Below are 72,089 nucleotides of genomic sequence, written 5' to 3' on the forward strand. Positions count from 1 at the left end.
ATATTGTATGATCTCACTCATGTGGAATCTTTAAGATGATAAATATGCAAAGATAGAGAACAAAACTGAGGTGGGAAATAGGAGATATAAATCAAAGGATAGAAACTAGTACATATGTAGTATGAACAGTCTAGAGATATAATGTAAAACCTGAGGACAGCATGTTTTTTAAACATGAGTAATAAAATTGTACTAGATTTGGAATCATGCTCAATGAGTAGATTTTAACTGTTTTGCCATAGAACAAAAGAGTGGTCAACTTTGTAACACGATGGATCTGTTCTTTCCTTGCTATAATACATATACATATATATGTATACATATATTCCACAAAATCAAGTTGTGTAGGTTAAATACAAATAATTAAATTTATTTTAAATAATAAGTCTCTCAGGTATAGTAGCCACTTACCGCCATATATTTGCACAGGGAATATAGCAACATGGTTATTAAAAAGACCTGACAGCATCAGTGAAAAGGTCACTAAAAACTATGTATGTCAAAGACAGGTCATAATTGACCACTAAATAGAGGGGTCCTAGGAAAAGAGACGGAAAAATACTATCTACAAGGTAAAGCCACATCTTGACATAACTAGTGGTATCTGCCATTGGTAATAATCAATGTGTGAGACCAGAGTTCCAGGAGAAGCACTAGGGAATCACACAGGTAAACAGAAAAAGTGTCACTGGAATCCAGAAGGGTAGGAAATTGAACGAGGCCAGGGACCACTACACAGAGGTCTGGCCATGCCAGGTCTGCTGGATCTGTAGGGTAATTTGAGTGCAGGGACCACGGTGGTGTTGTTAACCATTCACACTGCTTCCCCAGAGCCCAACGATGCCATTCCTGTAGCGCTGGTTATGATTTGTTCTCTCCCTGTCTGCTCGTCCACGCCTCCAGCCACATCACAGCCCATCCGATGCTAACTTGCGTTCAGAGAGGCACACAGTGCCACTGGTTCCAGTCACAGGGCATGGGGACATGATGCAGACTGTGACTCATTTTCTGGATGATTTTGTTGGCTCTGTCTGTATGGTTATACACAGGGAAGCCAAGCTTCTCCTGAACCTGGACGTGGACGTGAGTGACATAGGAGATGAGGCCTTGGCCCCGGTACTCAGGCACAGTGCCTCCCATTCGCATCTCCCCCGTCTGGTCCATCAGGCCCCACGACACAGGCGTCCCTTCAGGTCCCAAAAGACAGGTGCTGGGAAAGGTCCGGATACAGCGCTCAATGTATCTCTGGCTTCTTTCATTGCCACCAAAATGCCAGAATTTATTCACCACGGCAGCGTGGGTCACATCCAGTGATGAGAGTTTAAACATCTCTTGGTTACTGTTGAGAAAAGGGGGAATAAAACAGTCCATAATATTTCACACTGTGAGGCATTAAATTTGTTTCCCAATAATTATATTGAGAGGCATATAGGAACAGAGGTGAAGGCACAGTCTCAGGAGCCAGACTGGGTTAGTAATCTGACTAGCTGTGCAATCTCATGCAGGGAACAATGTCTCTCTGCCTTCATTTCTTCTAACATAAAATGAAGATATTAATAACATGCTGTCAAAAATGCAAAAATAAACATTATAAGAGCTATTGCCTGGCAAGTACCTAGGATAGTGCCACACACAATAAAAATTCCACAAAAATTTACTATTATTCCTCTCAGCATTGCTGTGACTCTCCACATAAGATGGAGTGGATGATATCATCCCTATTTTACAGATCAGAAAAGTGGATAAAAGAAAATAAATGAGAGCCCCAAAGCACCTGCTAGCAAAAGTAAAGACAGAGCCATGAAATCTTAGCCATCAGGGTCCTTGGCCACCATGTTGAATGCATGGAAAAATTGAAGTCCAGAGAGGGGCAAAAATATGAGGTCCAGATAGATCCTGTTGGGGAATACTGAAGACTGAAGACTCCTACAATGGTTTAAAGAGGCTTCAGGAGACATCCTGGAAACAGCCTGGTGAGGCTAGAAGATCTAGAAGATCCAAGCTTCAGTTACACCCAAACATGTGGTGAGCAAGCCACTTAAACATCAGAGTCCGCTCTCTCAGAAAGTAGGAATAACATCTCCTACTCTAACTACGTTGCAAGGTAGACAGAAGGACCCAACGCAGTGCTAGTTTCTACACTTTACAATGTGAATAAGGCTCTTCCAGGCATATAAACACATACAGTGCCATGGGATGGGTGATCTGCAAATTAAATTCTCATCATCAGTTACCTTTGCAATGGATGGAAGAACATATGTAATGTGTTTAGTTTCTCGTTATCTGGAAACACTTTCTGCTTGAAAGTGGATTCATTAAATAAATATTTAATAAGAATCCAGTATGTGCCATATGATATTCTGGCTATTGAGAATCCATCAGTGAACAATATAGAGAAGATCCCTGTTCTAAATACCATGAGGAGGCATCAAACAGGGATCTAGATACACCAGTAAGCTGCTTTCAGGTAATAGCAAGTCCAATAATGAAAATGAACATTGGGTTTTATCCTAAAGAATTACCATGGGGCAAGAGTTTTATATGAGATGCTCATAAGAAACGGTCAAAGGAAATAAAATTTGAGAGTTTGAGAAGCAAAAATAAAAAAAACATGGAGATCTGAAGGAAGGATGCTTGAGGCAGGCAAAGAGCAAGTTCAGTGATGCAGAGGCAGGAGCAAGAGCATGAGGTCAAGTGGCAGAAGGAAGGCCAGGACTACTGAGTGAGCAGCAGGGTCAAGGTAACCTCTAGGAGGTGAGGGTGCAGGTCTTGTGGGGATCTATAAAGACTCTGCATTTTGTTCAAGGTGAGGTGAGAAATGGTGGCTTTTAAGCAGGTGATCATCCAGGAGAGGGACTTTGGGAGGTGAGAGCCAACGCAGGAAGGGAGGTTGGGAAGATACTCTAGCGACATGTGAGCAGTGCAGAGACAGCATCTTTAATCACACTCACATGGCCTTGGGTCCCCCAGATTCAGGACATAAGTTCTTTGTATCCACCAGGAAAGGCACCAGTTTCCTTGCTGTCTGAGGCATCATGTAGAGAATGCACTGTGTTCTCTTGACCTGGACCGAGTTAGCAGCAGCAAGACTTTGTATCACCTCATCCAAGCTGGACTGTGAACCTAGGAGGGAGGAAGGAAGGAGAGAAGTAACTGTGTGCAAGGTACAAGAAGGGGCTAGAGGATTTAGAGTGAGTCACTCTTGCTTCTGGTAATGCCACCAACAGTATGACATGGCCAAGTCACTCCCTGGAGCAGGTTTTCTCTTATATAAAAATAGCACCAGAAATACTGGCTGTTACTCTGAAATCAAAGGAAAAGGGGTACAAAATTCATAGTAGACTATTTTGACTGTGCATTTGCTATATACCTAGGAATGTCTTCTAGTTCATTTAGCCCTTTCACTGACCCTGTGTTTTATGTTCCTCATTTTCACTTATGAGGAAACTGAGCAATAGTTACATTATATCACTTTAAAGATCACAAAGCAGGAGGCAGAGCAAGGATGCACCCTTTGGAGTCTGACTCTAGAGGGCGTGTTCATAACCACAGCCAGTGTCCTTGGTGACCTGGGAGCTTCTCTATGGCACTAGGAGCTTCATTTTTATTCCAGGAATGGAAGACCAGTGGGCAACCTCTGCTCTCACAGCCAACTCCTGAGGGCTGCTGAATATGTTGCAAAATGTATCTTGAATCTTCAACTTACAAGAAATTACCTTACTCAGAGTTACTAGTAACAACCACATAGTGCATAAAATGTGAATTCTACTCCCCTGCAGAGGCGGTGACAGTCAATACAAGCAGTGGACACTAGGCATGGGGGAAGGAAGGGCGGGCTATATGGGAATGTTCTCAGGGTGGAAAGTGGCCCAGAGGTAGACACGGGGGTCTAGCAGCCAGCACACACCCCAGCCCCCTTACTTTGGATTTGTAAATGTTGTTTCCAGTTAATGACATCTGATGAGACAAGCGATTCTTGACAGCTCTTGAGCTCCTTAGAATAGATTTGGTAGGTGTTGGTGTAGTGATCAAGGTCATCTGTCATGTCCTGTTTGGTTGGGCAACAGGGAATAAACCAGATTGCTTATACCAAGAGAACTCAATATTTGTGTCTAAGATTCCCCTATATTGTTATATTATAAATTTAATACAGACATTTTTTTGCACATATTATCACTACTTTTCTCAATCATATACATCACGATACCAAGTCAAGGATTCTATTCAAATTCATGTTTAAAAATTTCTGCTAAGCCAAAAATGTTCCATTACAATTTCAACCAACCAAAGCTGCCCTAGTTCAAGAAACATTTTTCTATAATTTTACATTCTTCAAGGAGAAAGACAAAAAGTGATTATTGTCAAAGGCAAGTTTCAGTTACAAGAGTAAATCTTACTCTATTTTAAACAGCCTCAGAATAAACATTTTGAATTCGATAGTATTTATATTGACACACGCATTGTTCTCAAAATATAAATCACAAAGCACCATTGTTATAAACAGTTTGCCTTCCTAACAAGATGAAAACACAACATTTATCCAAAAAGATAAAGTTAGCAAAAAGCAAAGTTAGCAAATGAGAATTGGGATTACCTGAAGGTGAAGGAAGGAGCAGAAAACAAATCCTTGGCGTATGCAGAGCAGGTAGAAAACTTTAAACAGAAGCGATTCGCTGTTTGATAATAAAACTATTGACATTCATTGTTTCTAACATAACATTTAAAAATCAAATATTATTCAATTGTTAGATATTAATAATTTAAATTTCTTGGGGTTTTTTGTTTGTTTTCTGTGTCATTTGGTGGTGTTTTTATAAAAATTCTGTGTTTCTAAGGTTTACAACATGATTTGATGGTATGATGTAATTAGCAAAATGCTTATTATACTGAAACAAGTTAGCAGATCCATCATCTCTCAGAATTACCATTTTTCTTTGTTTCTGTGGAAATAGCAGCTCAAATTTACTAAGTTAGCGAAAAGTACAGTAAATTTTATTGCCTTCATTCTTCTAGTTGCACATGAGGTCATCTAGCTGACATTCTACATGCCAGCTACATTGAATCTTTTGGCCTGTCTCCTCCCACCCACCCCCCCACCACCACCACTTAGGACCTGGTTAACCACTGTTGTCTTCTCTGGGTCTGAATTTTTTAAAAGATTCACATATAAGTGAGATTATTCATTTTTATTATTTGTGTGATTGGTATGTTTCTCTTAGCATAATGTCCCGCAGAGCCACCCACATTATGGAAAATGCAAGGATCTCTTTTTAAGAGATCTAACATTTTGTTACAAATATTACTGTTTTAACAATGAGACTATATACATAACAGAAAATTTCATATAATAGAAATGTGTGTGTGTGTGTGTGTGTGTGTGTGTGTGTGTGTGTGTGGCATATAGCTGTCTACAGATTCCTGGTTCTTCCATGTCTTGCCTATTTCGAATGTTTCTGCAATAAATATTAAAGTGCAGACATATTTACAAGGTAGTGATTATTTTTCTTGGAATACATGCCCAGAAGAAGGATTGTTGGGTTAAATTTTTATATTGTGGTGCTTTTCTTGTATGCCTGAGTTGTTGAGAGTTTTTGTCAAAAAAAAAAAAAAAAAGATGCTGGAATTTGTCAATTTTTTTTCCTCATCAATTGCAATAGTCACATGGTATTCAACTTTTCATCTTGTTATTATGGTATATCATATTATTTGTATGTATTAAAGTGGCCTTGCATACACCAGGGATCAATCTGACTTTGTCACAGTGTATGATCTCTTGGATATATTGTTGAATTTCGAAATTTGTTAATATTTCACTGAGAATTTTTGCATCAGTGTTCAGCAGAGAAAATGGCCTGTCATTTTCTTGGGATGTATTTTTCCAGCTTAGGTATCAAAATGATGGCAGCTTCATCTATGTATTCTCCTGAACAATTTGTTGCAGTTTTAGTTACATTTTATTGTTTTGACTTTTTAACCTTCATATTAGAGATCAGTAAGATTCAGTATTTTAGTATCAGAATATTGATGTTTTCAATCTGTATTTATCTTTAATAGTGAGTTTTATATTTCCCTATGTGCTCTTTTTTAGTAGTTATTGTCTACTCATGTGTGCTTAAAAACTACAATTTACATTATATATGTTATAATTTATATAAAAATAATACTATGTGATTAACCTTTACATTTTTGAATGTAGGGTCTTTTTAAAGGTACTTAAATCCCAATCTTTCTTTTTTTTTATTTTTTACATATTTTTGTTGGTGCATCATAATTGTACATATGGATGGGATTTGTTGTTACATATTCATACATGCACAAAATATAGCAATATAAGTTGGTCAGTATCACTCCCCAGTCCTTCCCCCTCCCTCCCTGTTTTCCACTCCTGGGTCCCTTTCCTCTACTGATCTCCCTTTAGTTTTTAGAAGATCCACCCCCACCTTTGTTTTCCTTTTTCCTCTCTATCTTCCACATATGAGAGAAACACAGGACCCTTAACCTTCTGTGTTTGACTTGTTTCACTTATCACAATGATCTCTAGTTCCATCCATTTTCCTGCAAATGCCATAATTTCATTTCTCTTTGTAGATGAATAAAGCTCCATTATGTGTATATAGCATATTTTCTTTATTCGTTCATTAATTGATGGACATCTAGGTTGGTTTCATAGTTGGCTATTAAATGTGCTGCTATAAACATGGGTCTGCATGTATTACTGCAGTAACATGACTTTAATTCTTCAGGATAAATACCAAGGAGTGGTATAGCTGGATAGATGGTGGTTCTATGCCTCACTGGTGTAAGATGAAATCTTAGTGTGGTAAAACCTAATCCTTCTTAATGTGCTTAAAATATATTTGCATTTGAAGTATGTTCATCATTGGGGTGATTTTGAAAGATCTGGTATTGATGATTTAATACCCATGTATAGATATTGTAAACTTATATTCCCATATGATTCTTCATATTTAACCTCACATATTTTCATCAGATTAGAATGTGCTCCCCACCAGCTCTTGTCAGCTTCTTAAAACCTATTAAACATCAAAATCTGGTTTTGGTGAAATAGCTACCTGGAAGCCTCCCCACCTCCCAGGACTGAGGATTAAACCCAGGGCCTTGCACATACTAAGCAAGTGCTATGAGTCAAATCCCCAGACTTCCTGGACGTCTTTTTGACCCTCTCCTTACTACCTGTGAAATCACTGGTTTTAATCAAATTTCACTTAGTGCTACTTCTGTTATCTAAAGTATAATTTTAACACAAAAACAACTCCCTACAACATAAGTGCTCTTGCGTGCTCTTGCACATTTTCACACCACGTTGCAATTCTTCTGCTTTTCTGTTTTCTCCAGGCTGTGACCTCCTTGAGGACAACACTGTTTCCCGGGGTCCACCATACTTCCTTCCAGGTTCATGTCACACACACAGCAAATACAAACACAGAGTCATTTTCATTCCACCCCAGAGAACTTACCTGCTCCTGAGGGCGCACAACTACTGTGTTAAAATCTGGCCATTTGTCCACCAAGGCCTTTAGCTTGAATGGGTTCCCCTGGTTTATGTGGAAGACAGTTCCATAGACCTAAAACATTTCAACAACGTGAGAGTCAGCACATTATAAAGGAACAGCCAAGTGCCTTGTTTAACCACAACAAGTCTTATTCCTAGGAATCAGTGTTTGTAACTAATAGAGCATGGACTTCAGTCTTCAGGTTGTGTTTTATTTCCAATGAGAACCAAATATGTTTTTGTATGAAATGCTGAGAATATTGTACTTCAATGTGTGTATATATTTACATATAGCCAAATATACAGATAAAATAAATTAACAATCACTCATATATTACAGAATTTATTCTTACATTCTTTCTATTTTCATCCATACATTTAAATATGTTTATAACTTTATGTGATGAAATCACTTAAAATATATTAATTTAACATATGTTCCCCACATACACTATGTATAGTGTATGTATTTCCATGTCAATATGCAGAAATCTCCATGATCATGTTTCATGAGTACATGTTTATTACACGGAAAGACCGTAATTCAATTTTCCTACCTCTTATTGCTGGTCATTTCAGTTTTCTCTGACAATTTAGGTTAGTTCTTCGAGGAAGATTTTTTGCTTAAATCTTTGAAAATATGCCTATTGTTACACATTTCAGATGAGGAAATTTCTATGTCAAAGTTCACTTGCCACTTCAAGATTTAAGAGAGGTTAAATGGGCTTCTATCTATTTAATCCTGTGAGAACATGGTGCTCAAATCATGAGCTTTGGTGACTAATAATGTCCAGGAACATCACACATTGGACAATCGGTTTAACCTTTTCTAGAATCATCTATTCAAGCATCAGTGCCCTCAATAAAAGAAATGGAGAAAGACATCCCCAAACTGGAAGAAGTTCATGGCTGTGGGGGCAGTTACAGCAGAGAGGTCCTCAGGACTTAAGTACAGCTGGGACATGGTACCTCAGAAGGTGAGATGGAAAGTCACCAAGATCAAAGACCATGGAATGATGAACCTTTCAATATCCAAGGACCAAACCTAATCCTGAGATTCCCTAACCTTCCCTTAAAATGTTTATATGTTCTCAGTTCATACCAGATTATGAAATTCCCTGTCAACAGTAGAAGCTCAATATAAATTTAGATATAGTTTGGGGGGAAATAAAGAGGTCATCTTTTTTTTTAACATTGGAATTTGGAATGACTGATGTTCATATACACTACAAATTACAGATATAAGGGCAATTACTTCTCCTTTCTTTCCCTATAGCAACCCCCAAATTGAATAACTTAGAGTTGGCAAGTTAGATAAACTTATTCGGTGTCCACCATTTAGGAAATAGGCCACAATATTAGTCTTCCTTTTACCAGAGATTTTAGTGGATGTATAGTGGGAATATCTACCAAAAATATTGACTTTCTGGTTTTAATTATTTTACATGCAAGAACGCAGAGACTCAGAGTGGTTTAACTTTTGCAATGTTGCCCAGCAAATAGTGAATTTGCTGGATCAAAGGAGTCTGACTCTGGACCTTGCCCTCTTGTCAGCTGCTCTATAGTACCTCCCTCAGATCAGTGACTTGGGGTTACCCGAAGCTCCTGTGGCATAGTCCATAAGTGATGCCTATACAGGGTATCAGAGCACCAGGAAAAGGTAAAAAAGAACATTATATTGTTCCTACCAGGTTTCCCATCAGGAAGATCAGTATGTAACTAACTAAACACATCATCCTTATTTTACCCAGAAGATTCCAGATATTTGAGTCATTAACAAAATAAAATGTAAGCTAACAAGGGTCTATACTCAGTTCTCTTAGTTCTTAGGGGTTTGGTGTGTGTGTGTGTGTGTGTGTGTGTGTGTGTGTGTGTGTGTGATATATCACACACACATATATATGTGATATATATATTAGTGTATATGCTATTATAAATTGTAATTATTTTTAATTCCAATTGTTCATTGCTAGAATATATAACTAATATCTGTTGTTTTGTTGACCTTGAATTCTGTTAAACTGCTGAACTGACTTATAGCTAGAAGATTGTTTTGCATATTTCTTGATATTTTCTGCATTAGCCAATCATGACGTCTGTGAATAGACTATTTTATTGGCAAGGACAATAGTGTCACACTGAATAGAAGAATGAGGGTGGACATTTGTGCCTTGCTAACACCTTAAGGGAAATACTCAGTCTTGAGTACTTAGTAGGATATCAGTGGTGACTTTTGCCCATATGCTTTTTATCAGGCTGAAGGAATTACCTTTTATTCTTAGTTCACTGAGAATTCTGTGTTTATCAGAAATATTACATATTATCAAACACCTTTTTTGTATCTTTAAAAAAAGATCCTATGTTTTTTTCTTCTTTAGTCTATTGATATGTTGATATAGTAGCCTACATTGATTGATGGATGGATTTTTTTTTTATGGTACTGTGGATGAAAGCTAGAGGTGCTTTACCACTGAATTACATCCCCAGTCCTTTTTTGAGATAAGCTTATTAAATTGGGAAGGGGGTTTCCAACTTGCCCTCTGCCCACCTCGGCCTCCTGAGCCACTTGTATAACAAGCATGCGTGAACACACCTGACTTCATTGATTGATCTTTGAACGTTGAACCAGTCTTGAATTTTTTAAGATAAATTCCTTTGGGTTACAACGTTACTTTTTAACACTGCTGCATTTGACTTAGTAGTATCTTGTTGAGAATTTCTGCATCTGTGTTAATGATGGATGTAGTCTGTGATTTTCTTATAATACTTATTTCCACTTTTGTTATCAGGGTAATTTGACTCATAAAATGAACCTGGAGGTGTTCTCCCTACTCTGCTTTATCCTGAAGGGATTTGTGTAGAATTGGCATTATTTCTTCCTTGTATGTGTGGAAGAGTTTGCCAGTGAAGCCACCTTGATGAGGAGATTTCTTGTTATAATGTTCTCATTTATAGATATGAAGCAATTTAGGTTGGTGATTTATGCTTTTTACAGAATAAATTGCAAAATATCTGAGTACAATGTTCATAATAGTATGTCTTTATCATGATTATAACTATTCGATTTGTGGTCCCCTATTTAATGTCCCCTATTTCCCTTCTGACATTGATAACTATGTCTTCTCTATTTCTTGGTCAGTTTGATCTTAATATTATCAACTATACGGAACTTTCCTAAGCACAAGATTTTGGATGTACTAATTTTTTTCCCCTCCATTCACAATCGTTAATTTCTGAATTTTTTCAATTTCCTTCATTCTGATTTCTAAGGGGTTAATTTCCACCTAGTTGTCTCAAATTTCTAAGGTGGAGACTTAAACCATTGAGATGAGAGGATTAATTTTTTATTTAAGTAGGTAATGCTGCATATTTCCCACTTGTCCATGCTTTAGTTGCATCTCACAAATTGTTATATCTTGCATTTTCATTTTCATTAAGTTATTACACTCTAATTTTCTTTGTGACTTTGAAGCATGGTTTTGTTAGAGGTGTGTTTGAGTCATTTGAAGAAAATTGAAGAATTGAGGAAATATTCACTTTTTAAATTTTATTATTGTAATTATTCCATTATTATATCAGGAGATACTTCATGTGATTTTAATTATTTAAAAAATGTGATCTATCTTGGTAAATATTCCATGAGCACTTGCCAGAATATGTATCCTGCTGTTGTTGAAGAAAATATTCTTTCAGTGTCAATTAGCTCAGTATTACTCATGTCTTCAATATACTTATGGTTTTTCACCTGTTTTGTATTTACTGAGAGAAGAGTGGTAGGTTTATCTATTTTTTCTACATGTCTATCAGTGATTATCTCATGCATCTAGAGTTTCTGTTAGTAGGTATATAGATTTCACTCATTTTCCTGTCTTTGTGGTGAATTAACATCCTTATCATAATATAAAGGCACTCTTTAACCCTGGTGATATTCCGGTCCCTTGGCAATACTTGTTACTTCGGAAAAAACTTCTATGTGCAAGATCACTGATTGGTTTTTCTTGCTCACTGCATATAATCATCAGGGATTTGACAAAACAGGAATTGATTTCTTATTAACATTAAAGAAGAATCATGGGGTTGATGTCTTACCAGACACGTGATTTTTTAGGAAAACAAATTAAACATTAATGTGTTCATTTCAGTCAACTTTGCAACTCTGGAAAACTTCCAGTGTTATATAACACAATTCTTGCAAGAGTACACAGGAATGACTTTGAGTCATCACATAGCAAAGATCATACAAGATTCATGTCATAGCATCGCCACTCACTATTGGTGTGGTCTCCATCAAGACATATGCTTGAGTCTCATTTCCTCTTCAGCTCCATGGATTTAATAGACCTGCCTTGCTTCAGGGTGATGGGAACTAAATCATTGGCCACAGAGCAAGTGCCTGGCACATCACAGGTGCTCAGTGAATGCCCCCTTTATCCCCACCTCATTCTTAGGCTGTAGATGGTCTTACATTCCCCACCCCCAACCCAGACAATGTTCCACCCTCACCTTTAAGGACTCAGGGAGGCTCTTCCTTAAGGACTTCTCTAGCATCTGCAGCATCTGTGGACTTTGCAAAGGAAACATCTTGGCAGGAACTTTAAGCTAAAAAAAAGATTGAGAAACATCAAAGAATGAGAAGAGCTGGAAGACCTGGACACAGCAGGCAGTTCTAGTTAATGTCGTGAGCTACATTCCTGCTGTTCCGATGATGCCTATTCACTAACTCCAAGAAAGAATAGGGCTGGTAGAAAGTATAGATGCCACTTTCAGAATTACTATGACCTTCTAAGCTTTTAAAAGTATTTATGAACATTTGTTTTCATTTTTATACCACCTCAATTCCAACAATTAAGAATGCACTGAGATTAACAGATCTATTCTCTAAGCACACATGAGCATCCTTTGAGATTTACCATCCACCAGTGATAAGCCTGACTCTGCCATTTAGAAACGTATGATACTGAAAGTTGCTTTACTCTTCACTGGCTTCTTGATTTATTCATCTATAAATAAATGGTCATGACTATAGAATTTATTTCACAGAGCAGGTGAGACAATTAAATAATTCAATATACACAAGGAGCTTGGAACTACATCTGGAACACAATAGATGTTAAATAATTACAATTATTAATACACCTTTTATTAATTATTATTTGAATTTCATGAATCAATGTGGTACAGTGTACACAGCTGATATACAAGTATGGTGTATAATGATGGAATCAGGGGGTGAACATCTCCATCTGTCTTCAGCAGAAGCCACAGTCAACCCACAGTGCATCCAAATACACTCTACAGAGTAACATTTCTTCTGTATAACTACTTGCTGCAGATTTGAATCAAATCAGAAAGGATGGAATGAGATTAAATCCATGTAAAATGGCACATAGTAAATGGGATGATGTGTTAGTGTAGAGTAAAGTGACTGGCTTGAGGGTGACTCAATATGTATCAGTTATTTTAATTAATACTAGCATTATTCCCTAAATAAAGCATGTCTTTTTTGATATTAGAAACAAAAATAAAAGAAAGACAAAAAGGCTTCTCCTCTGAGACCCTACACAGGGAACCCAGTGGAGCTGTCCTCTGGTGGGTTGCCAGAGCAGCAATGAGCAAAGTCCTATAGGAGGCACTTGGAACCTTTGACACGGTCACTCCAGTGCCTGGAACTCATCCAAAGAAAACAATGCCAATGAGCAAAAATACTTTGGGGAAAACTGTATGAAGATACAAATGTCAATTTTGTGTACGTTTAGACATAACATATACAAAGATAAGAGCTTAAAAGGAAAAATTAAATAACACTGTAGGTGAAGGGTTTTTTCATTACATTTATTTTTTATGGTTTTAAATTAATAACTCATCTCCTCTGTATTCCAGTCCCCATGTGAGAATCCACCTAGTCTCTTTATGACTAAACAGGGCACTTAAATTCCCTGTACGTTAGTAACCACCCTAGGTAAAGCCAACGGCCTTAGAATGCTACAGAGGATTATATAAGATAATGTTTGCATGGCATGTATACACTTTGTGGCAAATAAATGTCACCTGAGCCAGCATGCTCCTTTCAGGTGCCATTATAGTCTCTGGCTCCCACCCACTGATAGCAAGCTCCCAAATCTCTTCATATTTATTCATTAATACAGACTCAGACCTGGCTTTATCCAGTCAAGAATTTCTGATCTAACATACTACCCTTTAAATAGCAGTTATCTGAAAGTGTATGTTCCAATAAAGAATTTCTTTTACCCCTGGAAAAATCCTCAACCCAAATGAGCCCAGAAATTCTTATCCACATCCAACAGGAGTATTTTGTTCATCCTGCCTCAATAAGGAGATAAAAGGAGATGAGGGGTCTCAGATCATCAATTCTTCTTTGTTCTCACCTGAAAGCTGTCTTCTCATTCAGGCTCTGCAAAGGTCTGTAGGGAAAGACAAGAGTCAGGAGACTGTTTCAGATCACGAAATATATCCTCCAAAGATGCCGGTTTAGAAAGGTACTTTGGTCTTTTTCTCCAGAAATGCAGTGCTGAGGTTCCTGATAGAAACAGGCAACAAGCTGTACACACATCTGAGATCTGAGTGTGAGGTCAAGCCCCTCCCTCCAGGTCCCATGCTCAGGGAGGTGGTTCTGTACTTGGCTGGTTAGCATTGTGCATTCTGAAAACTCTATTCCAGGAATTGAACTGTGCGCTGCTCCCAAAGTTCCAGCCACTACTTAGCAACTCAGCAGTTAAACCATCTGACCAAGAGCTGGGAGCTGGGTGGGTCTCCGTTTGCACCTCTCACAGACACCTGCAGCAGAAGCAAAAGCTGGATACTATTTATAGCTAATGTTTAGAATTACAGTTCTTTTCCCAACCTTCTGTAAAGAAAATTATCTATTTTATTTATTTTTAATTATTTTTTATTTATATATGACAATGGAATGCGTTACAATTCTTATTACACATATAGAGCACAATTTTTCATATCTCTGGCTCTATATGAAGTATACGAAAATTACCTATTTTAGAGAGACAAGGGGGTAAAGATTCTTTACTTCTTTAATGGGTTCAATGAATTCCAGGCAGGATAAAAAGAAAAACCCCAGACATATAATTAAACTACTGAAAACTGAATATAAAGAGAAAATTTAAAAAATAAATGAGTCATTACACAGTGGAGTAATTGTACAAATAATGACCAACATTCAGCAGATGTATAATAAGGTCCAGAAGACAATAGAATGATGTTTTTTTTTAAACACTAAAGAAAATAATCCTTAACCTAAAATTCCGTGTCAAGAAAATATCTGTTTATATTTTGGAGGCAAAAACAAACATTTTCAGATAAATGAAGCAGTCTGTCCTGCAAGGAAGAAAAACTGCAGGGCAAAGAGAAATGTCACTTGATGGAATCTTAAAACTACATCTGGGAAGGGAGAGCATTGAAATATGTGTTTAAATGTTTTCCTTTTGTTTCTTAAACTTCTTTTAAAAATTGATTGTTTAATTCAAGCATAATAACTGTATTCTGTAGAGTTCTGGCATCTGTAAAGAAAACTTGTTTAAAAATAGCACAAGAGGGGAAATAAAATTATTTTTATATGACTTAACATTAATTCAGGGGAACCTTGCATATTGTAATTATTAGACTACTTATTAAAAACAGATAAGAGAAATAACTTTCAAGACTCTACAAGTTATATAAAGCACTAACTACTCCAAAAGGGGACAGGAAAGAGGAACAGAGAACAAATGGAAAATAGCAAAATTATATGCTAAAACCCAACCATAATAATAATTTTATTGAATTTAAAAGGGTGTAATTTTAGTATTACACAAGCTAGATATTTGAACGATGTATTCGTTTCCCCACATTGTAGGGCCATAGAGTGAATGATCTCACAATTCTGTGCCAGAACGTGGAGTTAGCAAATTCACCATTCTTTTCATAATTTTGTAAGATGGGAAACATCCTTAGGGAAATTTTAATGAGGTGGCTAAAGCAAAATTTGGCCAATGGCCTCTTCAAGGGTTGGTTACTAATTTAACTGGATTATAATTGCTAGTCCTCAGACCCGAAGAGAGATGTATCTGTTCTCAATTTCCCTGAGGAATTCTCCTGCCACCAGGCACAAGACAATCAGGCACATCACACTAACAAACACATAATCAAAACTAATATTTTGTACTGGTAGACAAAAAGGAAAAAATAAGAATAAAGGTCAAAGAATAAGCAGATTAATATTTGCCAAAAACTCCATCCCTCAAACAATGGGCCTAATTATATCGTGTGAATACCTATTTGCTTATAATACCTAACAAAAAATAATTCGGCAATGAAAATTCAAGGGAATGAGTCATTTTTTAAAAAATTAATTACCTATAGTTACAATTTTAATGTCACAATAAAAAGGAAAAATAAATAAATTTAAAAAAATAAAATACCTTGTAATAAATATAACCAAACTATGAAAGACCTCTACAATGAAAAGTAAAAAAAAAAAAAAACTGAAGAAAGAAATTGAAGAGGACATTAGAAGATGGAAAGACCTCCTATGTTGGATAGAAAATAATATTGTCAAAATGGCCATTTTTTCCAAAAATGATCTACATGTTTAATGGGATACTCATCAAAATATCAATGGCATTTCTGACAGAATTAGGAAAAACAAAAAAAATCACAAGGAAGAATAAAAGATTCAGAACAGCAGAGCAATTCTGAACAATAAGAATAAGGCTGGAGGCATCACAGTCCACATTTTAAAATTATGCTATAGAATTATAGTAACAAGACACCATGGTGGTATTCATTTCTAGTTCAATATGAAGAAGTTACTTCTCTGAGCTTTGGTGTCTTCACAATGAGGATGATTCTAACAGAGTCTGCCTCAGGAGAATTGCTTAAATATATATGTATAAAATGCATTTTAAATTCCTTTGCTCCCTTAAAACTCTCCCTTGACTTATCTTTTCAGAGTTTCTTTTTGAAGGGCACAAAGACCAAAGCACCCCACGAAATGTTGCTGCTTCAGTGTTCCCAGGAGCTGATGACCCTATACAAATCCTTGGCTGGGAGCATCCCTGAATCCCTGAAGGTGAGGAAGCAGCAGAAGGTCAAGGACATGGGTATAAGGGTGTTGAGGTTGAGAAAACAGTAGACTCATAATTCTTTTCCTCCCTCCGTGACTTTCTGCAGAGATGGTGAGCATTTTTTCATGTATTTGTTGATTGATTGTATATCCTCCTCTGAGAAGTGTCTGTTCAGGTCCTTGGCCCATTTGTTGATTGGGTTATTTGTTTTCTTATTGTTTAATTTTTTGAGTTTTTTGTATACTCTGGAGATTAGGGCTCTATCTGAAGTGTGAGGAGTAAAAATTTGTTCCCAGGATATAGGCTCCCTATTTACCTCTCTTATTGTTTCTCTTGCTGAGAAAAAACTTTTTAGTTTGAGTAAGTCCCATTTGGTGATTCTTGATTTTAACTCTTGTGCTATGGGTGTCCTATTAAGGAATTTGGAGCCTGACCCCATGAGGTGGAGATTAGGGCCAACTTTTTCTTCTATTAGATGCAGAGTTTCTGGTTTGATTCCTAGCTCCTTAATCCATTTTGAGTTAACTTTTGTGCATGGTGAGAGAAAGGGATTCAATTTCGTTTTGTTGCTTATGGCTTTCCAGTTCTCCCAGCACCATTTGTTGAAAATGCTATCCTTTCTCCATTGCATGCTTTTATCACCTTTGTCTAATATAAGGTAGTTGTAATTTTGTGGATTGGTTTCTGTGTCCTGTATTCTGTAACATTGGTCTACCCACCTGTTTTGGTACCAGTACCATACTGTTTTTGTTACTATTGCTCTGTAGTATAGTTTCAAATCTGGTATTGCTATACCGCCTGTTTCACTCTTCCTGCTTAGGATTGCTTTTGCTATTCTGGGTCTCCTATTTTTCCAGATGAATTTCATGATTGCTTTTTCTATTTCTGTGAGAAATACCGTTGGGATTTTGATTGGAATTTTATTAAACCTGTAGAGTACTTTTGGTAATATCGCCATTTTAATTATGTTAGTTTTGCCTATCCATGAACAAGGTATATCTTTCAATCTTCTAAGGTCTTCTTCTATTTCTCTCTTTAGGGTTCTGTAGTTTTCATTGTATAGGTCCTTCACCTCTTTTGTTAGATTGATTCCTAAGTATTTCATTTGTTTTTTGAGGATATTGTGAATGGGGTGGTTGTCCTCCTTTCCATTTCAGTGGATTTGTCGCTGATATACAGGAATGCCTTTGATTTATGTGTGTTGATTTTATATCCTGCCACTTTGCTGAATTCATTTACTAGCTCTAGAAGTTTCTGGGTAGAACCTTTTGGGTCTTCTAGGTATAGGATCATGTCATCTGCAAACAGTGCTAATTTAAGTTCCTCTTTTCCTATCTTTATGCCTTTAATTTCTTTTGTCTGTCTAATTTCTCCAGCAAGTGTTTTGAGAACTATGTTGAATAGAAGTGGTGAGAGAGGGCATCCCTGTATTGTTCCAGATTTTAGAGGAAATGCCTTCAGTTTTTCTCCATTTAGAATGATGTTTGCCTGAGGCTTAGCATAGATAGCTTTTACAATGTTGAGGTAAGTTCCTGTTTTCCCTAATTTTTCTAGTATTTTGAACATAAAGGGATGCTATACTTTGTCGAATGCTTTCTCTGCATCTATGGAGATGATCATATGGTTCTTATCTTTAAGTCTATTGATGTGGTGAATTACATTTATTGATTTCCATATATTGAACCAGCCTTGCATCCCAGGGATGAATCCTACTTGATCATGGTGCACAATCTTTTTGACATGTTTTTGTATCTGATTTGCCAGAATTTTATTGAGGATTTTTGCATCTATGTTCATTAGAGATATTGGTCGGAAGTTTTCTTTCTTTGAAGTGTCTTTGTCTGATTTTGGAATCAGGGTGATGTTGGCCTCGTAGAATGAATTTGGAAATTCTCCCTCTTTTTCTATTTCCTGAAATAGCTTGAAAAGTATTGGTATTAGTTCCTCTTTAAAGGTTTTGTAAAACTCTGCTGTATACCCATCCGGTCCTGGGCTTTTCTTGGTTGGTAGTCTTTTGATGGCTTCTTCTATTTCCTCCTTTGATATTGGTCTGTTTAAGTTGTGTGTATCCTCTTGACTCAATCTGGGTAAATCATATGACTTAAGAAATTTATCGATGTCTTCACTATCCTCTATTTTATTGGAATATAAGGTTTCAAAATAATTTCTGATTATCTTCTGTATTTCTGTGGTGTCTGTTGTGATATTGCCTTTTTTCATCCCGTATGCTGGTAGTTTGATTTCTCTGTCTTCTTCTCTTCATTAGCCTGGCTAAGGGTCTGTCGATCTTATTTATTTTTTCAAAGAATCAACTTTTAGTTTTGTCAATTTTTTCAATTGTTTCTTTTGTTTCAATTTCATTGATTTCAGCTCTGATTTTAATTATTTCTTATCTTCTACTACATTTGCTGTTGTTTCGCTCTTCTTTTTCTAAGGTTTTGATATGATGTTATGATGTGTGAGATCATTTATTTGTTGGTTTTTCTTTTTTTTAATGGAATGAACTCCAAGCAATAAATTTTCCTCTTAAAACTGCTTTCACTGTGTCCCATAGATTCTGATATGTTGTGTCTGTGTTTTCATTTATCTCTAAGAATTTTTTGATTTCCTCCTTTATGTCTTCTGTAACCCATTGATCATTCAGTAACATATTGTTAATTCTCCAAGTGATGCAGGATTTTTCCTTCCTTCTTTTATTGTTGATTTCGAGTTTCATTCCATTATGATCGGATAGGCTGCATGATATTATCTCCACTCCTTTATAATTTCTAAGAGTTGCCTATGGCATAATATATGGTCTATTTTTGAGAAGGATCCATGTGCTGCTGAGAAAAAAGTATATTTGCTTGATGATGGTTGATATATTCTATATATGTCAGTTAAGTCTAAGTTATTTATTGTGTTATTGAGTTCTATGGTTTCTTTATTCAACTTTTGTTTGGAAGATCTGTCCAATGGAGAGAGAGGTGTGTTGAAGTCACCCATAATTATTGTGTTGTGGTCTATTTGTCTCTTGAACTTGAGGAGAGTTTGTTTTATGAACATAGCTGTGCCCTTGTTTGGTGCATAAATATTGATAATTGTTATGTCTTGTTGGTGAATAGTTCCCTTTAACAGTATATAGTGTCCTTCTTTATCCCTTTTGATTAACTTAAGTTTGAAGTTAATTTTATTCGATGTGAGTATGGCTACTCCTGCTTGCTTCTGATGACCATGTGAGTGGTATGATTTTTCCCAACCTTTCACCTTCAGCCTGTGTAAGTCTTTTTCTATCATATGAGTCTCCTGAATGCAGCATATTGTTGGATCTGTTTTTTTAATCCAGGTTACTAGCCTATGTTGCTTAATTGGTGAGTTTAAACCATTAACATTTAGGGTTACTATTGATATATGGTTTGTATTTCCAGACATGTTTATTTATTTATTTATTTATTTTAATTTGGCTTGTTTTTCCTCTTTGATTATTTTTCCCTGTTTACTGAGGTACTTCCCACTGTTGGTTTTGGATGTTGTTTTTCATTTCCTCTTCTTGTAGTGTTTTGCCCAAAATGCTTTGCAGTGATAGTTTTCTGGCTGCAAATTCTTTTAACTTTTGTTTATCATGAAATATTTTAATCTCATTGTCAAACCTAAAGCTTAATTTTGCTGGATACAATATTCTTGGTTGGAATCCATTATTTTTTCAGCGTTTGAAATACATTGTTCCAGGATTGTTGGGGTTCAAGTGTGCAGAGTTTAGCTCCCTCAGGCCTGACAGGTTGCAAGAGCTATGGCTGTGATTTAGGTCAGCTGAGGCAAACCTCAGTTAGGAGGAGAAAAAGTTCTCTTCCCCTTATCGCAAGTCACAAGTTCTGCATGGTTTGGCCAAGAGGAAGAAGCTTCCTGCATACTTGTCCTAGGAACAGTACATTCTAAAGAAACAAATGCATCCTCAGTTAATTAGATAATGTCTACAAAGAACTTTGGGAGGGTACTTATCAAATGAACAGGAACAATCTGAATTTAGCTCTGTGTACCCGCTGAGGCATGACATTTGGGCAATGTGGGTAAAGTGTTAATTGCTTGCTTTGTTAGAAGAAGAATATAAAAGGAATTTGCAAATAAACCTCAGCATGCAGTTGCAACTGCTGCCTTTGCTCTGCATCCCCTGTGTCCCGGTTATTTCGCGACCCTTACCCAGGGACCCGAACGCACTAGACGTTCACACAGGATCTTCTCCCTTTCAGCGTTTGTGATAAAAAATCAGCCGTTAACCTAATTGGTTTACCCCTGAATGTAATCTGCCTCCTTTCTCTTGTAGCTTTTAATATTCTCTCCTTGTTCTGTATGTTGGATATCTTCCTAATAATGTGTCTTGGAGATGGACTATTACGGTTTTGTATGTTTGGGGTCCTGTAGGCTTCCAGGATTTGGCAATCCATTCCATTTTTCATGTCTGGAAAGTTTTCTAAAATTATTTCATTCAACAGATTGCTCACTCCTTTGGTTTGGACCTCCATACCTTCCTCTATCCCAATGACTCTTAAGTTTGGTTTTTTTATGATATCCCATATCTCTTGGATGTTTTGCTCCTGGTTTCCTTCCAGCCTTTCTGTGTTGACTAGGCTCTTTTCGAGTTGATATAATTTGTCTTCATTATCTGATGTTCTGACTTGTACTTGATCTAGCCTACTTGTAATACTCTTATTTGAGTTTTTGATTTGGTTTATGGTTTACTGCATTTCTAGAATTATTGTTTGATTTTTTTTTAAATCTCTATCTCCTGGTAGAGTTGATTTTTTGCTTCTTGAATATGTTTATGTAATTCATTTTCAAAGTATTCTTTCATTGTTTGGATTTGCTGTCTAATGACTTCTTTAAGATTCCATTCCATCTGAGTCAGGTATGCCTTGAGTTCTTTATCTGACCATTTTTCTGATGCCTCTAGGTTCTCCTGTTTAGTTAAGCTGTTCTGCATTGTTTGTAATCCTTTTTTCCCTTGTTTTTTCATGGTACTCACGTTACTTTCCAGCTCTGTTTGACTGCTGTGTTTCTGTTTGCTCCTATAAATTTGTTTTGGTTTTGTATATCTTTGGGATCTCTCCTTTGTGATGGGAGACTATGTCTAGAGATGTTGGGCTTTATTGTAATTTAAAGCAAATTCATTCATTTCATAAAAGGCATATGGATTCTGAAGGCATATATCGATCTGCGGTTTGGTCTTAAGACTTTATGTTTAGGTCGAGTGCTGAAATGGTATGGAGGTTGGTATGTCTTAGCTACCTTGGAAGATTGCTCTACTGAAGGGGGATATTAACAGGTAAATGGACCAGGGTATTTGGTGGTGGCTAGGGACTTAGGAGCACTATATACAGCCTCGAAACATTCACCGATTTGCATTTAGAAAATTACAAGTAATGAAAGTCGTAATGCTTGGGATGAAAGGTAGGGGAAGGGGAAGGGGAAGAAAGAAGTCCTTAAGGAGAAAGAGGGAGGAAAAAATAGGTAGAATAAAAATGGTAAGAAAAATAAAAATTGAAAAGAGACAATAAGAAAAGTTAAAATTTTTTTTTAAAAAAAGGATAAATGCAGTCTTAGAGTTCTATTTTCTTCTCTTCCAGTAGGTGGAGCTGTGCCCCCCCAGCCGAGCTTCTGCCCTCAATATGCAGGAAACAATCCCTGTGCGGTGGCTCTTCTTCCCCTACTAGGCGGCTCTTCAATCTTGGTGGCCCAGGGCTGTTTCCAGTCTCCAGCCCCTCCCCCCTTCTCCTGCCAGCCAGGCCCCACTCACCAGTGGCGTTCTCCACAGATCTCGTTGCACTTGCAGCCCCCTGGGAACGACTCAGCACTCTCTCTGTTTGCCATTCACCCAGACCCCAAGGTTGTGAAGCCGCTGGTGGTAGGGGGAGTTGGAGGTCAGGTGTCCCCTCTGTTTCCCTGGGCTCCTACAATCACGTCCTCGGAGATCTGGGGATAGATGATTGAGGTTTCCCAGCTGTATGTATCTGGTGGGGTGGGAGTCACACACCTGTTGAAGCTGATATCACCGGGAAGGGATCCCGACCGCTGAACTCTGGTGACGTCAGCTCTCTGCTATGGTGGACTCCCTTGCCGGGGTATCTGATGGGAGGAGTGGGTCTGGTCTGTCTCTGGTCTGTCTTGGCCTCAGTTCTTGGTCCGCTGTCTCATGGAGGCTTGGTTAGCAACCTCTTCCAAGGGTCCAACTCTTTGTTTCTCTGCCGCTCGGGGTCTCCAGCAGTGCCAAGTGCCTCCGTCTGTCTCTTGGTCACTCGTGGTCTCTGGCAATGCCGAAACACCTCAGTCTTCGACCGGCTGCCAGACCATCAGCAAGCACCTCCATGCGGCGTGGGGTGGCCAAGATTCGCCCATGTCTGAGCAAGCTGCTGCCTCCGAGGAGCCCAAACTCCCCGCCTAGGTCTCACTTCAGCTGAATTTTGCTGGGAGTTTCTCAGCAGGCAGAATCCAAATGTTCTGAGGTCTCTCTCTGTCCCCTCGGCTGAGGAGGTGAAGAGAGCGCTGCCTCCCCGCCCGCTGCCACATTTTCACAAATAAATTTTTTTTTAAAAATAGGATTATATTAGCACCTACCTCTTGAAGTTTGTGTGAGCACTAAATAAATCCATGCAATGTCAATGCTAAGAGTAAGTGCCCAGAGAGGTTAGTGCACAGAGGTATTCATGCCACAAGGACACCTGCATGTCCTTCCTGTTTGCTGGTAGCTTCACTCTCATCCATATGGTCCTGAAGAGACAACTCATCTAATGACCATCTGAACTCTTCTTGCTACCCTCTCTGAGCCTTCGTTTCTCTCTTCTTTATCACATTCACGGCCCCATCTCTGGGGATGCCAGGGAAACCTTCCCAAACTCTCCTAGTCCCTTCTGCTCCTCCTTCAGGTGTATGGCTCCTTGTATTACATCAACCACGGAAATCCCTTCAATATGGAGGTGCTGGTGGAGTCCTGGCCAGAGAGTATCAGACAGTCATTATCAGACCTCAGACACAGATGGGCACACAGACCAGGTGGGTGGAACCAATCAGCTCCAAAGGACATGAGGAGCTTCCTTCATCCAGACTCACAGGGCATGCACGAATAGCCAAAGAAGATTCAGGCTACTTGGGAGACACTCCTTCAGATCTTGGTACCTCAGGTGGGCTCTGCATCCCCTAAGCAAGAATGAAAGAGGAGGAGAAGGAGGAAAAGGCTGGTACTGGCAGATTAAAGAGCACATTGAGAGGGCAGAGGAGCTGTGAATGTTGAAAGGAGGCTATTCTAGAGTGATATCAGAACAGTGACTTAGAACCAAAAACCAGGGCTGATATCTATTAATAAAAATTGCCTCTCAGGAAAGAAGGGGCTGATGATAACTTTTCATCAACTTTGTGGAAGCACTTTCCCTGTTAGTGAATGTCATCCTCAGAGAAACTTCAGGAGGTGAGCATTAAGACCTCAGATTTAGAAAGGATAAAACTACACTGAGAAATATTGAGTGATGCAGCTTTGGAAGACCATACTCTAAAGTACTGTCTAACCTGAATTCAAATTAGATGGACTCTGCCCGTTTTATTAGCTATGTGACCATAGACACTTCTCTGAGCCTCAGTTGTCACCTGTAAAGTGGAAATAATTCTCACTCTCTTTTTATGGGATTATTTAAGTGTTCAATTAGATACTTTATATCAAAGATTTAGAACATGGCATATAATTGTAAATATTACTTGCCAACGTTATTGGCTGAAGTCACACGAAGGTGTGACTAAGCTAAAATGCAAACTGACATCTCTTTTGGCCCTAAAGTCTATGAACTTCCCTAAATTCATGGACAGCTAATGGTGAGCTAAAGCTTCAGGGCCAGCCCTGCTTCATTGCAGGTGCAGAAGCCAAGTCCCCAAATAGGAATAACCTAATCCAGATCAAGACTAGTTTGCAAGTCAGGTGAAGACTGTGGTGCAGAAAGTAATAAAGTGGCCCTAACTTGAGGAATTAAGGGGTGTAGAGGTCAGCAACCAGGCCAGCCCAGACCCACCGTGTCTACCTTCTAGATATTTGCCCTAAAGACGTTCATTTGATCCTGGCTTCTTGACAATTTAAGTTTGATTAACACATAGTTCATTAAGTTCCAGGTCTAATTTCTTCAAAGTTTGGTATACTAAATTATTATATTTATTTTCTATTTCTGTAACTTTATAATTATTATGTGTATTTAAGCAATGTAATTATAGTATCAAACTCATGAATTCATATTTTAATTGCATTGAACAAGACTAGATTATTAAATCAATAAATAAAAATATAAAGAGGCCATTGTGTGTGCCGCAGTCTTGGCTGGGCACAGAATCACGAGCCACCACACACCTTGTAGATTCAAACAGCAATCTTTATTCCCGAACTCACACCGGCCTCCAACAAACACGTTCTCAGGAAATCCCAGTTCTGCCGCACAATTCACGTCCCAAATACTTTCCTAATTCCACGAGAACTCAACGGGAACTCAGGCAGCAGGAACGCCCTATTCCCAGCAGCAATAATCTTCAACATCCAACTTCCCTAAAACCCATATTGTCTTAAACCGGGAACGCCCTAAACTTGTCTTAAACAGGGAACGCCTTAAACCCAAGGAGCGGGATACTTCCTCAAACTGCAGGATACACCCTAAATCTGGATCCACCCTCGTCCTTAAGCAGGGTCACCTTTCTCAAACACACATGCAATGTCAACAGCGAAATTCCAAGGCAAGTCCATTTAACATGGGGTATGCTGGCAAGGAAATTTCGATGCGTCATTCCTATTTGGCAATGGCCCTCAGCAGTGTGTGTGTGTGTGTATATGTATATGTATATATACACACACATATATATACATACATATATATATATATATATATATGACAAGAATAAGGAAAGATTGTGAAATAATGCAACTTACTATGAAATTCATTTACCTAACCTATTTCCATAGTATATCATGACCCTTGTAGTATTAAAAGTCAATTCATTTTTTTATTTTAATGTTTGATTTTTCATTGGAGCATATTCATCACACATGGTGTTGATTTCATTGTGGTATATTTGTGCATAGATAAAAACATAATTTAATCACTTTCACTCCCTCAATACCTCCTGCATACTCTTTTCCTCTGCCCTGGATCAACTTCCTCTAGTCTACTGATTTCCCTTCTAATTTCATGAAGTCCTTCTATTTTTTCCTCATTTTTCCTTGTAGCTACTACATATGAGAAAAAAAAATCTGTTATTTTTCTAAGTCTAATTTATTTCACTGAAAATTATGACTTATTTTATTTGACATTATGTTCCCCAGTTCCATCCATTTTCCTGTAAATGACATAATTTCATTCTTCTTAATGGCTGAATAAAATTCCACCGTGTACATATGCCACATTTTCTTTATGCATTCATCCATTGATGGTCAACTAGGTTGATTCCCAAACTTGCTGTTGTGCATCGTGCTGCAATAAGTATGGGTATACATGTATCTCTAAAATATGCTGACTTTAATTCTTTTGGATAAATACTTAGGAGTGGTATAGATGGATCATATGATAGTTCTATTTACAGCTTTGTAGGAACTTCCACACTGATTTCCCTAGTGGCTGTACTAATTTACATGCCATACATGCATGTATAACATGGTGTGAGAGTTCCTTCCCCCCCAACATCCTCACCAACATTTCTTGTTATTTATATTATTGATGCTTGCCATTCTGATTAAATGAAAATAGAATAAAAATAAATAAATAAACAAATATCCATTCAATTTTGAATAAAAACTTTTAAGAGTGCAATGCAGGAAAATTTAACTAGAAAATGTTTAATTTTTTTTCTTTATGAAGTTTTAATCTCAAAAGTAATATGCACTGATAATGCAACTGAAAAATCCAGCTTTGTTCTAAAAAGTTAATAACCTTTTGTCTCCTTTCCCACACCCTTGAAGTGTCCTCACTCATAATAATGCACATGAGGGTATTTGCTACTTCTTCTTTTATAACTTATTTTGCCTTTTACCCACTATAGACATCACTACTGGCCCATCAATGAAGCACTAATGGATTCTTTTTAAAACTATATAGTATTGCAGTAAATGCACTGTAATGATGGAACCAGTCTCCCATTGTTGGTTTTGAAGCACTCACAGCTCTTGCCTCTACAAGCAATGTTTCAATGAACACCCTATATACAAGTCTTCACACCTGGAAAATTTTCTCACTTGATTGATTTCCTTAAGGGGCATTATCAAAATAAAGAACACTTTTTTCCAAAGTTCTAGTAATCACTGTCAGATTAATTTCACAAAAGACTGCTGTACATTTTATTTCCATTAGAAGCAAATGGAAGAACCTTCCCCCAACCCCCATCATCCTCAGCACTGAATGTTAACTTACACTAAACTAATGGGTGGCAAATGGTGTCTTATTGTACAACTCTTTATTTATATCCTTTGACAATTTTTATACTGGGTTTTTGTGCCATTCTGTTGTTGTGGTGGTGGTTCTTTCAGATATACATGACAGTTATATATAGAAGGTATTTTGACATATTATACATACATACATGGAGTATAGCTTATTCTAATTAGGATCCCATTCTTGTGTTCTACATGATTTGTGTCAACTTCAAATTATGTAAGAGTGTTTTAGGTATTAGGGATACTAGCATGAATGAGACACAGTACAATTTTTTCCCAATTTATCATTATTTTATTTTATTAATGGAGATTTTGACATGCATAATTTTTAAATTTTCTTTTCTTTTTCATACTAGAGATTGAACCCAGGGGTGTTTTACCACTGAACTTCATCCCCAGCCCTTTTTATTTTTTTTACTTTAATACAGGGTCCTGCTAAGTTGCTGAATCTAGCCCCAGACTTGTGATCCTCCTGCCTCAGTCTCCTGAATCATTAAGGAGACTTAATTTTCATACAATTTAATTTTTCCAGCTACCCACCAACTACCTGTGGCAATTGGATTTGAATTGGATTAGCTTTCTTGAACAGTTGTGGAAGGACTGATATTTGTGGGGTACTAAATCTTTTCATGTAGAAACATGGTATGTATCTAAATTTTCTCAGTTCGTGTTATATGCTGTTTAGTAAAATTTTAGTGTTCTCCTTGGGCCATCCACGTGGCTCTCCATTCAATTACCCATAGGTATTTTATGCTATTTGTTAATACTATTAAATTAGCTTTCTCTTTCAGAGTATTATTATTTTGCTCTTGACTTCTATTTGTAGTTTTTGTTTCCAAATATGCCACACGACTCTTTCAAATCCTGCTTGTGTGGGTTGCTGTTGTTTGTTGGGACCTCCTGGATTTTCTGAACACATAATACTATAATTTATAAACAAAGATAATTTGTTACTTTTTTCCTAATATCTGTTTCATCTGTTCAGTTTCTTGCCGTATTGCACAATGTACAATCAAAAAAATAAGAATACCAAGTAACAATAGTAATGGCTTTATCATCCTCTCATTCTTGATTTGAATGAAATAGACATAATAACTTATATTTGAAAATATGCTTCTTTCCTGCAAATATTTCTTTTCTCACTGCCCCCATTTTCTTGGGGCTCACATTTAAAATAAATACTGAATTTTACATTATTTGATTTTTTTTCTTTTTGGCAATGTGTAGACTTATGTAACTTTTCCCTCTTGAATTTATTATACTGAGAGATCTTTTAATCTAAAGCATTCTTGCCCTCCTAAAATGAACTCTATGTGTTCACAGTTATTATTCTTTCGACACACTATTAGACATTTTATTCATAATTTGTACACTGAAAATGATCAATAAATATTTTTGTTGTTTCCTTACCAGATTTGGGGTTAGGGATTTTTCCATCTGTTACCATGGTTCAGTACAAAAATTATGTGTTTATTTTTGATGTAGGCATAATTTAAAGAAGAATTAGTTTGATTCTGGCCACATTTTAAATGGTAAGACTTTTAATTTCATTTCCAATCTTTTCTGCTGGGGTTTTCTATTTCTTTGAAGGTCAAAACAAAGGGTAGCATCTTTCCTAACAATCATGTAACCCTCTCTTATAATTCTTGTATTCCTTCCTCTATCTCCTGTCTTATGGGCTGTACCATATGCTTTTCATTGCTGATGTTGTTTTTAATTTTCCTCCTGTTTTGTTCTTTTTAAATTATCTTTTAAAATATCTATTATATTGAATATGAACTTTTGGTTGGGCCACCTTCAGGAAACTGTATTTATATAAGAATTCTCATTTTCTTGATGGTTTCTTCGAAGTTAGTTACACAATTTTTTTTTTTTTTGGTACCAGGGATTGAACCTAGGGGTGCTTAACTACCAATCCACATTCCCAGCCCTCAGCCTTTAGCCTTTTTAAAATATTTTATTAGAGACAGGGTCTCACTGAGTTGCCCAGGACCTCACTAAGTTGCTGAGGCTGGGTTTGAACTCACGATCCTCCTGCCTCAGCCTGGTTAGTCTCTGGGATTTCAGGCCTGAGCCACCACGCCCAGCCTAGTTACACAGTTTTATGTCTCACTCTTTAACAATATAATTTACAATAGAATATGTTCATTGCTAAAACTCATACCTATGGTTATTTCTCCTTAGGAACAGATACTCATCTTTCCATGAAATTTTTGGATTACTAGAATGAGATTACAAGTGCTTTTTTTTCAAGTTCATAAAAATAACATCACACCAAACTTCCCAGAGTGCTACAAAATAGTTCCAGTTATTTTATTCCATTTTGCGGGCTTTGGGCTCTGAATTAAGTAGTACTATTCTAACAGGCTGATATTCTGTAGCTTTGGGGAAATGCAGTGTCTCATTAATACTCATGTCCATTAAAGCATCTTGCTTAAGCTCTGCGCTGATTCTGAGCATCTAGATTTCAATAAGAGAGAGATGAAGAAAAAGCACAAGGAATGATATGCTGTATCCTATTGCCATCCCATTCAGGAGATGACTGAGGACACGGATCCATACACCAATGTGTACAGTATATTCTCCAAAGAGCCTCAAGAATTACAGGAAGTCCTGAAACATTGTGGGGTCATTAAGTGGAAACAGATGCCCCAAATCCAAGGTACCACGTCAGAGGCAGTGACAGTGGTTCTCAAAGTGGGTCCCCAATCAGCCACAGCCAGCTTTCCCTGGGAGCTTATTAGAAATGCAAATTCTCAGAAACCCTGAGGGCTGGGCAGCAAACAGCAATTTGTGGTGTAGCAAGGGCTCCGGCTAAACTCAGTGCCCAAGAAGAACCAAAAATTGCATTGAGTTGTGAGTCAGGCAGAAGCAGCAGAAACGGAGAGCAGTGCCCATCAATGGCCGGCTGCTCTTTCATCTTTCTTCCCAGGACGAAAAGAAAGCTTGGGAGAGGGGATAAAAACCATTGCATTTTCAAACTCAGTGAAAGGTGAACTACTCTAACTTACTCCTCTATTTTAAGACATCTGGAGCTCAATGCCTCCACTAAGAGCCAGCCTGGAGGCTGCTGTGAGGGCAGCCATCCAGAGGATGAGTCAGAGAGGCACAAAAACATGTTTTCTTTAGTGACTTTTTAAGAATTGATCCTTTTAGTTACAGGTAACAGTAGGATTTATTTTGACATAATTATAAAAGCACCGACTCTACTTAGGTCTGATTCAGTATCCAGCATTTCCTTTCCCTCCTCTCTTCCCTCTCCACCACTCCATTCCTTTTTCTCTACTCTACATTCTTATATTGTTATCCAATTTGCCTGTTTTTTTTTTTTTGTTTATTTGTTTTAGTATCTTGTGGATGTACCTGATGATGAGATTCATTGTGGTAAATGCATTTCTTTCTTTTTGGTCCTAGGGATTGAACCTAGGAACGCTTAACCATTGAGCCGCATCCCCAGCCCTTTTTTTATATTTATTCAGAGACAGGGTCTCACTTAGTTGCTTAGGTCCCCACTAAGTGGCTGAGGCTGTCTTTGAACTCATAATCCTCTTGCCTCAGCCTCTTGAGCTGTTGGGATTATAGGCAGGTGCCACAGCACCCAGCTCCCCTTTACTTTAGACTAGCTTCCACATATTCGAGAAAACATTTGACCTTTAATTTTCTGAGTTGGGGTTTTTTCACTTAGCATAATAGTTCTCCAGTTCCATCCATTTACTGGCAAATGTCACTATGTCATTCTTCTTTATGGCTGAGTAATACTCCATTTGTGTGTACGTGTGTGTGTGTGTGTGTGTGTGTGTGTGAGTCACATTTTCTTAATCTATTCATCATTTGAAGGGCACCTTTGATGGCTGTTGTGAATGTGCTACTATAAACACTGATATAACTGTGTCCCTGTAGTATGCTAATTTTAGATCCATATTTTGAATATATTCTGAGGAGTGGGATAGCTAGATAATATGGTGGTTCCAGTCCTAGTTTTTAAAGAAATCTTTTTACTGCTTTCCTGAGTGGATGCACTTGTTTGTAGTCCCAACAACAAAGTGTGAGTGTACCTTTTCCCCCACATTCTTGCCAATGCTTATTATATGTATTCTTGATCATTACCATTCTGATGGGAGATGAAATCTCAATGTAGTTTTAATTTGCATTTCCCTGATTGCTAGTGATGTTGAATATTTTTTCACATATTTGTTGTCCTATTGTGTTTCTTCTTTTGAGAAGGTCTTAGTTCTTTTGCCCATTTATTAATTGGGTTATTTGGAGGGCTTTGAGTATGTGTGTGTGTGTGTGTGTTCTTTATTAAGATTGTTCTTCCTTGTATATTTTTGTAATTCATGTGAATCAGTCTTGGAGTGAGAAAAGGTCTGGGAGGTCTGGAACATTTTGGTATCCGTAAACTATAGGAATGAAAATGAAAGTCTGGGTTTGGGTTTTGTTGCCACAGAGAGGATCCCAACTTTAAGTTTTCCCAACTTAAAGTTTTCTATACTGGTAAATGACAGCTGGGACATAGGACAGAATGAGAAGAGCCTACATTACATCCAGCACTGCATACAAACCTTGATAGCATTCTGTCTGCAAGACTCAGAAGGGGGCCTAGTCACATGGGTCACCATAGACCCCAGTTGTGAAGTGGGAATGGCCTACACCCTGGATAGATAGAGAAGCAAGGGCAAACTGAGACCGCTGTTGGGATATTTCACAAAATATCTACATCAGAGACCAGACCAGAGGAGGAAGCCCAGCGCCAAGCCAGACCAGAGGAGGAAGCCCGGCCCCTCCCCGTGCTCTAGTCGGGAGGAAGCCCATCAATCCTTAAAACCCATCAAAGGGGGCGTGGCTACCAGCACACTTCTGTGGCTGATCCAGGTACCCGGTTTCCAACTCCCCCACCCTTAGCTGCAATAACTCAAAATATTTCCCACAAGCTTTTGGGGGGTGTAACTATCATACAAAACAACAACTGTACAGGCACCTAGTTTCCACCTCAGAGACTAGAGTAGGGAGGATACAGGTAGAAGAACAAGTCCTTTCACACTGGCTATACCCACCACCCTGAACACAGAGGCTCAAGCTAGGAATAGACAATGCCACCTCCTGGAAGAAAGGAAAACAGAGTTCTGAGAGACTCTTTTTTATCTCTCTTTTCTTCTCTCTCTTTCACAACCTCAACATATGTGAAACCAAGAACTGTGCATGAACTACCGAATCACCAAATAATATAATATAGAGGAATTGCATATGCCCCACCTTCCCCCCATTTTTTTCCTTATTTCTTTTTTACTTTCTTTTTCTTCTCTCTTTTTTCTCTTTTCTTTCTTGTTATTTTTTTTCTTCATTCTTATCCCTCTATCCCACTTTCAACCCCCTAACTTTTACTATCTATACATATGGTAACTATCTAAATACAGATAGGAGGTTGAGTCTATACATTCTTCCAAAAATTACCAGTGTATTGGTTAGAGTTCTCCAAAGTTGTTAAGTTAGTTTAACCTCATACCCTCACTCCTTTCCCTCTAAGTATAACATCCTTCGTCTGAAATTTAGTTTTCTATATGCCATCAGATATGGTATGCTTTTTATGAAATTAATGACTATATTTTTAAATAATTAATTGAAACCAATGTCTGTAGACTTATATTCTAACTATAAATGTATTAATAATGAAAACTGTGCTTAGATGACGTACTGTTGATATTGGGAACTGTTAACACTGTCTTTCTCCACAAAAGAGGGATTTTGGAGCTATACAAGAACAATATAAATATATAAGGGGAAAACCATTAACACAACAGTTTCACAAAGCTAGAAAGAAACGTGAGCAGTATAAAAAGACAAGGAAAGAAAGGACCACAAACAATGCAGGTCAATTCAACATTAGAATAAGTAATAGCTGCAGCAGATAGAATGTCAGATAGAATTCAGGATATACATGCTTCAGATGTTCTGGAGTCTCAAGGAAGACATTAGACAGCAAAGTCAGACAATGAAAGATCACTTTCACAATGAATTACATAAACAAATCCAAGAAGCAAAAGATCAACTCTACAGGGAGATAGAAGATATTAAAAAAAACCAGAAATCCTGGAAATGCAGGAAACAGTAAACCAAATTAAAAACTCAAATGAGAATATTACCAGCAGAGTAGAACACTTAGAAGATAGAACATCAGACAACGAAGACAAAGTTTTTCAACTTGAAAAGAACATAGACAGCTCAGCAAGACTGTTAAGAAACCATGAGCAGAACATCCAAGAAATATGGGATAACATAAAGAGACCAAACTTAAGAGTTATTGGGATACAAGAGGGTATAGAGGTCCAAACCAAAGGAATGAGCAATCTGTTCAATGAAATAATACTAGAAAACTTCACAGACTTAAAGATTGAAAAAGAAACCCAAATACTAGAAGCTTACAGGACGCCGAATATACAAAATCATAAGAGATCTACACCAAGACACATAATAATGATGATGCCCAACATACAGCATAAGGAGAGAATCTTAAAAGCCACAAGAGAGAGGAAGCAGATTACATTTAGGGGTAAACCAACCAGGATAACAGCTGATCTCTCAACACAGACTCTGAAAGCTAGAAGATCCTGGAACAACATATTTCAAACGCCGAAAGAAAATAGGTTCCAACCAAGAATTGTGTATCCAGCGAAATTAAGCTTCAGGATGGAAAATGAAATAAAAATCTTCCATGATAAACAAAAGTTAAAAGAATTTGCAGCTAGAAAACCAGCTCTTCAAAACATCCTTGGCAAAACATTACAGGAAGAGGAAATGAAAAATAACAATGAAAACCAACAGTGAGAGGTAGTACAGTAAAGGAAAAACTAATCAAACAGGAAAAACAAATCATGTTAAGTAACATGAATAACCAAATATGGCTGGAAGTACAAACCATATCTCAATAGTAACCCTAAATGTTAATGGCTTAAATGCACCAATCAAAAGACATAGGCTAGTAGACTGGATTTAAAAAAAGAAGATCCAACAATATTCTGCCCACAGGAGACTCATCTGATAGGAAAAGACATACACAGCCTGAAGGTGAAAGGTTGGGAAAAATCATACCACTCATATGGACCTCGGAAGCAAGCAGGGGTATCCATACTTGTATCAAATAAAATAGACTTCAAGCCAAAGTTAATCAAAAGGGATAAACAAGAACTCTACATACTACTCAAGGAAACCATACACCAACAAGACTTAACAATCATTAATATATATGCCCCAAACAATGGTGCAGCTATGTTCATCAAATAAACTCTTCTCAAGTTCAAGAGTCAAATAGACCACAACACAATAATCATGGGATATTTTAACACATCTCTCTCACCACTGGACAGATCTTCCAAACAAAAGTTGAATAAAGAAACCATAGAGCTCAATGATACAATTAATAACTTAGACTTAATTGACATATACAGAATATACCACCCAACATCAAGCGGATACACTTTTTTCTCAGCAGCACATGGATCCTTTTCAAAAAATAGACCATATATTATGTCACAGGGCAAATCTTAGCAATTACAAAGGAGTAGAGATACTACCATGCATTTTATCTGATCATAATGGAATGAAATTGGAAATCAATAATAAAATAAGAAAGAAAAAATCCTACATCACATGGAGAATAAACAATACACTACTGAATGAACAAAGGGTTACAGAAGACATCAAAAAGGAAATTTAAAAATTCTTAGAGGTAAATGAAAACTCAGACACAACATATTGAATTCTCTGGGACACTATGAAAGCAGTACTAAGAGGAAAATTCATTTCATGAAGTTCATTCCTTAAAAGAAAGAAAATCCAACAAATAAATGACCTCACACTACACCTCAAAGCCTTAGAAAAAGAAGAACAAATCAGCAGCAAATATAGTAGAAGGCAAGAAATAATTAAAATCAGAACTGAAATCAATGAAATTGAAACAAAAGAAACAATCGAAAAAATTGACAAAACTAAAAGTTGGTTCTTTGAAAAAATAAATAAGATTGATAGACCACCTGCCACGCTAACAAAGAGAAGAAGAGAGAGAACCCAAATTACTAATTTACGGGATGAAAAAGGCAACATCACAGCAGACACTTCAGAAATACAGAAGATAATTAGAAATTATTTTGAAACCCTATACTGTAATAAAATAGAGGATAGTGAAGGCATCAATAAATTCCTTAAGACATATGAGCTACCCAGATTGAGTCAGGAGGATATACACAACCTAAACAGACCAATATCAAGTGAGGAAATAGAAGAAGCCATAAAAAGATTACCAACCAAGAAAAGCCCAGGACCGCACGGATATACAGCAGAGTTTTACAAGAACTTTAAAAAAGAACTAATACCAATACTCTTCAATCTATTTCAGGAGATATAAAAAGAGGGAGTACTTCCAAATTCATTCTATGAGGCCAACATCACCCTGATTCCAAAACCAGATAAAGACACTTCAAAGAAAGAAAACTTCAGACCAATATCCCTTATGAATTGAGATGCAAAAATTCTCAATAAAATTCTGGCAAATCAGATACAAAAACATATCAAAAAGATCATGCACCATGACCAAGTGGGATTCATCCCTGGGATGCAAGGCTGGTTCAATATACGGAAATCAATAAATGTAATTCACCACATCAATAGACTTAAAGATAAGAACCATATGATCATCTCAATAGATGCTGAAAAAGCATTCGACAAAATACAGCATCGCTTTATGTTCAAAACTCTAGAAAAATTAGGGATAACAGGAAATTACCTCAACATGGTAAAAGCTATATACACTAAGCCTCAGGCCAGCATCATTCTAAATGGAGAAAAATTGAAGGCATTCCCTTTAAAATCTGGAACAAGACAGGGATTCCCTCTCTCACCACTTCTATTCAACATAGTTCTTGAAACACTGGTCAGAGCAATTAGACAAAAGAAATTAAAGGCATAAATATAGGAAAAGAAGAACTTAAATTAGCACTATTTGCTGATGACATGATCCTACACCTATCAGACCCAAAAAGTTGAACCAAGAAGCTTCTAGAACTAGTAAATGAATTCGGCAAAGTGGCAGGATATAAAATCAATACTAATAAATCAAAGGCATTCCTGTTTATCAGTGACAAATTCTCTGAAATGGAAATGAGAACAACTACTCCATTCACAATATCCTCAAAAAAAAAATACCTGGGAATCAACCTAACAAAAGAGGTGAAAGATCTATACAATGAAAACTACAGAACCCTAAAGAGAGAAATAGAAGAAGACCTTAGAAGATGGAAGGATTTACCTTGCTCATGGATTGGTAGAATTAATATTATTAAGATGGCTATATTACCAAAAGCACTTTACAGATTCAATGCAATTCCCATCAAAATCCCAATGACATTCCTTGCAGAAATAGAAAAAGCAATCATGAAATTCATCTGGAAAAAATAAGAGACCCAGAATAGCTAAAGTAATTCTAAGCAGGAAGAGTGAAATTGGTGGTATCTCGATTCCGGATATTAAATTATACTATAGAGCAATAGTAACAAAAACAGCATGGTACTGGCACCAAAATAGGCGGGTAGACCAATGGTACAGAATAGAGGACACAGAGACAAATCCACAAAATTACAACTACCTCATATTAGACAAAGGTGCTAAAAACATGCAATGGAGAAAGGATAGCATTTTTAACAAATGGTGCTGGGAGAACTAGAAATCCATAGGCAACAAAATGAAACTGAATCCCTATCTCTCACCATGCACAAAAGTCAACTCAAAATGGATCAAGGAGCTTGATATCAAATTAGAGACTCTGTGTCTAATAGAAGATAAAGTTGGCCCTAATCTTCATCACGTGGGGGCAGGCCCCAAATTTCTTAATAAGACACCTATAGCACAAGAGTTAAAACCAAGAATCAACAAATGGGACGGATTCAAACTAAAAAGTTTTTTTCTCAGCAAGAGAAATAATATGTGAGGAAAATAGGGAGCCTACATCCTGGGAACAAATTTTTACCCCTCAAACATCAGATAGAGCTCTAATCTCTAGAGTATACAAAGAACTCGAAAAGTTAAACAACAAAAAAGCAAATAACCCAATCAACAAATGGGCCAAGGACTTAAACAGAAACTTCTCAGAAGAGGATATACAATCAATCAACAAATACATGAAAAAATGCTCACCAGCTCTAGCAATCAGAGAAATGCAAATTAAAACTACTCTAAGAAACCATCTCACTCCAATAAGAATGGCAGCCATTATGAAGTCAAACAACAATAAGTGCTGGCGAGGATGCAGGGAAAAAGGTACACTCATACATTGCTGGTGGGACTGCAAATTGGTGCAGCCAATTTGGAAAGCAGGATGGAGATTCCTTGGAAAACTGGGAATGGAACCACCATTTGACTCAGCTATTCCCTTTCTCGGACTGTACTCAAAAGACCTAAAAAGAGCATACTACAGGGACACAGCCACATCAGTGTTTATAGCAGCACAATTCACAATAGCTAGAATATGGAACCAACCTAGATGCCCTTCAATAGATGAATGGATTTTAAAAAATGTGGAAATGTGGCATTTATACACAATGGAATATTACTCAGCACTAAAAAATATCAAGATCATGGCATTTGCAGGGAAATGGATGGTATTAGAGCAGATTATGCTAAGTGAAGTTAGCCAATCCCTAAAAAACAAATGCCGAATGTCTTCTCTGATATAAGGGGGGGGGTGACTCAAAATGGGATAGGGAGGAAGAGCATGAGAAGAAGACTACCACTAAATAGGGAAGAGAAGTGGGAGGGAAAAGGAGGGAGAAGGGGAGTTGCACGGAAGATAGAAGGAGACCCTCATCATTTTACAGAATACATGTATGATGTGAGGAGAAAAAGAAAAAAAGAAGTGTGTCACATTAGATTGGATAGAGAGAAAGGATAGGAGAGGAGGGGAGGAGTAGGGGGGATAGGAAGGGCCGCAGAATAGAATGGACATTATGATTGATGTATGTGCATCCCATGTATGTATTATATGTGAAAATACATTCTGCTGTCATATATGACTAAACAAATAAAAATAAATCGTATGGTTAAAAAATATATATATCTACGTCAGAAGAATATTCCATTCTACCTCTTTGTGCTGGGAGACAATGAAGAATCCTGCAGATCTGTGGAGAGGTCTGGTTTCTCTGTGGCCTCATGTGGGTGCCACCAATGGGTCTGCTCCCCAGGGAAATAAGTTCCGTTTGTTCAGACAATGATGCTGCTTAGTCATCACAGCCAAACTCTCCCTTAAAGTTGAAGCAAAAATCACACAACAGCTTTCTTCACTCACAAGTGTTCACTGGACATTGAAGATGCGGTGGGAACCCTCTAACATGGAGGCAATGTTGAAAGACATAACCGTGCTCTTGAAGTACTTAGAGTCTGAGGCTGGGGGTCAGTTTTTCACAGTTCTTGATAAGTGCGTTCAGAGAATAAAGGGGTTACCAGTAAAACACGTAGCCGGAAATCCAGGCCAGTTCTCACCTCTGGGAACCAGAATGGTTTGTGAAACCTGACTGACTGAACCTGTGATCTGGAAGATGAATGGAGGAATTCAATAAAAATATCCGTAGAACACACCTCCTCTGTATGGGCTGTCTGCCCTAAGTACACCTTGTATTTATGGATGTAGGACTCACAGGTACATCAGAGAAGGGAGTCAGTCGGGTAGTTCAGGGACTAGCCGTGTGCGAAAGGTGAAACCCCAAACAATTGGCTGTCCTAGGCCAACTTCCATCACTGCAGTGCAGAAAAGGGAATCCAAGGGACTGAGTCCCAGGGACCAGGGGCCACCGCTGTGGAAATGGCGTTTGCTGGGCTGCTTGTCTCACGCTCCCTGGTGTTGGGTAAAGTGTTTCCTGGGAGTCTGTTCATGAGTCCAGGCCTTTGAGTTTGTTCCACTGCTGTCCTAGGGGTCAGACCACGAATCAGGAGGGTTCCTGGGAGAAGGAGCCATTGCAGAGAGGACTGGAGAGTGAGCAGGGGGTGACCCTGACAAAGAAGCCACAGGGAGTCTCAGATGAAGGAAAGGACACACGCCAGGCACTGTTTATTATAAGCACTTCATAATCAGAAATTGCATTACCATATCAGAATCCCTGGTCTAAAAACATACACCTCAGTGTGAAGAGCAGATGAGCCCTGGGTGGTAGGCTGATCCTGCAGTGTCAGCAAAAGCCAAGCCTGGTCGTTCCTGTACAATGGGCTTCCTGGGTGCAGCAGGATAGTTGAAAACATGTTTTTAGTACTGTTGACTTTTTAGTTCACAAAGAAACCTCTTGATAGCTCACAAGCCTTGAACAATTTACAGTACCCCCAGAGTGTAACTCCCTGATTATGAGACCCTGTGTAATAAACTTGCGGAGCTAGTTCTGGGTCACTGTTTCTCCATCACTGTGCAGTGTCCCACCTGGCCCCAGCTTTGCTTTAAAATGTCTCTGTGTTTTCTTTGTCTCTGGTGTTTTTCTCCATCTCCCGTTGCCCCTACTCAAGATCCTTTGTTGAAGCTGCACGGGTCACAGCATCTCAGGAACAGCTCAGACCTAATAATGGACTCTTTTGGCCCTGCCCTGCCCCTCTGCCCTATATGTAGCTGTGGATACTACAGTTAAAAACAAAACAAAACAAAGAACTTTGAAATTTACATTCTTTCTAAAAATCCAGACAGATGTGGATACATTTTTATTAAATAAAAAATGCTATCAGAATTGGCTTTGGGGGTAACCAGTGATTAACCAACCCTCATCTCTCCATAAAACAAAAACAAAAAAAACTCCACAACATTTAATGTTTATATTTGATATGATTTTAGAATAAGTAATTTCAGCAACTGGATAATTATGTAAGTTAGTAAATTTGTTTTTAATACAAATTCATCATAAAAAGCTGAAGTAGATCTGTGACTCATGCCTTGCTATGGATCAGTCCAGTCAGATTGTTAAACTCCCCAAACCTGGCAGATTGTTATATTGACTTATAAATGAAAGCCAGGTCTGAGGCAGAGAGGAAACATCACTTTGGTTTCTGAAGGGTGAGTAAGACTTAGGGGGGAAATTTTGCAATGGTGTTATGTGAAAATAGCTTAAATGCTATATTTCAACTTTTAAAATGCAAGAGCAAACACAGATTTTGTAAAAGCAGAACACAAATAAAATTTGCGTATTTCAAAATGGGCCCTCAAGCAGGTCCTGTATCCAGAAGAGGACGGTCATGCAGGGTTTGGGGCTCCGCACAGTCCTGCTGGCAGCTCCCCCCTGGTCTATTGCCTGAGTACAGGATGGATTCCCCTGTCTAACCCTGGGGCAGCTCCATCAAGGCAATGATTCTCAAACCTAATAATGTACCTGGACTGAAAAAACAACAGCAGTACTTGGGGGGAAAGTGGAGATATTTTTTTAAATACAGTAAAAATAAATCAAAATTGTCAAGAATTACAATAAAAATGAATACAATGATTTTTCTATTATCTATCTTGTATTTTTTATTAAAAACAAAGTCTAAATAGCTAGATAGAAGAATAGAACTAAGAATAATTTTCCTTCTCTACGTTTCAAGTTTTCTGTAATAAGGTTATAATTACATTAACAACCAAGGAAAAATGTTTAAAGAAGAAATCACTGTAAAACCGATGAAATCCAAATAAGGTCTGTGAATTGGGAAAAAAAAAAATCTAAGAAGCATGTGTTAGTCTGCTCCAAACTCCATGGAAACCTTCTTAGACTGAATAACTTAAACAACAGAAATTTATTTCTCATTGTTCTGGGGCCTGGCAGGTCCAATATCAAGGTGGCAGGTAGCAAGGTAAGTTTCTTTTTTAAATATTTTTTTATCTCTTCTTTTTAGCTATTCATGACTGCACACCGATGGAGAAACATAGCATACATACATGGAGTATGACTTCCCATTATTGTGGTTGTACATGATGTGGAGTTACACTGGTCATGTAGTCCTATATGAACATAGGAAAGTCATGTCCAATTTATTCTACCGTCTTTCCCATGTCCAGCCTCTCCTCCCTTCCCCCTATTCCCCCTGTCCAATCTGGTGAATCTCCCCTCCATGAGTCAGCATCTGCATATCAAAGAGAACATTCTGCCTTTGGTTTGGCTCATTTCACTCAGCAGGATACCCTCCAGCTCCATCCATTTACCTGCAAATGCCATAATTACATTCTTCTTTATGGCTGAGTAATATTTCTCTGTATATACGTACCACATTTTCTTTACCCATTCATCTATTGAAGGACACCTAGATTGGTTCCATAGCATAGCTATTGTGAATTGAGCTGCTGTAAACATTGATGTGGCCATGTCACTATGTATGTTGATTTTAAGTCTTTTAGGTATAAGCCAAGGAGTGGGATAATCTGGTCAAATGGTGGTTCCATTCCAAGTGTTCTTAGGAATCTTCATATTGATTTCCAGAGTGGTTGCACCAATTTGTAGCCCCACCAGCAATGTAGGAGTGTACCTTTTTCCCCATATCCAACATTTATTGCTACTTATATTCTTGATAATTGCCATTCTGAGTGGAATGAGATGAAATCTCAGTGTGGTTTTGATTTGCATTTCTCTAATTACAAGTGATGTTGAACATTTTTTCATTTATTTGTTGACCATTCATGTTTCTTCTTCTATAAAGTGCCTGTTCATTTCTTTTGCCTATTTATTGATTGGGTTATTTGTTTTTCTTTGGTGTTAAGTTTTTTGAGTTGTTTATATATCCTGGAGATTTTTTTAACTTTTTTCTTTAGTTGTAGATAGACACAATGCCTTTATTTTATATGGTTGTTTTGGGTTGTTTTTTTTTTTTTTGTATGTTTGTTTGTTTTTTCTGTGGCCTGGGGAATCCAGTGCCTCACACATGCTAGATAGGTATTCTACCACTGAGCCACAACCCTGGCCCCTATATCCTGGAGATTAATGCTCTATCTGAGGTGGTGGTGGCAAAGATTTTCTCCCATTCTGTAGGCTCTCTCTTCATGTGCTTGATTGTTTCCCTTGCTGTGAAGAAGACTTTTAGTTTGATAGAATTTATTGATTCTTGATTTTACTTATTGTGCTATAGGAGTCTTGTTGAGGAATTTGTCTCCTAAACTGACAAAATGGAGATTTTTGACCTACTTTTTCTTCTAGTACGAAGACAGTCTCTGGTCTAATGCCTAAGTCTTGATCCACTTAGAATTGAGTTTTGTGCAGGGTGAGAGATAGGGGTCTAATTTCATTTTTCTACATATGGATTTCAGTTTTCCCAGCACCATTTGTTTAAGCAGTTATCTTTTCTCCAATGTATGTTTATGGCATCTTTGTCTAGTATGAGATAACTGTATTTATATGGGTTTGTCTCTGTGTCTTCTATAATGTACCATTGGTCTCCATGTCTGTTTTGGTGCCAATACCCTGTCATTTTTGTTACTATAGTTCTCTGGTGTAATTTAAGGTCTGGTATTGTGATGCCTCCTGCTTCATTTTTCTTGCTGAAGATTGCTTTGGCTATTCTAGACCTCTTATTTTTCCAAATGAATTTCATGAGTGCTTTCTATGAAGAATGTCATCAGAACCTTAATAAAAATTTCATTATCTGCATAGCGCTTTGGGTAGTAGTATGGCCATTTTGACAATATTAATTCTGCCTACCCAAGAACATGGGAGATTGTTCCATCTTCTAAGGCACAAGGTAGGTTTCTTTCTGAGAGAGAAGAGAAGAGGAGAAGAGAAGAGAGGAAATACTACCTCCCTTCCTTTTCTTAGAAGAACACTAGTTTCATCATTGGAGCTTCATCCTGATGACTCAATCTAAGCTTAATTACTTCCCAAATGCCTCACCTCCAAATACCATCACATTGGAAATTAGGGATTTAACCCATGAATTTGAGGGAGACATAAATATTCAGTGCATAACAAGGCATTTTTGAAATAACACAAAGTTTAAAAGGATGAAAACAAGATATATTAGGAACTCTTAAACTGAAAGCAAAGTAATGACATCATACCAAGCCAAGTAGAACTTAAAGTGAACACATGATAAAATACGGAACCTTCCCACAAAATGTGTGACAAGTCTTCTTAACAACAGAGCACAAGAAGACAAATTATATATATCAAAAGCTGATAGACATACAAAGAGAGGTCGTCAGACCCATAATCACAGAGGGCACTTCCCTTAAGAAGGGAAGCCAATAAACAATAAAGATAATCTGGATTTACACAATACCATTATAACTGGATTTATTTATTGATTCAGTGATTTTTTTAGTATCTGCTTATTCTTTTCATCCTCTTGTTCATCTGTTTGTTTACCATTGCTGCCAATAGGAATAATGAGATGGGAACCCGTCCATAAGGAGAGAGCTGGCTCAATGAGCTGGGAGAAGTGACTCAGAGGACCTGCCTGCTTTGAAATGCAGCAAAGGCAATTTGGGGCACAGTAAAAGACCTAGAGTTTTGGCTTTTAGCATGAGTTAAAATTATCCAAAGACAATCCTTGGGCAATGTAGTTAACTTGGTTCCTAATCTGTGAAACAAAAAGATGATGAAGTCAGACAACCCTATGGAAAATACCAAAGCAGAATGCCTGCCTTTGAGTGAAGGCTACTACCTGTTGCATCTCACCCAGATCTCTGCCCCAGCGCAGCCACTTGGCCTTGTCAGAGCCAGAAATGCTGCGTTGCTAGAAAATGAAAAGCGCAGCGCTGGCTTTCCACGAAACTTCTAATATTTAGAGTGATGGTGAGACAAATTTGCCCAGAGACAGGTAAGAGGTCTTAGTTAACTGAAAGATAAGTTGACCAAAAAAAAAAAAAATCTCAGGAGAACAAGTTACCCTAGTGGAGCTTGCGACGCGGGCATCTCCCACTCCATCCCTCCTGCCACCTAAGGGGACTGGAAGCTCTTACGTTGTCAGTCAATATTGGCCCTGCTTTTCCCTACCTCTATGTCCCTCCCTTTTGCAGCAAGCCTATCTTCTGATAATCATCTAAAGACAGAGTGCAGACGACTAGCAGCACCAGGAAGTGCCTTGGCCTGCAGCGAGCACCTGCCATATCTGCCATGAGCGCGGTGCTCCTGGAAGGGCGCCCCAGGAAGGTCACTGAGGGGCAGGAGGAGCCGCCAATCAGCAACTGGCATCATCTCTTGAGAAATGCAGCTCTGGGTGGAGCTGGAGTGGGCGTTTTGACGAGTTCTCCAGAGGATTCTGCTGCGCAAGATTTCTGAGCATTCTCCTCCTAAGCAAAGAAGCGCTCTGCTGGGTTTCTTAGGCAGTTCGGTCGCTGCCCTCACTTGATAAAGGATGCACTTAACTGGGCCTCACCCTAGACCTACAGAGCTAGGGCATTGAAATGGATTCCCAGGATCCGCACTTGTAAAATCACACAAGTGTTAAGTTTGAACATTAATGTACGACCACAAATTGGCACATCTCTAACTCACAAGTAGGGGAATAGGACCCCCAAGACAGCAGGGAACTTGCTCAAGGTCACCCAGGAAACCCAAGCTTTAAGTTAAACCGCACCTGGGGCAGAGTCCCTCTCCTGCCCCAATGAATCCTGTGGCCTTGGGCAAACTGTTCTGTATATTGATATGTGCCATGGGGTAGCAGAACGCAGTGGCTCAACCTTGTACTCCCAGAGGCTTGGGAGGCTGAGGGCAGAAGAATGGCAAGTTCATGGCTAGACTGGGCATTTTAGGGGCACCTTGTCTCAAATCTCAAGATGAGAAATAAAAGAAGCTGAGTATGTAGCTGAGCAGTAAAGGGCCCTTGAGTTCAATCAAACCCCAGTACCAAATACATATATAAAATATATATGTATTTATGTGTGTGTGTATTTACATGTGTATATATGTCCAAATATATATGTATGTATGTATATAAATATGTGTGTGTATATAATTATATTGGAATGTTGAATGAGACAAAAAAAAATGAATCCCAACTACCAAGCACTGCCCCACCATGAATAGATGTTGAATTAAAATGTGACATTCCCACCCCCCACCACACACACACACAAACACTGGGGCCCCATCCATCTGGGAGCTCCACTGGCTGGAAAGGGAACCACTCAGCCCACTTGGTGGCGCTGTGGGAATTTCTCTTCCTGAAGACAGAAAATTCCCAGCTGGAAGGTGGCCTCCTCCTGGGAGACTGGGGAGTCTCCATGGAGGGCTCTGGGGGTCTACATAGAAAGGTTTAGCTGTGGGAGCTTCTGGCTAGGAACTTACAGACCCCATCCCAGTACTCTCCCAAATGGAGAAGGATTCTCAGCAGGGGTGAGACTAGTCCTCAGTGAATTCACTATCCCTTCAAGCTTTTGAAAATGCATGCAAGCTCTGGAATAGGATATCCAGAACCTCATCCCAAATTCATCCCCAGAAGCTAATTCTCCTTAACCCTTCCTTCACTTTTGCCTTTGTTTACAGTCCACTCTGTTTCTGTCTTCTCCTTCAGACCATTCATCCTGTACATACCAAGTCCAACCCTAAATTTCTTCTCTGCAATAGACTCTCTAGGTACAGGCATAGGTGCCTTTCCTTGTATTTTCAGAACAAGGTTAATTGCAACTGTAAATATAGAAGTGAGCCTGCTCAGTTAGAAGTGGGGAGCATCTCAGGGGCTCATGAAGGAGTCACTATTCAAAAGCATTGGCCTTATCCCCTAACTCCTCCAGATGCATTTTCACTTGAGAGATGCTCAAGTCAGAAGTCCAAGAATCCTCACTGAGCTCTCTTTTTCTCTCAATTATGGAACACCCAATCCATAGCAAATTTTGTGGGTTTACCCTCCAAAATAAATATAGAATCCAATCACTTCTAACCCCCTACCACCACTATCACCACTATCTGATGTCTCTGGAATCCTTAGACTCCTAGTCATCCTCTCTTCCACTCTACTTTTGCACACACACCCGCCCCAGAGTTTGTTGTACACACAGCTGCCAGGGTAATTTTTAACAATATGGATTAGGTTACATTGCTCCCCCAACTTCAAGTTCCCCATTTAGAATAAATTTCATACATCTATTAAAAATCCAGACTCTACTATGGCCTGCAAGGTGCTTAGGGTAGTCATGTGCAAATGCTCCCAGGGCAAGCTCTCTGTCCTCAGAGATGTCAGTCCATTTCATCTCTGTTCTGTACCATCTTTTGCTTTTCACCGCTTTCTAGTTCCTCCAGATTGTACAATGAAAAGAAAATAAGCAAGTCCCAGTGAGTAACGATTTATTCTCCACCAATGTAGTGGGTGCTAATCATGCGTGCAGATTGCAGATGATTTAAGGAATAATATTGATTAGCAAAAGCTATCATTTCCCCTTATTTTTCTTTTAACCTTTCAATATTATTTTTACAGTTCTACTTCCACAGTTTTCTCTCTCCAAACACCACAAAGCACCTGGAATTTGGGCAGTGACTGTAGCTAATCTGTAAGTTTTTATGATCATCCAACACCATCAACTTTTACATAACATCTGTTCTATGAATTACAAAAGAGTTACCGTTATCACCTTGTTCAAATGCTCATATTTCCCAGCTTCTCCAAAGCAGCATCTGATACTGAAGTCATTTTCTCCTATTCAAATTCTTGAACAATAAGATGTTTCTCAAGCCAGGTGTGAAGCACTTCTTTGACCCTCAGTCTGGGGACTGCTTACTCCGAAGTCCTCCAGCAGGACTGTAAAATTCTACACTTTCTAATGCTCACCCTGGGAACCAGGGATTGTAGGTGTTGGCTTCTTCCTCTTGGTTGGCAAAGCCTGCTCCTCAGTTCCTCCCTCGTTTAACCCAGGCGCCAAGCCCCACTAGACCCCACGGCAGGAGCGGGCAGCAGCCCGCTGTGGGCGGTTTTGTCCTCTGAAGGCTGGGGAACTTGCAGCGCCCTGTCCCACGGGTTCTGAGCCAAGGCTTCCGCGAGGTCTAGGTGGAGCTCTGCAGAGGCAACTTGGTCTTGCCTGGATGCTCAACCCTCGCCACCGCCCACGCCAGCAGCAGAAGGGCAGCGACCGCCACGCGTGAAGCCACACAGGACTATTAGTCCCGCCGCTTCAGAACCCCGCGCGCTGCTCCTGTTCCTCCCCATCGCCGCAGTCACAGCCGGGAAGAGCGCAAAACCACCGCACCTCTCACTCCTGGTGCTACCTTGGTTCCTCTCCAGGTCTGTACTGTCCCCACCCGGAGACAGAGGGCGCCAAGGACCGGGGAAGGGACAGAGGGAAGTGATTGCTCAAAGTTTATCCATCTGGCTATGGACTGATTGTGCGGGTAGTGGGGCGCTAGGACAGGGCAGGGTCATCTGGACAAACAGGGTAAGGGGGCCCACAATCCTCCTGCCCCGAGCCCGGTCTCTCTACTCATCTGAGTGTGCAATGAGGTCCACCGTTCTTGCTGCTCTACTTGGTGTTTGGAGCGCCGCCAAGAACTGTCCAGTGAAGACAGAAAGTCTCCGGAACCTCTTCATCCATTGGCCAGAAAAAGTATCGGGGTCAGGTTCCCAGAGCCGGGGCTTGCCTTTGCAAGGCGCGGGAAAATTCCCCAGAGAGCGCGTTGCGCACCTTCTGCACCGCGGGTTGCGGCAGACTCTCTCCTTCTGTGATTGGTTCTTCTGGTCCGGGAGGCACTAGTTCTTAGGAGGGTGACTGGCAAGAGCACGAAGCAGAAGGACCACAGCCTCCCTGTCAAGGAGGTTTGGGATGGTGGACAGACACTTGGAGAATAGTCTAGGCAGCTGTCAGATCCCACGTGGTTCTCATTTGGGGAGCAAGGGAGTAGACTAAAAGTGCACATTCCATAACTGCACCCCAGAGGTACTGAATCAGAATCATCGAGGGTGGGATCTGGAATTTTCTTTTTTAAAAAACAAGTTTAGAGGGCTGGGGCTGGGGCTCAGTGGAAGAGCGCTTTGACTGGCATGTGTGAGGCACTGGGTTGAATCCTCAGCACCACAAATAAGTAAAATAAAGGTCCATCAACAACTAAAAAATATTTTTTAAAACCAAGTTTAGAAAGAATAATACACAGTAATGATAAGAATGAGATCTGAGGGGGGAAAACCCCTTAATTTATAAATAAGGAAGAAGCTCCCTAAGAGAGATGGAGAGAAGTTACCCTCTCATCTACCCTGCACTGGTTTTGGGGTGGCTCTTTCCTGGCCTCAGGAAGCTTCCTGAATTTCGCTCTGAGAGATGGAGAGAAGTTACCCTCTCATCTACCCTGCACTGGTTTTGGGGTGGCTCTTTCCTGGCCTCAGGAAGCTTCCTGAATTTCGCTCTGATTGTTAGGCAGTTGAACACCTCAGGGGAACCTTGTCATATATACAGAGTTCTCTCTGCCCAATTTTCCTGCTCTGTGTCCCCTGACCCCTCACCACCCTTGTCTCAGTTCTCAGGAATTGCAACAAGCTATTTGCCTTGCTGTCCTTCATGCATCCTGGTCAGGAATCTCAAAGCAACCAACTGGACCGCTTTGTAGGATGACTTACTTGTCCTTAGCTGAAGGGTGTCCAGTTCACTGCAAACCATTGTTCCATGGTTTTTAAACTATGGGCTATATACAGTTCTTGGTAGTCCATTTTGACCAGAAGTCTAAGGTAATTACTATTTTAAAGTCCTTTATCTGCGTCCCTTCTGGGTCTGTTTCTATTCATTGGTTTTTCTCCTCCTTACGGGTGATATTTTCCTGCTTTGGATAATTTTTATTGTATATCACACTTTTGAGCGCTACATTTTTACCTCCTATCAATATTCCTGAGCTCTGTTCAAGTACACAATTTGTTATTTGGAAACCATTTTATGCTTTAAGGCTTGATTTTATATTTTATTAGCTGGAAATTCAAGTTTTCCATTCTGACTGAAATTTAGCCTACGGCTCTGCCATGTTTGGATGTCAAATGCCCCTAAAGGTCCATGTGCTAAAAGTTTGGTCCCCAGGTTGGCACTGCTGGGAGCAGGTGGGACCTTTGAGTGGTGGGGTCTGTGAGAGTTCCTGAGGCCACTGGAGGTATGCCTTCAAAGGGGATTGTGAGACCCTGGCCCTATCTTCTGTCCCTTTGCTCCCTGGCCTAGAGATGTACGTGGCTTTGCTCCACTAAGAACCACCACCATTATGTGCTTCCTTGTCACAGGCCCAAAACAACTGTGCCACGTGATCCGGAACAGGAACCTCAAAAACTGGAGCCAAAATAAAACTTTTCTCTTCATAAGTTAATTATCTCAAGTATTTTGTTTTACAGTGGTGGAAAGCTGACTTGCTCATCTTGTCATACTAGAGAAGCAGTGCCTCTCTGAGTTTTCTACCTGATGTTCCATAAATTATGACATTTTTTATTCTGACTTTTGGGACAGAAACTATTCCCAGCCCTAGATGAGCTTCAGAAAATGTTCCTGAAAATGTTTAGGAAATCTGCTCATTTGGGGGAGTTTTTTTTTTTTTCTTTCTGACACTTAATTTGCTTTAATTTTGAGGTGTACCTACTGCAGATCTCCTAAACTCTATGTAGCTGTAGCTCTGTTCTCTGTAGTGCCCCATTCTGCAAGCTCCAGCTTGGCCACCCAGGACTCCAGCTTGTCTTCCTAACTCAGAAACTGCCAGGTCAGGCAGCTGTACCCTAAGATGTGCCTTAGAAAATCTGTCCACACAGTAAGCTAGACAACTGTAGGACTTACCTCATTGTCCTGCATGCCCTGGTGTCTGGTATTTGAAAGTTGTTGTTCCATATATTTTGTCTTTGTTCCTTTAATCATCCCAGGTATTTGTGTGTGTGCGAGGTGGGGTGCATTCCTTGTTTCTTCATTCTAGTCAGTAGTAGAAGTTAGTTACGTTCTATTTGAACTCATGAATTCTATGAAGCCTAATGAGGAAAAAGTCAGTCTGTGCTACAGAAAATAACCAGAGTACCAGACCTGAAGTTTTAAAAGAACGCTTTTTTCCAAATGTTCACTGGAGCAGCACTCTCTACACAGTACCATCTTTGGTTCTAGGAAGAAGATACATTGTTAAAGAATCATGGTTATAATCTTCTCTCTTGTGTTGTTTTAAAATATATTTGGGGAGATCACACATATAAGCATTGTGAAAAGCAAACAATAGCACATTAATCAGCAAAATCTTAAAACACAAGATAACAAGGTAACTTAAAAATGATATCGACATAAATTTCAGTCAGAATGGAAAACTTGAATTTCCAGCTAATAAAATATAATTTCATTGGAAATATAGACAGGCAAAAATAATATGGGTAATATTTCCTGGGGAAACATTTTATACCTGGAATTAAGTGTGTCACTTTTATATGAATCATCTCATTGAACAACTCAAAAAAATGTACAATAGCTATCATTATCATCTTTTTAAAAAAAATAAGTGACGAAATTGAAGCCCAACTTGCTTCAAGTCATAAAGATCATGAACTTCAGCCCAAAGATTTCAACACAGGCACTGAGACTTCAGATACCGGGGAATTTTTTTAAATAATTTTTATTGGTACATTATGATTATATATAATAGTGGGATTCATCATTACATATTTTTACATGCACATGATATAATTTGCTTAATTTTATTTCCCAGGACCTCCCCTTTCCCTCTACTCTCCCTCCCTATTGCCACCTTCCTCTACTCTTACTGGTCTCCCTTCTATTTTTATTAGATCACCTCATTTTTTTTCCTTTTCTTTTTCCTGTCTGGCTTCCACATATAGGAGAAAACATGTGCCCCTTAACCTTCTGAGTTTGGCTTATTGCACTTAACATAATGCTCTCAAGTTCCATCCATTTTCCTGCAAATGTAAAATGTCATTCTTTTCTGGCTGGATAAAACTCCATTATGTATACATACCATATTTTCTTTATCCTTTCATCTGTTGAAGTACACCAGGCTGGTTCTATAATTAAGCTAGTGTGAATTGTGCTGCTATATACATGCAGATAGGAGTTTTTCATCAATGCATTATTTTACTCAAAATAAGCCAAATGATAATCCTTCCTCCCTCCCTTCCTTCTTTTCCATGCTAACTAAATTTGTGTTGCTTTTTTTTCCTATTTCATGGGCCTTTCTGAGTTAAGGAAATTCAACACATTCAAGGGGTAGAAGTTTGAAATGAAATTTCAATTAAACTGTGTCTTTAGAAGCAATGATTCTGTGGCTATGGGGAGGCTTTAGCTTGTGGAGTTGCAATGCTTGCTAGTTGCAATGCTTTGTGATCCTCCAGTTAGGAACCAGGGAAAAGGAAGGAGATTTTCTGCAACACATCTCCAACTTTAATGAACTTTGGTCCCAAGATGTGTCTTCAAATTTGCTCAACATAGACCAGATGCAGGACTTCAGATTCCACTGCCACTTGTTGTTCTCATTTTGTTTTAGAATTTAACTTTAATAAACATAATAGGGGTGTCCTTTAATGATGCCTAATGAGAATGAAAAAGTAAAGTTATAAACTCTGAAAATATGTCTAACATATGATATATAAACAATTTGTGTTCAGAATATATAAAATACTTCATTATGTATTCAGTATAATCAGTGATATAAAAAGAAAATAATCTACTAGAACAGTAGACAAAAAGCATAAAAAGGTAAACTATGAAAAGGGGTTTCAACCCCCATTCTATTTAGAAACAACTGATTAAACAATCAATAAAGTACCATTTCACACCCACCATTATTAGCCAGCATTAAAAGTTGAGCAATATTATGATGTTAAGTAGTGAGAACTGTCATTTCCCACTGGTGGAAGTGCAAACTGGTACCACCATTTAGATACCACTTTGGTGGCATCTAATAAAGGTGAGTATGCATTTGTCCTTAAGTTGAGTGATTCTACTTCTATGCTCATGCCTGGCAGACACGTGTATCAGGAAGCATGTTCTAGGATATTCCTAGCAGAACTGCACCACTGTTTTTAGTAACAGAAACTCAGAAACAACTAAAGCATGCATAAAATGTTAAGTTTCTTCAATGGATTCTGTTAAAGTGAAAACAGGATTCCATCATCAAGATGAACCTCAAAAAACTAGTGAAATAAATCACAGAAAATATGTTATACAGGATGCATTTATATAAAATTGAAAACAGGCAAAACTAAACAATATGCTACCTATACTTTTTGTTGTATAGGTCCCTAAAGAAATATAAGGCAACAATAATTTTAAGACAATTCAAGATGAAGGAGGGGCACATTGGAGGCTTCTAGTGATTTTGATAAATTAGATCTTAAGACAAATGCTACAGACATGATGTTTATTATTGTTATAACATATACTGCTTTTTCATGTATAATGTTTCATAATTTAAAAAAACCCAGTTGAGTAAGTGAAGACACCATTATCACATAGGGAACACATGACGGGGTACAAGAGCAGAAGTCAGTTAATGACTTTGGTTTTGAAAGTTTTGAGGGTGAAATAATGCCACTAAGGACTCCCAGAGTTGGTGTCAAACAGGCTACAAAGCATTATTATCTAGAGCTCAGAAGTGAGGACAATGATGCAAATTAGATTTGGGCAGTGATATTTGAAAACAGGAGGGAATCGGGAAGTGCCAAGAGAAGAAGAAACTCAGCATTAAGTGATTGTACATGTAAATGATATATGAATATGTATATCCGGTTTTGTATGTATCCAGTCGTGTGCTTTATCAGTAACTTGAGTATATTTCCTTAGTGCTGTACAGACCAAGTACAGGATAGAAACTAAACAAATGTTTAAATCACCTTTTTAAAAGATGATTATTTTATTTCCCTTTCTTCTCTGCGTCCTCTTTCTTTCTTTCTCTCTCTGAACTAGGGATTGAACCCAGGGTCATTTTACCATTGAGCTACACTCCAAATCTTTTTAACGTTTTTCTTTTTAAAATTTTGAGACAGGGTCTTGCTAAGTTGCTGAAGGTCTCACTAAATTGCTGACACTAGCCTCAAACCTGAGATCCTCCTGTCTCAGCCTCCTGACTAGGTTTTTATAGGCATGTGCCACCAGGGCCCATGTGATTCTTTAAATATCCAAAAGATATATAAGAAGTCCAGCTTCACTGGGAAGTAAATAAACACAAATTTTCAAATAGTGAAGTTAAATGGCATTTCATCTATGAATTTTTAAACATTTAAAATAATAAGGCCGAAATAGTTTTAAGGAGTCAACCATATGTTTGGTCTCCTTGGACAACAGGAACAGGGTGAGTTGGTACAATTTTCCTGGAAAGTCATACATTGTGAGATGTATCTTTATCTTAGTAGTAGTATTTCAACTGCTTGAAATATGCTCTAGGGAACTATTAAGATGAGTAGAAAAAGCATGTTTGGAGTAGTTTTAAAAACAAGCAGGGCTGGGGATGTAGAAGTGGCTTGTTCATATGTGAGACCCTGGTTCAATCCCCAGTACCACAAAAACAGACCAACAAAAACTGGAAACAGAGCTGGGGTTGTGGCTCAGTGGTAAAGGGCTTGCCTAGCATGTGGGAGGCACTGGGTCCAATTCTCAGCACCACATATAAATGAATAAAATAAAGGTCCATTGGCAACTAAAAAAATATTTAAATAACTGTAAACAATCTAAATATTCAGAAATAGAAGAATGGATTAAAATTATTTATTACAGTGAAATAGTATATGTATTTCCAAAGTCTGGCAAATGACATATGAAAACAATGATATATTGCTTAGTGGAAAAGAAACTTATATGCATCACAGTATTTAAGTAACATAAGACTGGATCTGTATATAAGATAATAGAAGCAAATAAAGCATAGAATTATTATCTCTGGTGCTAGAAAAGTGGTGGTTGTTTTTTTTTTTTCTCCATTTCTCAGTAGCCATTATATTATCCTATTTGTACTCAAGAAAATCTATTATTTTTATCATTAGAAAGCATGGAACATGTTACTGAAAGTGATTCTTACTAAGTAATCTTTTGTTTTCTTTAATAAGGATACTGTCACGAAGCAGAAATGTCCAGGCACACCTGTGGGTCAATGTCTGTGGACATAAGAGCATGTAGCAGCACCTCCAAGCTTAGAAGCAAGGTCAACAAGCATGAGAGAGCCCAGAATCCAAATCTGAACACCAATGAAGAATATTACTACACCTTCATTTTGAGTAAAAGCTCAGGAAATTGGGCCATGGTGGGTTTGCAACCTATGAACCCAGTGGGAGTGTCCATTCGGCTCTGAGATGATTGACAATTTCAGTGAAGGTATGGAGAATCATTTTAATAAGGACAGTATTGTTTATGAAGAAAATGCAACAGATGGACATATATATTTAGGAATGCCTTTAAAGTGGCTGCCTAGAGGTTCTTATTTAAAAATGGCATTTGGTCAAAGAAAGAGGAAGATGGTAAGATACCATGCCAGTGTGGAAATACAAATATCAAGGGCATTCATTCTTCTTCACGTTGCTGCTGTGGCAAGAGCACAGATTCTTGAACTCAATTACCCTCACTAAAGAAGCACACTTGCACCTATGCCTCCCTGGCAATGCTAATTAAACCACCTCACTGGTGAGATGACAGAAGGATCTATATTGTGCCATTAGAGCATACCAGATCTGGGGACACCTCTCTGGGTGAAGAAATGCTCTTCCCAGGCTCGGTTCTTGGGTCTTGCACTCTGGTGTCCAGATAGGCCTGCAGGGGTGCTGACCTCATGACTGGGAGCTGCTAGTCAAGGAACCCTGAGGACAGCAGGTGGGTAGGTGCCCAGAAAGTTCATGAGGCTGAGCTAACAATGGAGACAAAGTAAAGCCTAGGTTTAGTAAAGTGAAGCACAGGTGCCAAACTCCTTTGCTGCAATATGAGGTTAAGAATTGCCCTACTGCAGAGGGATGATAATTAAATGATCTAATATTTGTAAAATGCTTGCAACAGTGCATAAAAAGGACTTTGTGTTTGTTAAAGTTAACAGTTGGCTTTACTGGTGGTCTAAATAGAGTTTCTCACCAGCGTCGTTGGGGGGTGGGGCAGAGTGGGGGGATTGAACTCTGAGACACTTTGCCACCCAGCTATACCACTAGCCTTTTCTTTAATTATTTTTATTTTTTATTATTACTATGAGATAGTGTCTCGCTAAGTTGTTAAGGCTGGCCTCAAACCTGTGATCCTCTGTCCTCAGCTTCCCCAGTTTCTGGGATAACAGGTGTGCCATCATGGTGCCCAGAGTTTGGGTCATTTTTGAAAGTTGCAGTTTCCTGGACCTTGCCCTGGACCTGTAGAACCATATGACAGAATAGGTTGGCTCCAAGAAAAAAGCATTTTTTTAAAATGACTACCCCGTGTACATCTTAAGGACCCTAAAATGGGGGGAAACTTAGATCTGGGTCAATCTCTTTGATTTGCAAATGAAGGAATTGAGACTTGCCAAAAGTCTCCCTGCAGGATCCTAAGAGAATGTTAACACTCCAAGGTTAAAATCCTCCCCCACAATCCCTTTCCCTTTTCAGCTATTTCCGTGTCCTCCAGCAAATTAATCTGTTATATAATGTGTGAAAGGGGTCAAAGTCACACATACTTCAAAGAAGTGGGTGTGAGGATCAAATAAGACCAAGGCCAGTTAAACACACAAAGGATGAATACGCAAACGGCCACCATCCCTTCCTGGGGCAATTCTCTCAGGCGCAAGATGGAATTTTTCTTGACTGGGAGCAAACTGCACTGTGAGGTTTTGCAAACTACAGTACCAGGAACTGCACAAGCCACTCCAGCCTGCGTGTCCCCTACTGATTGATACATCTGCTGCTGCGACTTGTGGCCACAACTACCCAGAGCTCTGCTGACATGGCCTTTCCTACAAAGGAAGGTCCCAGCTTGCTGTCACCCTGCTGCTCAGAGCCCCCTGAATACCAGTGGGGCCAGTACAGCCCCTCAGAGGTCTAAGCCACGCCCCTTATCCTGGACAGAGCTCCAGCTGCTGAGCTCTAGCTCCTGGAACTCATATCTCCCAATGCCTTTGAACTCTAATTGAAATGAATACCACCACTTCCTGGTGTCAGAAGAGTGATTTGTTACATCCCTCTTGTGGAATTAAGATATAAGGATCACAAAGAACCCATGCTAAAGTAAGATTTCATCCCTAAAAGAAAGCCATTCCCCTATTACCTAAAGCCATGATATAGTTTATTGCAAATATATAAGGTTTCAGAATTATCTGTTCATTTTATAACCGGGCCCCCATAAACCAACACATAATTTACAAAGCCAGAAATGTTTAAAAATAAATTGTTCCAAAATATACAAAATTATATAAAGATTTCGGAAACAATGTGATAGATATTTTGCTACGAAAGTTTAGTTACACAGGTGTTAGAACACATTTTATGTTTTCTGTAAACCTCCTATTATCTTTTCATGAACTAACATTTTTATCTATCAAAATGATTTGAATAAGATTTCCAGTGAATTTTAATTTTGTGGATTGAGAATTTTATGAACATGTTGAATTCTTAACATCCATGTTCTAGAAAGTGGTGTTAAGCTTATTGTCTATTAAATCACTCCTTTGCTTATGCAGTGAAATGTAAAAATGGCAGAAAGAGAGAAATAAATTTAAAAGCCACCAGAGAAAACACTTCCAGTGGCAGGAACACATTCTTAGTGCTTTAACCACTTGTTATTCTACTCTCATAAGTCTTACTCTAATGTCTACAATCACAGACTTCGACAATAGTGTTTGTTTCAAAAAAGACAACTTCACTTCATTTTAGAGTGTTCTGAGTCTCTTAACTTCTTGGCAATATCTCAAAAGCGCATGAAATACTAGCAATTTAGCTCAAATGGTAGGAAGTTCTTTAGTATTTGGGACTACCAGGATAGCTCTTGAAAAGTGTCTTCAGATTGATGGACAAATACAACTTCAGTATTCTTTACCATCTCTTAATGGGCATTGAAGTTGTCACTGTCCCAGAACCCAGAACCCGTGACAGGAAAAAAACCCAAAACCACAAACCAAATTCTTATTATTTGGTAATCATGGCTTGCCTTACTCACAGGAGTGTGAAAATTGCTGAAGATTCAAAGAATGACAGTGAGTGAAGAAACTTTTATATAATTGGGTATTTTTTTTTTTCTTTGATAGAGTAATCTTTCTTAAACCCCAGACCCACAGAAGACAGAACAGTCATTTTATCTACTCTGGGTGTTTGTGTATACTTTGGGGTCAGTTTTCTAAAACTCTCACAGTATTGCAGTTAACTAAACACACCTTTTAAAACTGTTACTTTATATGCATCATATATCTTTCTGTCAATTGCATAAAGAGTTGTCACTATTGTGACCTTTATTCTCTTCTCCAAAACATCATCGAGTACTTACTTGCACCTTTGAATGCAGGTCCTGCATACAGGCTGCCATGAAAGTTTCACCCAATCTTCTTTGGTCATCAGTTTTGATGCATATTTCGGGAGTCCATACCATTTTCTTGTTCAGGATTGTAGATGTCTGAACACGTTCGGAAAATCAATTTAGGATAAGGGTATTTACTCTGTCTTCATCTGTAGCTTCTTCTTGGTTTTCATATTCCTGGGACCTGTCTCTTAAACTGGGGATGTTGACTCCTGGGAAGGGCCCAAATAGCTCACATTTCCTGCTTCCCACCTACCCACCCAGCCAAGTGCCTCCTGAGTGTTGGAGCAGATGGTTCTGCTGTTACCCAATCCTCCTGCCTAGCCATGGCTGCGGGCACTTTGGAGCCACTTTTCTGCCGCCTACTAACACAGCTGCTTTCCTCAAGTCGATGCAATTGCTGGTCCACGACAGTCCCAGTCCGCTCTGCTGGCTGCGTCTGGCGACCCACGCCCTCTAAGCCCCACCCAACCCAACTTCCCTCTAACCCCATTGGGGTCCTGGGAGAAAAGAAACCGGTGCAGTAGGTAATAAAGTTATGGGGCGTGGTCATTCTGGCCGGAAAAAGTAGCGCTTAAGGAGAGAAAGGGGGAGCGCTCCCCCGCCTGACCTTGCGATTCACTCTCACCCGCCAATTATGCGGAAGCCGTGGAACAGCTCCATGTCGTGGCTAGAGAGCGGCCAATTGGCTTCCGAGGAGGCGAGTTGCTGTCTGAAAAGAGAAGACGAGCTCAGGATCTCTCTGTTCATTGGCCAGGCGCGTCATTTCTGGGAAGAGCGCGATTCCAGTGCTGGCGGGAAAGGTCCCTTGCAGTGGTGCTGGCGAGTTCATCGCTGGACTTGGAACGGACTCTTCCTCTTAGGTAAGTTACCCCTTTGGTTCTGGGCTAACTGGGAGAATTCATTGGCAGAAAACTCTCGGGCTGGTAGAGAGCAGGAGGAAAAATCCTCTATTCCTGGATGCTATCTTTTCTAGAGGGGGCACTGCGTGCAGTTCCTGGAAACGTAAAAAGAACAGAGATAGGTGAAACGACGTATTTCTTTTGCAGTGCTTAACATGATGTGCTTGTCTTGCTTTCATCAACGTAAATTTACTGTCCAGGCATGTTCTGCCAGGAAATTAAAAAGTTGCAAGTGTTTTTATTATTTATTCCAGTAACGTCCTCAGAGACCCAACCAGTCTTCATTAGAAGGCATCAAAGAACAGGTTGCAACTCAAGAATTCTTGAACCTTCTCCTCAAAATCCTAACTTCGGTATATCCACCAACCCTAAACTGTTACCCAATCCTATCTAATCCCCCACCCCCCAAACACACACACTAAAGACCAGGTTTAAACCAGACTTCACAATCTCAATATTAGCCCAGCTTTGCTTTACCCTCCCCAGGAAACTACCAGAATACTGTCAAGCTTTTAGTCTCCATTACCTCATAAGCAATAAGCTTGGCTTTGTCTTATCAGCAGGTTGCTTTGATGACATTTCTGAAAGCAGGCATTTGCCATTCTTGAAGACCCCTGCAAGACCGAATCAGCCTCTTCCACAGCCTTAAACAACACCCCTCAACCCAGAATCAGTGTTCCCTGCTGAGGTCCCTTCAAACCCCCTTCCAAGAGCCCTCTGCCCCTAAAGCTGGGTAAAGTAGCTGTTTCATTAAGTTGAAATCCAGTTCCTTTTTGTTGTGTTTCCCAAGTGCAAATCTATTTTGTTCCTAGGAGTAAGGAAACCTTTTAAGTAATCCTTTTGAATTATCTGCTCGGATTAAAAAAAAAAAAAACTCTTATGGTTGGCGAAAATCTACCATATTTTTAGCAACAATGCAGTTTGTCTCTGTTATTGTAAATAATAATAATAATTAATATTATTAATAATTATTAATAATTAATAATTAATAATAATATTAATAATAATGATAATTATTATTATTATTATCATTATTAAGAGAACAGGCATGGGCTCTGATAAATGTGTTTCCCGGGGTTCGCCCTGACGACCGAGACATTCAGAAGGTTTTGTTTTAGACTGATGGCGCTGTCTGAAATAAATACAAAATCAGATGCTTCTCTGGAGAGCCACCTGAGGCCAGGAACAGCCAGTCTCCCCCGTCTTCCCAGAGGTCCAAAAAAGCAAGGAACTGAGGGGGATGGAGGTGGGAGATGGAGTAGTTTAGGAGAGAAGAGGCCTGACAAGCAGAGAAGGCAAAGAAAGTAACTAAATGGCAGGGGCAACAGCCACTCACAGAAAGGTGGGCGGTCCTTTCAAGCCCTTAATCCCACCTCCATCCTTTCTTGTCCAATCCGAGTTTAAGTGGGCGCACTCTCATTGGCCAGACTAGCTGCCTCTCTGTGGAACCCGGGCTGCTGACGTGAATTGGCGCGGGATTTGAATGCTAGCCCTTTGCTTGTGCCAGGCGCGCAGCAGCCAAGGAGCCCGCGGAATTGGTGAGCCAGCCTGGTGGGCGAGCGCTCGGGGTGGGAGAGCCCACCGGTTGCTCCGCAGGGGGGACGCGGGCGCGCTGGAGCCTCTGGGTCTGGAAGGGGATGAGGCTGGAGGCCCAGCAACCTGGGCCAGAAGCGTCGTCCACCTGGAGGGTCCGGAGGGCTCTGGATTTTCTTAGAAACTCATTACCAGTGTTTCTTGTCCCACTCTGTGCTGGAGAGAGGAGCGACGTGGCGGACAAGGACCAGGCTCGGATCGGCCGTGATCCCAGTTTCTGGAAAGCTTGGCTGAGCCAGAGAGAAAGTGAAAGCAAGCGAGCGCGCCCAGGAGCGAGCCGGGTGCGAGACTGTAAGAGGGAAGCGGGGCCGGGAGTGGGGGGGCGGGGGGGGGGGAGGTCAGGGTGGGGAGAAGGACGGGGAAATAAGAAGACGCTAGAAATATCAAAGGAAGGCAAAGGAAAGGGGAACGGGGAGAAGGGAAAGGAGAGGGGAGAAGAAAAGAGAATATGAGAATGAGAAATTCCAGGAGAGCTGTCAGGTGGAGATGGGATCCAGGACAGGCTGTATTACTTTTATCCCTTTAGTGTAGGAAGTAAAGCAAGTCCTTTAGGTGAGTAGAACCTGGACACTATAACACAGGGTTGGAATAGCAGAGCGGGGTAAAGTCCTTCACATTTTGATATAACACAGTTCAGTCTAGATACTGGAACGGATGTGTGGGGCCGGGCGGTATTGGGGTGTATTCTTAACATCTTGGCCTTTTCCACTGCAGCTGCTCATATGCAAGCCAGTAATCCTAAAATTCATATTTCTTTCTACTTGATTTGTTTTCCTTTTGTAGTGGGTGTGAAAATTACTTCTGAAGCAGTTTCTTTCTCAGACATCATTAGATGAGTCATCATCATCAACAGTGACACCCCACCCAAATTTTCTGCCTTCAAAGATCTTACAGCTCAGCTCAGTTCCTCAATTGTTTGTCTATTTTTACCACCTCCACCCCTTCTTTGATGTTTAAAAATATACCTTTGGTTAAGTGTTTTGACACTGATGCTAGTACTGGCAGTAATATTTACTGGGCAGCCTATTTAATGGCATTCACTGTTCTAAAGGATACTTTTTAATCTTCACAACACCAGAAGTTAATTCTAATACTGCCCTCATTTTAGATAAGGAAAATGAGACAGGAAGTATTTAATTGTTATTTCACAGGTCATGAAACTGGGAAGTGGCAATCTTATAGTTGAGTCCAGATGTTCTTATAAATACTGTCATTGATATAGTACATTTTCATATTCATATCTTGTTTAAAATAATTGTCTCTTTTTACAAACAGGAAACTAAGTTTCACATAGGCTAACTGGATTTCCTTAGAAACTCATTACCGGTAATTGAGAAGTTCCTGCCCCATAGTGAAGTGGTTACATGAATAAGCACAGTCTTTAGATGACTTCCACTTGCCAAAGAGTGCAGAGGAGAGTGCATAAGTAAAATGACAAGGGAAAGAAGCAATCCAAGAAGTGAACATTCCACAGCTTTTCTGTCCACTTTGACAGATCAATGCTTTTTCTAGAATGAAAGAGACTTAAAAGCCATAATTAAAGGCAACTTTCATACCTCATCTGGATTTTGGGTTTAAAAAATTAGTGTTGTGATTATAAAAGAAAATGTCCTTCATTTTAGAAATAGAGTATATTTTTTTTACAAATAGCCAAGTAATAGAGATGGTCTAGGTGTCCATCAGCAGATGGATAAGGAAAATGTGGTGTATAAACACAATGGAGTTTCACCCATCCATAAAGAAGGATGTGATTACGTCATGTGTTGGTACATGGATGTAACTGGGGAACATCATGCTAAGTGAAATAAGCCAGACTCAGGAAGTCAAGGGTTGAATGTTTCCTCTCATATGCAGAAGCTAGAGAGAAAACAAGGAATTAAAAAGGCAGTGGGGGGAGGGTCTTATGAAAACAGAAAGGAAAAGAGTGGAAGCTTATGTAAACTTTTCAGATTACTTTATGAAATCCCATTCCAAATTTCTTTTATCTTCAGGGTATTAACCAGTTCCTTTCCTACCCTTTTCCTTAAATTTTACCATCTCTCGCATCTCCATCTTAAATAAAGACCAAATTTTAACTCAAGGTAAGTAGAAGAACACACTTTTGAATTCTCCAACTACAGATTTTTCTATGGGTTTTAATATTTGCACTTGGACAGATCTCTCTTCTTTAAGCTATCCTTTCCCCCAAGTTAAAAAAAAAAAATCTAGATATAACCTCTTTCCCACTGTAGTTGGGATTCGCAGTTAGAGATAATTTTCATAAAGTGTCAAGTGTAGTGACTGACACATAATGCTCTATAAAAGAAAGCTTTTATTGTTGGGGTGATAATACTTGGTGGATAAATTATTTGCTAGGTTAATATCTCTGGGGAGGGCAAGGCCAGAGCTGAAGAAGGAAGTTCATCTCTTCCTCTACATAATTAATGACAGCTATGAAGATACTGCTGTAACTTGAACCTTTTTTAAATTAGTGTTTCAGCTGAACTACCTAATTCATCTTCAAGTCATCATGAGCTGTAAGAAACGCAGGTCACAGAAGAACTTGTTTAATGTGAAAAAAAACATGAAAATAGAGAACTATTTTTCTCAGGTATGTTTGTAAATACTATTTATGTAATGAATATGCCAATGTTAGATTTAGCCATCCTTGGGTCTGTATTGCATAAATCTTCCTGCCAGGAAATCATATCATTATATATTGGAAATATTTATATAAGGTAAGACCCTTCCTCATCCACTTTGTTATATATAATTTTAGTCATGTCACACTAGCCCTTAAAAAAAAACTGGTAATAATTCCTGGACAACCATAAAAACCAAATAACTATATTAAACTTTGGATAAAACAAAACCAAAATTAATCTATTTCATAGCACAGAAATACCATGCCAAGTGTGGCTGATATACTGAATCATAATAACCTACATCTGTACAGTGCTTTACAGTTTATAAAACAAATTTTTTGCTTGTTTATTCTTACCATAACCATGTTAGTCAGGTAAAAGAGTTTACCTCTAATAAGTTTCCTTCAAAAGTTCCTATATGTGCCCAAGAATACTTTGACAAGTTGGAATTCTGTTGCAATGCTCCGGTGGGGTACATGAGCAAGATGTTTCTGACAGCATTCGGCTTTAGAGATGCCTTTTGAAGATTTGCACACATAGCACAAGTAAATTTACATTAACTTGTGTTCTTTTTATCTCTTTGACCCAGACTACTAGTATTTAACAAATTTACCCTATTATATGCCAGTCATGTTGCTAGGCTGTGTTACACAAAGATGTTAGGCCTAGTCTTTACGACAATCCTGGCTTTGTTATTCCCATTATCAGAATGTAGCCTTGCTAGCATATGACCCCATGCCTGTTCATACCCTCACCGTAATGAGTAGGACTTCAGGAAAATGTACCTTTTAGACATAGGTACATTTTCCTGAAGTCCTATTCATAAGCAGTTGCTCTTAGTTTTTCATTAATTTTTTTGTGCTGTTTGACTAATCCTCTTTAATTCCTTCCCCTTCCCCAACTCCTGGTTCTTAGGATGATACCCTATAAAAGTCAGTATTATGCATGCTTGTAATCCCAGTGGTTTGGGAGGCTGAGACAGGAGGATCATGAATTCAAAGCCAGCCTCAGCAAAAGTGAGGCACTAATCAACTCAGCAAGACCCTGTCTCTAAATAGAATATAAAATAGGGCTGGGGATGTGGCTTATGGGGCAAGGGCCATTTCAGGATTTCAATTCCTGGTATCCTGCCCCCCCAAAAAATAAATGAGTGTCATGAATGCAAATTTTACCAAGAAAAAATGTTTGGTGTCATGGAAAGGAATATTAGACTTAAGTGTTGGTATTCTGGCACTCACTTCATTTAGTGGTTATTACATGATGCTAGGAAAGGCACTAACAAGAAAAACTTTCTATACCTAAGTTTCTCCATCAAAAAGACAAAGAGAGGCCATATTTGTTTCTTCTCAATTCATAGAATTTGGGGATGAATTTATGTCATAGAGGAAATAAGTAAAGTTTTTTGCATGATAGGTTCTGGGTGAATGAAGGTATTCATTATTAGAAATAACTATTTGTATGACCAGATAATCAGTTAGCTAATGAGGATTTTGTTTAAAATGTGATGCCTAATAATAAATCATGGTGACTTATTTTTGCTGAACTTGGTATTTTTAAAAAATTTTTGTTTTAATTTTTAGTTGTTGATGGAGCTTTATTTTATTTACTTATTTTTATGTGGGTGCTGAGAATCGAACCCCGTGCCTCACACGTGTGAAGCAAGTGCTCTACCAATGATCTACAACTCCAGCCCATGAACTTGGTATTTTAAGAACAAAATTTTCAGTGCAGTTTATCACTGTGTTTGAGAAAAGTAAAAATTTTACAGCTGAGAATAGTAAACAAGACATGAAGTGACACTTTAAGAAAGTTGGTAGCTTTTTAAGCATGTGTCTCAGAAAAATGCACCAGCGTATCATATTAGGAGCTTATCTGACTGATGTGACAATCTGCTCCGCTTATATTCTAGAGCTGAAGTTAAACTCAGATCTAATTATATTCACTGGTTTTTTTGAGTATGAGTTTCCCATAGAAATTCTGTGAATTGCATATTTAAAAAGGAAACAAGCAACAACAACAACAAACTAGGGTTCTATTCAGAGTCTCAAGGTTTTTCTTCTAACATATATTTTTAGGTCCCAAAAGAAGAGCAGAACAATTCAGGTATTGTTCAAATGAAGATGCAATCTAGAAAAAGGCCAAGAGATATAAATGACACCCAGGATCAAAGTTCCCACTCACCCAGGAAAACTCCAAAAGTCCAGACCACTTCTCCAAACAAGATCATTACTATTACCTTGAATGTAAACCTTAGAAAAAACAAGAACATGAAATACATGCTCACATGCAGTGAGGGGGACAGCTTGCTGGTGGGGCTCAAGACCATTGATGCTGTCAGAAAAGCTATGGAGACTCGGCCAGGTGAGGAAATGTTGGTGCGTGGCACAGAAGGAATTAAAGGATTCTTAAACCTTGGAATGCCGCTCAGTTGTTTTCCTGAAAACAGCCACGTGGTAATTACATTTTCCAAAAGTAAAAGCAAGCAGAAAGAAGATGGACAAGTATTTGGCCGGCTCAACCAGGAATCTACTGACGTGGTCAAATTTTACATTCATGCAATTGGGAAGATCAGAAAACGAATTGTGAAGCGTGGGGAACTTCACAAAGAAGGAAACAAACTTTGTGTCTATGGTTTCAAAGGAGAAACCATCAAGGACACCATGTGCAAGGATGGAAGGTTTCTTCCCTTTTTGGAGACTGACAATTGGAAGCTCATTGGTAACCTGGACTCCATTCTAGAAAACTCACAGCTGATAGATGAGTTAGAAGGTAAGCTCTTTCAAGTTGAGGCTGATCAAGTAATGAACCCTAAGGCAGCAGCTGCTCAAAACAATGAGTTAGAAGAAAGAAACACCCCTGTGTTAAAAGAGTACATTGTGGAAGAGTATCCCTGTTTGAAAAGAGAAAGTGAAAAAATCAGGGAAAACTTGAAGGAAAAAATAAAAAAAAGACAGAAGAATACTTCTCTATTTGAATTGCATAAAACAAATTTTGGGAAACGCACAAAAAACTCAACTCCAGTGAAAGTGATCAAACATCTTTCACAACTCAGTGACTCAGTGGGGTACATATTCTGGAACAATAATGGAAATGGAGGCTGTGCCACCTGCTTTGTTTTTAAGGGATTGTTCATTTTCACTTGTCGGCATGTAATAAATGATATCGTGGGAGAAGGAATAGAGCCAAGCCAGTGGGCAGATATAATCAGTCAATGTGTAATGGTGAAATTTGATTATGAAGATACCCCAGTCTCAAAAGACAACTGCTTTCTCGTTGAACCTTGGTTTGAGATATCTGACACAACTCTTGACTACGCCGTCCTGAAACTGAAAGAAAATGGACAAGAAGTACCTGCGGGACTGTATAATGGGATTGGTCCTATACCATCTAGTGGTTTGATATATATTATTGGCCATCCAGATGGAGAAAAGAAGCATACTGATGCTTGTGTTGTGATTCCTCAGGGTAAACGAGAAGAGAAATGTAAGGAAAGGATTCAGATGAGAACAGCAGCAGGTTACAATAAATCTGAGTTTATCCATATGTACACTCAAAGAAGCTTCCAGGAAATGCTTCAAAATCCTGATGTGATTACCTATGACACCACCTTTTTTTTTGGGTCTTCTGGCTCTCCAGTGTTTGATTCCAAAGGTTCTTTGGTGGCCATGCATGCTGCTGGCACCACGTGTCCGCTACTGAGTGAGAAGGCTCATATTATTGAGTTTGGTCCGGCTATGAACAGTATCCTCTCAAATATTAAGCAAAACCATGAAAGATGGTATAATGATGTATTTCTAAACCAACAGGATGTAGAAATGCCAAGTCAAGAGTACTGAGGACTGGTGAGAATTTAGTCCACTTACCAACTTTAAGGGGATTGCCTATTTTATTCCATATTCCATGGTCAATTTCATAAAACATATTAATAATAAATATTGTAGGCCACTTTCCATGAGCCAAGCATTTTTCTATCCACTAGAGAAATAAGTTCTAAGAACCTTATGAGGAGAAGAGCTACCCCTATGTTAAAGTCAAGCAAAATGAAGACTTGATATGATTTAGCAACATTTATGATGACAATCTCCAGTAACTTGATGTATTTTTCATTTCTTCCCCTAAATTCACTTGCCTCACAGCAGAAGCTTAAACTTGTTTACCAATTATCCCCCATATCTGACACATGGAAAGGAAATGCTTAGAAAAATGTGTGGGTCAATCAGGAGCAAAATATGGCACTGTAGTTAATGTTAACTGAAGAGTTAAATGCTTGGTTAGAAATGATTACAAACAAAAATCTTTTACAATTTCTGAGATTCTCATATTACTAAATGTCAGAATACACTTGTCCTGGAAAGTCAGAAGTAATATCAATTCTTTGGTGAAGGCGTTCCTGTAGCCACTGTCTGACAGGGTCACAGTGTGGGGGATGCTGCAGCCGGGCCACGCCATCTAGAAACTGGAACCATTAGAAATGTTAAGTGTTTTGTTTATGATCCTCATGATATGGATAACAGGGCATACGTCAATCAATAATAAAAGACATATTGCCTGAAATTGCAGGAAAATTCCCAGAATGAGACTAAGGATAGAATTGAGACATGCCATGAGGTGCATTTCAATCTCAGGATACAAACAATGGTGTTATTCCTTAAGCCTGAACAACAAGAAATATTTATCCCATGGTTAACAATTTACATTAGCCCCCCAACCCCATCCTAAAGCCACAACCTGTACAATAGCCTAGCTACAGAAAAACAATTGCTGTGCCAACAGTACAAGGACCACCGTATGTAGCTTATGGTATCCCCCTCGAGGACAAGAGGCTAATAAAAATACATTTCCCCTACCAATAGACCCTCCTTGGCTTTACACAGAAACTAATGATAAAAATGGAAAACACATAGTTAACATAAATGACAAATGGGTTGAGGGATAAAGCCTGCCCTTTAGTTAAAGCTTACAAAGACATAAAAATTGGTGTGCTTTGACCAAGGATCAAGGAAGTTCTTTAAGAAAGTAGTTGAATAGATCATATGAAAAAAAAGAAATTACCTTGGAAATTAAAAATAGAATAATGTAAAATTGACATAGATATATTTTAGAGGTACTTCAGAGTAGTAGGCTTTTAAATAATAGACTTTCACTACTTTAAGTGTGTTTTAGTGAGATTTTAGTTTAGAAGTAAGAAAGCTTAATCATAAGTATGCTTTAAAGCTAAAGATTAATGAAATAATTATAGGTATGCTTTAAAGTCAGAAGTGAATAATAGGTCAGTAGTCACATAGTCTAGTTGCGTCGCCTAGCACCTAGTGATTGAGGTGAAAACGTAAAAGCTTAATCATGATTGACTAAGGTTACAGAAAAAATATTTTGAACAATGTACTCAATATCTTAGGTAATCAATGTATGTTAGAAAAGATTGTAATTCTTGAAAATTATGTAAATCAAAAAAGTTTCAGACTTTGAATCTATCCATTAACTACCTGAAAAAACACCTGTAAAAAAGATATAAAAATAAAGGTCCGTCCAGGGACAGCAGAGATGTCTTCTGGAGGTTGCTCAGAACTTGTAACCTGTCGTCCTGACTCTTCTTCTTTCGAGGACGCCACTCCTCCTTCAGGACCCCTGGAACCCCACTCCCCTGGCCGGGGCTGGACCTCGGCAACTCTTCCCATATGAACAGGCTACGAGGACAAGGGCATCTAGAAGGTCATATTCCTTTATTCTGATTTCCTTTGTTTTAACCTAATGTCCTTTTTTCTGTTCCAAGATCCCACCCAGTGTAGGCATCACATTTAACTTTCATGTCTGTGGGATCCTCTGGGTTGTGACAGTTTCTCAGACTTCTTGGTTTTAAGGCTGCCCGTCTATTAGAATTTGACAGATGCTTTTCTGATGGGACTGGGTTGTGGACTGGGGAGGAAGTTTATAGAATGAAGTATCATTCTCACCCTACCAAGGGATCATACTGTCAACATGACCCATCATTGGTGCTGGCCTTTGTCCCCCAGCTAAAATGGTGTTTTATCATTTACGTATTACCCTACTCTTTGGAAGAAAGTTACTATGCACAACCCATGTTTGTGAAGTAGAGACTTAGGTTCTCCTTCCTTAGGTAGGGGACTCCTGGAGAATCTACATAATTTATTTGGGATCATTTCGCCTGGAGATTTGTCTCTTTTCCCCATTCATGAATTCCATCATCAGTATAGACTCAAAATACCCTTAACTCCATATGGATCCATAACCACATGGATCATTTTCACTCCCTCCCTTTGCCTACCTATAAATTCTCTACTCCACCCACAGAAAATAGAATTTTTATCATACCTCAGTAATTTATTTAACTGTTTGGTTCTGGTATGCAGTTGGCACAGTGGTGCACACCTGTAATCCCAGGGAATTGAGACACTGAGGCAGTGTAAACTCAAGGCCAACCTGAGCAACTTAGCAGGACCCTCAGCAACTTAGTGAGACCCTGGCTCAAAATAAAAAATAAAAAGTGCTGGGATGTAGCTCAGTGGTAAAACACAGAAGCAAAATGTATCCAGAGGAGAAATATATCAACAAAAATGTAATGTTTGTGTGCAATTTCTTTTGCTTTTAATCTTCATACTCAATTCCTTCCCAAAGTTACTTAAAGTCAGGACCTTTTCCCTCAGCTCTTTGGCAGTTATTTTATTCATTTATAATGCAGTTATAATATAATACCTTTAGACTGGTCACAGCCTGCATACATTCTTCCCTTTGATCTTTTGAACTCCTAAATGAATTTTTAAAGTTGTGTATTCTAATGTTTTGCTTTTTTGTACTGTCAAACTCTATAGGTTTTAGCAAGTACATGATGTCATGTATTCGCCATTGCAATGTCATACAGAGTAGTTTCACCTCCCTAAAAATTTCCCTGTGCTTTACCTGCTTGTCCCTTCCCTCCCTCCTGTACCCCTGGCAATCACTGATCTTTTTTATTGCCTTTATAGTTTTACTTTTTCCAGAATGTCATGTAACTATAATTTCACAGTATGTAGCATTTTCAGTTTGGCTATTTCATTTAGAAGGTTTCTCTGTGTGTATTTTATGGCTTGATAGCCCACTTCTTTTTATCACTGAGTAATATTCCACTGTATGGATCTACCACGATTTGTTTATTTGCTCACCTTTCAAAAGACATCTTAGTTGCTTCTAGTTTTCGGTGATTTTATGAATAAAGCTTCTCCAAACGTTTGTGTATAGCTTTTGATATGAATGTAAGTTTTCAACTCAACTGGGAAAATACTGAGTGCAATTGATGGGTCGTATAGTAAGAGAATGTTTAGCTTTGTAAGAATTTGCCAAACTGTCTACTAAAGGAACTCTGTCATTCTGCATTCCCACTAACAATGAATGAGAGATCCTGTTTCTCCATCCTCACCAGCACTTGGAATGGTCAGTTTTTCTTTTCTTTTTTTTTAATATTTTATTTGTTCTCTTTAGTTATACATTACAGTAGGATGTATTTGGACATATTATACATACACCGTAGTCAGTTTTTCTTGTCTTTTTTTTTAAAGGCATATTAATAGTGCCTGGGATTCTTCAGAGGACACAAGATTTATTAATGAAGTTGGGAATGTCTTGGATGATCTAGGACATGGATTCAGAGTTATAATATCAGCCCAAATTCAGTCAGGAAAATGGGGCTGCTATAAATAGTTTAAGAATAAGGTATTTAATAAAGAATTAGGGTATTGCTGAGTACAGTGATGCACACTTATAATCCAAGCAACTTGGGAAACTGAGTTAGGAGGTTTAAGGCCAGCCTCAGCAACTAAGTGAGACCCTGTCTCAAGATAAAAAGAGCTGGGGATTAGCTCCAAGGCAAAGCCTCCCTGGGTTCAATCCCCAGAATCCCCCCTCCAAAAAAATAGGAAATAGAGAATGAAGGTTTTTGTGAGTAGTAGGGGCAGGAAAACAAGTTCTGTACTATGTCAGTAATATGTCAGCCTAAAGCACCAGAAGGAGGAGAAAAGTTGCAGATCGAAGTGGAAATGTCTGAGGAGATGCCAGGTCCGGTCATGATGACACTAAGGAATTTACAGAGAGATTGCAAAATGTATACTAATGTTTTGCTTTTTGTACTGTCAAATTATATAGGCTGCATCAGATCCAATACAGGTGAGCTGGTGGAGATACAACAGGGTCCTTTCTGACTGCTATGTTCTCCCAAGAAATATCGACTAGCACCTTTTTTTCTTACACATTTTTCCCATTTGCAAATGCTCATCCAGAACCCTACAGGAATTCTGGGGGAAATAGCCGTCTGTTTTATAAGGCAGTAGCAGTGCTGCCTGGCAACAGATAACTACCCCCACACCCCCAAATGCAACCCATGCACATGTATATCATAGTTTATCTTCTCATCTCTAATCCCTTCATATCCTCACTCTCCACTTGGCCATTGTAGCTGTTATTCCAGCGTTCCTCTTACCCCTCTGGATTATTCCACAATTATTACTTCTAACCCTCTGTCTCACATGAGCATATTTCTACAAGTCAAACCACTAGACACAGCACCCTCAGACCCAGCTTGCTGAAGCTCAAGTTGTGCTGACTGACCCCCAACCCCAACCCAGTTCTACCTCTTTCCTAATCACAACCCCATCATCCAGACAGAAAAAAAAAAAAAAAATTCAGACTAGAGTCCCTGGAGGCACTTTTAAAATACTTTCCCTCATCTTCCAAGTATACATGGTCTACAAGTCTTGTGGAATCTGTGGTTTTCCTCAAATGCGAGCCATCTTTCCAATTCTTCACTTCTTTCCGTCTCTTCCATCAAAAACATTACCGCGGTAGCCAACTTTAATCGTAAGTCTTAATTTTTAGGGCTTTGCTAAAAGTTTACGTAAAATATCATGATTGACCTCTGACATAATCTGAGGAGGTGAGTATTGTAGTCTTCTCAATGCTACAGATGTAAGACCATCCCCAGCCAGGGAGCAGGTTTTGAGACTACAGGGGTCTGGTTTTCAAAGCCTGGAACCACAGAGCTCACTTAGTGTCATCTAGAACCTGAGAGTCTGTCCTAGATTGCCAGAAGCTCTAAGCTGAATTCTTTCTTCTGGCTTCCCTAGGGACAAAGTATCAGAAATGCAAATATCTGGAAACCCCTGAGAAGAAGCTGGGGTGGCAGGCCAAAGGGTGAGGAGAAAGAAGCTCATCGGTTCTCCCAGTGGGGAGGGAGCCCATTTCAAGGAGAGTGCCTCATTTGACCCACCTCTCTCCCTCCCTTCTTTGCTGGAGGAAAACTCACCCAGGCCTTTGGGCCACTTGTTTTCCAGTGCCTAGTTCTCCGAAGGCCCTGCCTTTGCTCCACTAAACGTCTGGCCTCCCGTCTCAGGACTTGGGACTGGAGTGCTTACTGCAAGGACAGACACAAGAACCATGAGCCGGGAAGGAGACCAGGGCTCGCCGCATGGTGTGGGCCCCTGGGAGTCCCTGGACTTGAAGTGTCATGAAGACCAAGCAGGGAAGGGGGCTGTTCGACTCAGGGGGATATAGGGTGAAGTGGGGAGTGGTAGTTGGAAAGCCAAGAGCAAGTCTCAGCAGCCATGACACCCAGCTTC

At 39.0% G+C, this 72,089-nt stretch overlaps 4 protein-coding genes across 11 annotated transcripts; 2 read left to right on the plus strand and 2 right to left on the minus strand.

The window, feature by feature from the left end:
• Positions 1–936: 936 nt before the first annotated feature.
• Positions 937–12,094, minus strand: LOC308641187 (glycine N-phenylacetyltransferase-like; the record flags this gene model as incomplete). The annotated part of the gene is made up of 5 exons (XM_081279499.1): positions 937–1,339; positions 2,952–3,123; positions 3,922–4,048; positions 7,479–7,586; positions 12,017–12,094. 5 exons carry the CDS (start codon positions 12,092–12,094, stop codon positions 937–939), a joined length of 888 nt encoding a protein of 295 aa, XP_081135625.1.
• A 4,423-nt stretch (positions 12,095–16,517) lies between these two features.
• LOC308641893 (glycine N-acyltransferase-like protein 1) lies at positions 16,518–38,249 on the plus strand (the record flags this gene model as incomplete). The annotated part of the gene is given in 5 exon segments (XM_081280472.1): positions 16,518–16,595; positions 23,487–23,558; positions 23,561–23,596; positions 29,549–29,710; positions 38,124–38,249. Coding segments are annotated over 5 exon segments (474 nt in total).
• A 12,327-nt stretch (positions 38,250–50,576) lies between these two features.
• On the minus strand, positions 50,577–57,921 carry LOC308641191 (uncharacterized protein; the record flags this gene model as incomplete). 3 transcript variants are annotated; one of them, XR_014020419.1, is made up of 4 exons in its annotated part: positions 50,577–51,449; positions 54,576–54,753; positions 55,124–55,225; positions 57,339–57,475. XR_014020419.1 is itself a non-coding variant. In XM_081279502.1 (4 exons), 4 exons carry the CDS (start codon positions 57,919–57,921, stop codon positions 51,402–51,404), a joined length of 471 nt encoding a protein of 156 aa, XP_081135628.1. In that variant the 3' UTR covers positions 50,577–51,401. The 3 variants fall into 3 exon arrangements, 2 of the variants coding, with proteins under 2 accessions (XP_081135628.1, XP_081135627.1); XM_081279502.1 differs by lacking the exon at positions 54,576–54,753 and adding an exon at positions 57,739–57,921 and having other exon boundaries at positions 55,124–55,237; positions 57,339–57,464; XM_081279501.1 differs by lacking the exon at positions 50,577–51,449 and adding an exon at positions 57,739–57,921 and having other exon boundaries at positions 54,484–54,753; positions 55,124–55,237; positions 57,339–57,464.
• Positions 57,922–57,976: 55 nt separating this feature from the next.
• FAM111A (FAM111 trypsin like peptidase A) lies at positions 57,977–68,045 on the plus strand. 6 transcript variants are annotated; one of them, XM_081279450.1, is made up of 5 exons: positions 58,141–58,231; positions 59,698–59,808; positions 60,026–60,154; positions 62,335–62,453; positions 64,563–68,045. In XM_081279450.1, the coding sequence occupies exons 2-5, from the start codon at positions 59,754–59,756 to the stop codon at positions 66,321–66,323; spliced, it is 2,064 nt and encodes a 687-aa protein (XP_081135576.1). In that variant the 5' UTR covers positions 58,141–58,231; positions 59,698–59,753; the 3' UTR covers positions 66,324–68,045. The 6 variants fall into 6 exon arrangements, with proteins under 6 accessions (XP_081135574.1, XP_081135576.1, XP_081135577.1 ...); XM_081279451.1 differs by having other exon boundaries at positions 58,174–58,231; positions 59,703–59,808; XM_081279448.1 differs by lacking the exon at positions 59,698–59,808 and having other exon boundaries at positions 57,977–58,231.
• Positions 68,046–72,089: the final 4,044 nt, after the last annotated feature.

This window comes from Spermophilus citellus (assembly GCF_964194105.1).
Source record: "Spermophilus citellus genome assembly, chromosome: 2".
In the NCBI taxonomy this organism is placed as follows: Eukaryota; Metazoa; Chordata; class Mammalia; order Rodentia; family Sciuridae; genus Spermophilus; species Spermophilus citellus.

Coding starts and splice junctions, on each gene's coding strand:
- FAM111A (XM_081279448.1), top strand. CDS start 58,006: ATGCGGAAGCCGTGGAACAGCTCCATGTCGTGGCTAGAGAGCGGCCAA. Junction 58,232..60,025: donor GAACGGACTCTTCCTCTTAG/GTAAGTTACCCC, acceptor TCTGTGCTGGAG/AGAGGAGCGACGTGGCGGAC. Junction 60,155..62,334: donor AGCGAGCCGGGTGCGAGACT/GTAAGAGGGAAG, acceptor TTTTTAAATTAG/TGTTTCAGCTGAACTACCTA.